At 38.2% G+C, this 72089-nt stretch overlaps 4 protein-coding genes across 6 annotated transcripts; 2 read left to right on the top strand and 2 right to left on the bottom strand.

Annotated features, from left to right (window-relative positions):
• Positions 1 to 4694: 4694 nt before the first annotated feature.
• On the bottom strand, positions 4695 to 5630 carry LOC101398763 (olfactory receptor 10D1B). Its single transcript, XM_004427171.3, has one exon. The coding sequence runs from the start codon at positions 5628 to 5630 to the stop codon at positions 4695 to 4697; it is 936 nt and encodes a 311-aa protein (XP_004427228.1).
• A 15807-nt stretch (positions 5631 to 21437) lies between these two features.
• Positions 21438 to 47927, bottom strand: VWA5A (von Willebrand factor A domain containing 5A). Of its 3 annotated transcripts, none has more exons than XM_087433855.1 (18): positions 47852 to 47927; positions 45101 to 45158; positions 44779 to 44981; positions 44267 to 44489; positions 43970 to 44145; positions 43565 to 43679; positions 39427 to 39596; positions 39093 to 39181; positions 38745 to 38889; positions 38226 to 38305; positions 33031 to 33145; positions 32184 to 32348; positions 31804 to 31904; positions 31289 to 31542; positions 28377 to 28517; positions 26029 to 26159; positions 23043 to 23169; positions 21438 to 22497 (listed from the first exon to the last, which is right to left on the bottom strand). In XM_087433855.1, exons 2-18 carry the CDS (start codon positions 45141 to 45143, stop codon positions 22418 to 22420), a joined length of 2358 nt encoding a protein of 785 aa, XP_087289981.1. In that variant the 5' UTR covers positions 45144 to 45158; positions 47852 to 47927; the 3' UTR covers positions 21438 to 22417. The 3 variants fall into 3 exon arrangements, with proteins under 3 accessions (XP_087289981.1, XP_014640481.2, XP_087289982.1); XM_014784995.2 differs by lacking the exon at positions 28377 to 28517 and adding an exon at positions 28193 to 28321; XM_087433856.1 differs by lacking the exon at positions 28377 to 28517 and adding an exon at positions 28193 to 28321 and having other exon boundaries at positions 26029 to 26111.
• Positions 47928 to 58743: 10816 nt separating this feature from the next.
• Positions 58744 to 59676, top strand: LOC101402089 (olfactory receptor 10N1-like). The gene has a single exon (XM_004427457.2). The coding sequence runs from the start codon at positions 58744 to 58746 to the stop codon at positions 59674 to 59676; it is 933 nt and encodes a 310-aa protein (XP_004427514.2).
• Positions 59677 to 69681: 10005 nt separating this feature from the next.
• Positions 69682 to 70617, top strand: LOC101402346 (putative olfactory receptor 10D4). The gene has a single exon (XM_004427458.3). The coding sequence runs from the start codon at positions 69682 to 69684 to the stop codon at positions 70615 to 70617; it is 936 nt and encodes a 311-aa protein (XP_004427515.2).
• The last annotated feature ends 1472 nt before the right edge of the window (positions 70618 to 72089 follow it).

Here is a 72089-nt window from a genome sequence, read left to right as displayed (position 1 = left end):
GATGAATGGATAAAGAAGTTGTGGTATATATATGTGTATATATATACACAATCGAATACTACTCAACCATAAAAAAGAATGAAACCTTGCCATTTGAGACAACATGGTTGGACTTTGAGGGTATTATGCTAAGAAAATTTTACAGTTATTTTAATTAAATCTATAAGCAACAAACTATTATTGAAGATCCTAAAGAAGCAGAGTAGTGTTATGTGGTTTGCATTTTGAAAAGATACTAGTTTAAGAAGTGAATAAATTATGAACATATTTCTTAGGACCTCTGTCCACATACCCTCAGGTCACCTTCAGACAGTGTCCTTGTGTCCTGAGTGCTCCCCATATCTTTTGTAGGAGAGCAGTCTCTGATCAAAGAAGTGTTTTCAGTCTACATATATGGGGCAGGCCAGAAGTGCCTGATAACTAGTGATCCCAAGAACATCCACCAACCAATGTGGGGCAGGAGTTGGTACAAAAATACTCTAGCTTCCTTTGCACCTCAGTGGGACAACTTGGACATTGTTTGACACCATTTTTCAGAGACTCCCCAGTGCAAATGAGCCCTAGTTCCCCACAAAGGCAAACCATTCATTGACATTTGCTTATTGACTATCCTTTCTCCATCTCACTTTCTCCACTCCCTTATCATGCTTCCTGGGATCATCTTCCAAACAAATTGCTTGTATTCAAACTCTTTCCTCAGTGTCTGCTATTGGGGAAATCCAAACTCAATAATATTTTCTATTTTCTTTTTTCCCTAGTAGAAGAAAGTCTTGAGGGGAAGCTGGTGATGATAACTTTGTGTCATATCTATACATATTGATAGGTATGAAAAACCCTCCAAAATATTGTGTCTATTTAAAAGACACAGTTTCTTACATTCTGGAAATTTATATTTATTTATGAATAAAAATAGCATCAGAAAATAAATGTTGATACATTCATACAATGAGCTACTATGCTTTGGCAATAATGAATTAATTTCAGACATGTGCCATAACATAAATGTCAAAGAAAGTAAAATTTAAGTGAAAAAAGTAAATTTCAGTAGAATTAAATTAATATAAAGTTCAAAAACTTGCAATATGGTATTTAGGGACACAAACATCTGAGGTAAAAATTAAAGAAAAACAAGGGAATAATAAGTGCAAAATTCAGGAGAGTGATGACTTTTAGAGGGAGTGAAGGGTATGGAGTCAGGCCAGTGTCCACTGGGAACTTCCAAGGTGCTGACACTGCTCTCTTCCTTAAACTGGGGAGTGGGACACCTGTGTTCATTTTATCATAGTTCTTTATACTTTACATATTTTTCATTAATATTATTTTCTAATTGTTTACTATTAAATAAAAACATTTCTTTAAAAAGACTTCCAACAGGACAATGAAGGATGGCTTTTTGATGTCATTGTAGAATATTATTGAAACAAGCATTTAAATAATATTTTTTAGGGCCGGCCCCGTGGCTTAGTGGTTAAGTGCACGCGCTCCGCTGCTGGCAGCTCCGTTCGGATCCCGGGCGCGCATCGACGCACCGCTTCTCTGGTCATGCTGAGGCCGCGTCCCACATGCAGTAACTAGAAGGATGTGCAGCTATGACATACAGCTATCTACTGGGGCTTCGGGGGAAAATAAATAAATAAATAAATAATTTTTAAAAAATTAAATAATATTTTTTAAATAATGGAATGTAAAATAAAGGGATGGTAAATAATAGAATAGATTATTTCTCACCAATTTAGGATTCCAATAATCACAGGCACTATTGCTCCCCTTACCTTAAGTGAACTAGCAAAACATAAATAATGCTATTCTCTTAGTGTGAATAATTATTTTTATAAAGACAAAATCAGTATTCTTGACCAAAAAAAGTTATAAATCAAGTGATGGAAACACTAATTTCTGACTCGTTATTGATTCATTTCAATAAATTTGATTTAGAACAAATCAGCAGGATCCCGGGGAGAGCAACAAATACACAGAACAGGCCTCTACTCCTGTGAACACTCCTTTGAAAACCTCTCTCCACAATCCCCCCATGCCGTGTGAGTAGCCATATCTCAGCTCCACTTTTAGTGTCCACATCACAGGTTTCCACTTTAGATGCCTACATGACAGTTTCTTTCGCTGGAGCTGTAGGTAAAATAAAACACATAGGAGAAATTCAGAACAGGCGTTGGTTATGTAACAAATTTAGAGAGAAGCAAAAAGGAACAGTGACTGGAAACTACAATGGTATGTTGCAGAAAGTGTTGGGATTAACAGAAAAGCCTTTAGAGAACAGAATCTACCTGGGGTCAGGTCTTGAATGCCACTCTAGACCAAGCTTGAATCCAGTGTCCTAGGAAATGCTGCTAATGTAGCCTACTTGGCTCAAAAAGTACTGTGAATTTCTGCTTCAATATTCTTATTCTTCTCTGGCATCCCTGATCTTGGGCATTTATCCTCCATCTTTGCTCCGCTCCTGTGGATTAAATATTCTGCTAGATGGTCTACCTGGTTTGGGGTTTCTCCCCTTGACATTTTTTCTCAAATTCTTCTTACATTGTCCCTTTAATTATGGAACACAGAAAAGCCTCATTCCACCATCAAATCTAACCTGGGCCTCCACACCCTAGGCTGGGCCTGACATTTTGGGCTCTTGCTTAGGTTAAAAGAGAGTTCAGACACTACCTGGAAACATGAGAGCTGCCAGCATCTCTCAGAACCCTGGGACAAGGAGAGAGGTCAATTTATTTAGGGAGATAGGTATAGAATCCCTTTGTGCAAGGCATTCCTTTAATCCAAGAGCAAAGAGCTGAGCTGGAGGAAAAACCCTGAAAAGAGGTCAAATGAATTTTATTTTTCCTGCAAAGGCATTCACCCATAGATGGCAAATTGTTAAGAGGAATTATCTCTCACATGCCCTTTGGCCCCCGCCAAAACAAAAGATTGACAAGAGTGTTGCTTCTCCTTGCAAAATATTTCTCAGCCACTCTTCATCTGGGGTAAAACAAAATAAAACAACCGAGAAAAAAACCCAAAACTTCAACCTTCAACACCTTTTCTGTGAGGTCCATCCCCAGTCTGAGGAAAAAGTACTCCACAATTTCTGCTTTATTTCATACCTTGATCACAGTATTTATCATGAGATGTTCTAGTTAGTTGTACATCTGTTTATTTTCTCCAGAAGACTCTGACTTCATTCTGATAGGATCGTGTCTTCTTTATCTGTGCATTCACCATCCCTAGCACAGAGTTATTCATCAAATGACGTCTGAATGAGTGGGAATGAAAAGAAATCTGATGCCATCTTTTATTCTTACAAATTGTTCTATTTTGATCATCTGAGCAGCTGTAACCAGGAAATTGAGGAATGGGAAGAGATCTTCAAATGGACTCACAGAGGCTTGAGAAGGATTTGGGATATGCTAAATTTGAAATAATTTGAGATGTATTTCCACCTTCCCATTTAGGCTCTTGTTTACTGAGAAACAAGGGAGAAACAGGACTGAGGTTTTTAGGAGTTTAAGAGAAGTCACTGGGCAAGAGTTTGTCTCTGCTGCAAGAGCAGGTGCTGGCTCACCCAATGGCTGGAGGCACAGACACAGCGGGTTTGATCTGGCGAGTTCCTTGATTGCTCTTTGATTCTGAGAAGTACAGGCAGGAGAAAAAAACTGGTCTCCGCCATTGCCCCATCCTCTTCCCAGTGTCCTTCTGTCTCTACATCACTGTTAGAACAAAGTTTATAGCGACTATATTCCCCAAATGTGATAGGATTCTCAATGAATTCAGTCATGGAAACGACAGCTCACTCTATTGAAATAGCACATTTTTCATTCTTAGCATATTTTAGCCAAAAAAAAGACGTAGCAATTGGAGCAAAGTGAAACTCTTTCAGTAAACAGAGAAGCCAAAGACACAAAACAATGACAGCTTGGACCCAGCATCTGCCCCCTGGTTATACTGAGCAATACAAAGCCTAGTCCAGATTTTCTAACACGAGAGTCACAGCAGTCACCCCTCCGTAGATTCCCCCATCTGACTTTCCACATTCTTGTGCACATGCTGCACTTCTATAGCCAGCCTCTGTTTTCAGGTCTATGCCCAACAGATAGGGTTTGTAGGTGGTACAGTTCACCAGTACCTCTGCTTCACTCATAAGGGGCCTGCCTCAGTTCCCAGCTAGAAGTCCTTCTCTTTATACAATTTCTTTGTGTTTTTTGGGGTGCTACTTGAAGCCAGGGGGATGCACCTCTCTCATTTTTTTCAACAATGCCTAGACCAATAAAATGAGAGCTTATCCAATGCAGGCATTTGGGGAGACAATCACTGCAGCCAAGATGCAGATGTGCCAGGGTGAGGGGAAAAAGAGGAGAAAGGGATGTAGGAGGATGAAGAAAATAAAGAGTGAGAAGCAGAAGGTCCAGGTCGTTCTGCCTACTGGGGAGAACTTCCTCGTTCCCTCATCAGTAGTATATCCTCAAGAGAGCACAGGTCCCAGAGTCAGAAAACAAGCCCTCGAGTCTTCATTTGACATCCACTCCTTATGTGTCCTTCAACACATCACTTTAACTCTTCAAATATGAGTCCTCATATTATAAAATGGAGATAATCATAATAATACCTATGCTCTCAAATTCAAAAATATTTGTGAAAACCACATAAAAATGTTTTATAAGACAAGAAGTGTGGTTGATGTGTTAGCTACTGTTCTCTCTCTACAACTGCTCAGGAAGGAAGGCCAGTTGATGTAGGACTTTCCTCAGAGATGATTTTACCTCTTTATTCCTGAGGCTGTAGATCAAGGGGTTCAGCATGGGGGTGACCAGGTTATTCAGGACCTGAACAGTTGCATCCAGCCAGGAACTTGGGGTTGGCCTTAGGTAGATGAGGACCACTGGCATGTAGAAAAGCAGGATAGCAGTGAGGTGGGCACTGCAGGTGGAAAAGGCATGACGTCGGCCCTCTGCAGAGCGGATCTGCAGGATGGAGTAGACAATGAGACTGTAGGAGGTGAGGATGAGAAGGAAGCAGCTGAGAGGCATGAGGCCCACACTGATGAACCCCACCATCTCCAGGGCTGATGTATCTGCACAAGCCAGCTTCAGAATCACTGGGATATCACAGAAGTAATAGTCCACCTCATTAGGGCCACAGTATGGCAACTGGAAGGTGAGAGTGGTTAGAAAGGTGGCCTGAATACAGCCAAAAAATGAGGTTCCCATGGCCAGGATTGCACACACTCTGTGACTCATGATTATCGTGTAGCGTAGAGCGTAACATATAGCAACAAAACGGTCATAGGCCATCACCGTGTACAGGAAACACTCAGTACAGCCCAGGAAATGGTAGAAGAAGAGCTGAGACACGCAGCCTGCATAGGAGATGACTCGACTGTTCCCCGAGAGGTAGAAGAGCATCTTGGGGGAACTCACAGAAGGGAAAAACATGTCACACACAGACAGTTTACACAGGAAGAAGTACATGGGGGTGTGAAGCCGAGTGGAGGAGACAATTGCCAGTAGGATGAGCAGGTTCCCCATAAGAGTGAAGATGTAGAAGGACAAAAACAGGACAAAGAGCATGGCCTCCAGATCCTCTGTGTGTGGGATGCCCAGAAGTATAAATTCAGTTACCACCGAGGCATTCCTCATAGCTGTGAGAAAGTCAGACCTCAAAAAGGCACCTAAGACACCAAAGTCTGAACATCAACATCAAATTATCAAGTGTTTTTGCTGATGAGTGCTTTGGCTGTGTTTTTAACAAGCAACAAGTATCCTTCTTAAGAGTGGCAAGATCTATATAAAAATATCAAGTGATAAAAAATGTCTATTTCAGATGCACAGTCTATCCAACTCCTGGAGGAATGTTTTATAGAGGCTGATGGTTGTCCTCTATGACAAGACCAGAAGCTTGGAGACATATTCAAAACATTCTCATGTTAAATTAGGAATCTTTTTACAGTTGTTTAATTCATGGATTTACTCTCTTTAGGCATTTTTGTGTTTTGAACATCATGATATCTTTGAGCAACAAACTCGTACTATTCACTACTCTCTGTAAAATAATAGGAAAAAACATTGTGTTAGAAATCAGAACCCTTAATTTGAATCCTGGTTTTTCCACTTTTTAGCTAAACTAGTTAAAACAATTTTCACAATATCTTTCGTAGACATAGTTTCATCATTTACAAAATGAAAATCATAATTATTATAACAACAACATCAACAACAAATATACCGTGGTATCATAGTAAATATCATAAATTTCATCATATTTATTAAATGTCTGTGAAAGTATCTGACAAAAACATAAATCCTAATAAAAAATGTTCTTTTATTTTGTGTATCTTAAACTTACTTCTTTAAGTGCCTTCCTTTAATGTTGGTATTATATAATTACTTGCAAATAAATGTTTTATTTAATAACATTATTGGTAGCCTTAGATCATATCCTCTTCAGATTGCATCCTTCCAGACTTGGGCGGTCTGATATCTCCAACTCTATCAGGAGATGCTACTCTGGTTCTATGGATCCTTTTAGCCTTTTCTAAGTGGGCTTGAGGAAACTCTGAAATATTAAGCAAAAGAAATAGTAACAGCAAGGAAAACATCAAATTTGTGCTACTGTGATGAAGACAGAAATACAGTGAGCCATATAGCAGAAAGTCAAAAAACAGCTCTAATGAAGAACGTTAAACAAGTCAAGAGCAGAATATGGGTACCTGGAAGATACAAGGACCTCTTCTCCTCATTACTCATATAATAATAATGATACATAGATACATACATATATATATACACACATCATTTAATGAATACTTACTGTGTTCCAAGGACTGGGTTCAATACTTTCAAAATATGATTCATATTTTTAAAGAAACCTATAAGAAGAAACTATTATTACTATTCTCATCTACAGATCAAGAAACTGAAGCTTAGAAAAATCAGCAGGTTGCCCAAAGTTACAAAGCTAGTATGTGACAGAGCCAAGACTCAGACTTGTTACATTCCATTGTCTGTGCCCTTAATCACTAGGAAAATTACCCTCCCTTTGCATCTGCTTTCTAAGACAGCCTGTTCCACTGCTAGGCAATGACACCCTTCTAGATGGGTTCACATCCTCATTTTATACTGGGAAAAGTCTTCTTGCCTTAATGCTCTCTGGTCATTTCCAGTCTTGACTTTAGAGCACATTTAGTATCTAATTTAGTTTTGGAGATCAGACAATAGGCTTTTCCCATCCCTTTGACACTAGTTTGACACTAGACCTTAGTATCAACGCCAGTATAGGAGCTTTCAAGTTATAATGCCACATTCAACATGGAGATTCCAATCATAAACTGTGGCAAGTGCCACTGAAAAAATTATCAAAAGAAAATGACCAAGCCTAAATGAGTAACGCACATACCACCCTAGAACTGCACAAAAGCGCAGATGGCAAAGAGAGAAACAGTGACATTCTGGGGGAGAAATGCTGCTGACAACTTGTTTCTTGTTATTAATTTTTGCCATACCTGACTAGTGTCTCTGAGCAATACAAACTTCTGTGAGCTCTGGATCATCTTTCTTTGGTCAGCAAAGGCTCTCAGAGGTCTTGGGTCCTTGCCTCTGATCAGACACCATGATAACATATGACTCTATAATCCTGTTTGCTTTTTAAGTCCATGTCAGGAAAAAGAAGTCCCCAAGGACCAGGAAGGGCTGTATGTGTGGATCTGTTAGTGTGTGAGGGGCAGAGGCTAACAGTGAAACATGGGCAGCAGTGTGAACACTCACACAGTCCACCTGAGAACACAGTCAAGTTTTCCAAAGTGTTATAGAAAGACCTCACATTTCCTGTTTTTGAGCAGAGCACAGAGTACTCCAGTCAAAGGAGCTTCAATTCTCCTACTTATAAAGAATTGATTCTCATAGGGTTTGTGCAATCAAAACCTGTACACACTCACTCTCCCTGGATTGCCTCCTTGGAAGTTTTTTCAGATTCCCTAAGCCCTACTTTGGACTCAGTGATGGCTCTGAGGGAGCAATTAGTCTGTCAACCTTATTCATCATCCAGCTATGATACAATAGTAATAAGATTTTAATTACTTATTACTGTAAGGTGGGAGATATCTATGTTCCTCCAAGATTGTTGGCATGGTAGAAAGAGCTTCAATTCTAACTCTAGATCATCTGCAATGCTAGCCCATTTTTTGCTTGCCTTTTACAACTGCAAGCCCTTGCTTGTGATATCATTTGTCTTGTTGCTTTTGAAATTATCTATACATTCACATGACTATACAGTTATCTCTAATAAACATCAGTATTCAAGATAGAAACTCAATTAGTTAGTAATTATTTACTATGCATCAACTATCATTATGTGTCCTTCAAGTCAGTACCCCTAAAGAGAAATAGTCACACACTGGACACATTTGTAGGAGGGTGATCAGTATAAATAAAGTGTTTGTAAACCATTTCAAAAGAAAAATGATTGACTAAATAGCTAGTATTCAGTTAACAATTCATTGTAAGCACTTACCATGTGCTAAGCACTATGATAAATCTTAAATTAATTATTACATTTAATATCCAAAAGAAACTTTATAAAGTAGGTGGTATTATTTAACAGACAAAGAAACTGAAATGCAGATTAAACAACTTGAAGATTGCTTATCTAGAAAGTGACTGAGCTGACCCTTTAATTTCCAAGCCAATGCTCACAATCATAGGATAGTGATCCTATGAAAAATTCCAGAGATTTGGGCTTTGCATTCAAAGAGAAACAGAGATGTAATGTGGTCTTCAAATGTTGCAGGGCTGGCAGATAGACTTGATATGCAGCTGTTCCATGTGGTGACTCAGGAATCATGGGCAGATATAGTAGAAAGACAGATTTATTCTCAATGTAGAAAGGAAGTATTTAATTAAAAAAAAAAAAAGGTACATCAATGAAACAAGCAACCTTGTGGCGTGGTTAGCTTCTTGTCACTGGAAATATCCAAGAAGGTGTAAAGGGAATCATCTTTCAGATATGCCTTTAAGAATATTTTCAATTTGAATGAAAAATTTGAGTTAAAGTTCTTACTAATTCTAAAATTATTTGATTTTATTTATACTGTAAAACTTTTCAATGATACTGACCTTACACAATAAAAGTGGAGCTTTAATTTAATGATGATAATTCTACTAACCCCTATGCAAAAGAAATTATGCATTATGAATATGACTATAGTGGTTACAAAAGTAACTATTGTAATGCCAAGACCGTTGTGAAAACATTTTTAGGAGAGGAGAAACACGTGTCATAGAGGGAGTCCAGATGCTACACAAACAGGGTCTCAAGTGGCCTGTTGGGATTCTTAGTGACCAGAGCACAGTTTTAATAATAGCTAATATCTACTGTGCGTTTGCTATACATTGGCATTGTGCTCAGCGCTCAACATGTATTATCTCTTCCAATTATCGTTAGAAATCTACTAGGCAGGCAGTATAATTTCCCCCATTTCTAGTAGAAAATTTAGTCTCAAAGAGTTTTAGCAACTTAAGCAAGGTAATAGAGGTGGTTAATGGTAGAGATGTATCTCAAATCCAGGATGATATTACTGCTCCCTTTGACTTATAAAGAAAAAAATCTTTATAGCTAATTTTGATTTTCCAAAACTCATTCATAACTAATATCATCTTACATTTGTGGTTGCTCCAATTTTCCAATGAACTTTTATGTTGTTTTAATTACTACTCTTGAGAACTATGTAAGGTGGTTCTTACTAACCCCATTTTACAAATAAGGACATTGGAACTCAGACCAATTGTGACTTTGTAAAGTTAGATGGTATAAGAGCCCAGGCATTCTCAAGCTTAGCTCTCTTTCCACTACGTCATCACGGCTTCCCAAAACAATTCCATACAGAAAGCAGCTGTCCCTGAATGAGTTGAGAATTATCAATAGACTCATTTTAAAGATTTGGAAGACTCATGTATACCCTTCCAGACATTACTGGTTTAATCTTGTATTCCCTAACAAAATTATGACAAACTGTAACGAGAGTGAAAGCAAGAGCGAGTACGAGAGAGTGCGCACACACACAAGAGAAGCTTGTTCAGCTCATGTCCTGTTTCATAGGGAATGAGTTGCAGAAAATTCAGTAGATATTTCTCAAGAGAGCTGTCTTGCTATGTTGCTATGGTAGACTTGTAGGGAAATTTTCCTTATGCTTGAATCATTCTTGTTTTAGTCAGAGAAAACAGCCTGCCTCGTTTAACTTTTTTTCCTCCACTCCAGGAATTCAAGTCAGTCACTGGCATATTCCAGCAACAACTGGTTTCTCAACTAATCATTCAGCAAAACTTTCTTTTTTTTTTTTTTTTTTAAGATTTTATTTATTTATTTCCCCCCCCCAAAGCCACCATAGATAGTTGTATGTCATAGCTGCACATCCTTCTAGTTGCTGTATGTGGGACGTGGCCTCAGCATGGCTGGAGAAGTGGTGCGTCGGTGCGCACCCGGGATCCGAACCCCGGGCCGCCAGCAGCGGAGCATGCGCACTTAACCACTAAGCCACGGGGCCGGCCCAAACCTTTCTGATTATAAATAGCAGAGCCAAGTCTAGGCATTCTTGGTCCAGTAACAGGTGCTTGATTGTTTGTTGGCAGGACTGGGGTCTGGGGTGAATGGCCAAGCATATTTCTTCCTTTACCTGCAAAGACTCTGTGGGGAAGAATTGGACTGTGAGCCAAAAATGGAAGAGAGTAAATGATGGCTACTTACTGGGTGATAAATTTCTTAAGCTGCTATTTTCTTTTCTTTCTTTCTCTTTTTTTTTTCTCTCATGGGAAAGGGCTCAATTGCTTTGCCTGCCTTCCTGACAATTTAATGGTTTCTATGGAAAAAGTGTGATCCACCTAATGAAGGAGTTAAAGTCATAAATATAAGAATAAAACTTATATTTTCTGCATTTTTATTGGGGAGAGATGGGAATGACAGAAATATCAGGGACTTGAATTCCTGGAAACTCTCTTGAGTGACGTGGTATCCTCAGTCATCACCAATTCCTAAGTGATTTCTCATGCTTCTATTTGGTTCCCACTCTCACTATCAAAGCCTATAAACTGATGGGATATGGTTCAGGTAACCACAGCAGGCTGGAAAACTGGAACAGCCCCTGAAATCAGATGGAGCAGACTAGGTACTAGGAGAGAGATCACTAATCTAGCAGAGTCTGAGATGTAGCCCAGTCCGTTAAGCAAACCACAGTATCCAATTTCCATTGCACAGGCAGACAAGTAGGTCAATGTTCAGGAAGAGTAAAACTTTTAATAAGCAACAGATATCTTAGAAGATGCAGTAGAACATCCCTACAAAAGGACAAACCATATATAGAGAGAGAGATGTAGCTCCATGTTATATATATATATATCACGTCATATATATCATATCATGTATATCATATATCATATATGTATCATATGAGATATATTCATACATCCTCTGGACTTGGATCCAGGGACAGGTTGCAGGACCTCATGAAGGAGGATTGAAAGAATAAGCAGAACTCCAATCCAGGGAGACCAAGTTCATGACCAAGTGACCCAAATCGAGATATGAGCGCAGACGACAAGGGAAAGGTCCTATTATCAGAACTGCAACACAAGGAGAGAGCAACATAATAGCAAGGGAATTGAAACTGAGGCCTAGACAAAGCTGCTTTGAGTCCCAGCTGCTTAAAGCTTAAATGCTTCCTTCCAAAGGGCAATACTGGTCCTCAAAGCTGAGGCAAGGCTGTGCCTACAAAGACTGCTCCAAGAGATCCAGGCAGGAGAAGAAGAGGGTAGTACAGTTTGGGAATCTGCCAGAGTAAGCACTAAAAATATGCTAGAACCCCAAGCAGAGTCTGTCCTGCTCTATTTTACTCCACTGGACTGAGTAGCAAATTCACCATGGAAAGAATGTACTTCTGGAAAGCTATATGATTAATAATGACTGTATTTATTATTATATAAATGTTTATTATTTCCTAAATATATAACAAAAAGGTATAATATTATGCCAATATGGGATGTCACAAATAGTAATTATAATAATACGTAATATCTACTTACTAATAGATAATTATAACGATAATGAATCTATGAGTTTGAAAATGATTTGAAATTATTTTGTGCAATAGCTAAAATTGGAAAGAGAATAGACAGAGAACTGTCCTTTAGTTTTCTGACCTCTTTTATCACTGCCATTTTACCATAAATTCTTGGCATTTCAAACTCTCAGTTGTTCCTGGAATTCTTCACGGTATCTCAAACCTTCATGTCATTGCTCACCTTTTCTGTGTTGCTTGGAATGCTTGCATCCCATTTCTTTGCCTGGATAACTTAAGTCCTAATACGTATATAATTTTCTCTTTGAAGCCTTCTCTTCCCAATTGGATTGGGTAGGCTAAATATACTTTTTAGCATTATATTACCATCCTGTTCATAAGTCCAGCAAATAATTTCCCTGAAAGCTAAGATCATATCTTTCCTGTTAACTGCTGTATTTTTAGCACTTAGCACAATTCATTGTACAAAAAAGTGTTTGATCCATAAAAGTGGATGTATGAATAACAAATCAGCTTTCTAATATCCCCAAGTAACACTTACAGGTTTTCCTGAACAGTCCAACAGCAAAACAGTTGTTGTTAGATATTAATGCTCTTCACCAATCTGTCTGATTCTCGTCTCCTTGCAAGCACAGGAGAGGACTGCACTTCCCTGCCACTTAAAACTGGACGTGGCCATGTTTTGACCAATGATGTAAGCATAAATGAAATATATTCACTTCTAGGCAAAAACATTTAAGAATAATGTGAAATTCATCATATTTTCTTTTCCTCTGCCTAGATCATCTTGATGCATGTGCTATTACGGAGATGCCATAAATTTGAAGCATCCTACAATACTAAGCCACTATTGATAGTCACCTAGACATAAAGTAGTCACTGCATGAGTGAGAAATAATTCTATGGTATGTTAAACCATTGACTTTCTTCTTCCTTCCTTCCCTTCCTTTCTTCTTCCCTGTTTTAATCCCTCTGTCTCTCTCTTTCTCTCTACCTTTTTCCCTTTCTCTCTTTCCTACTGTATCATAACCCAGTTTATCCTGACAAATACACAATTCACAGAACTAGAGGTTGAAGTTATTTGGGTCTACTCTCACACACAATAAAATAAGTTGGAAATACAGACTAGTTTATAGGATATTAAAATTCAGTATGAAAAAGTTTATGTAAGAGGAATACAAGGTTCAGAAAAGACTGTACAGGGTACGTAGACTTTAAGCTGAAGACTGAAAGATATTAGCTAGAATGAAATAAATCCAACTCTGGTTAAATCAGCTTTCCTTTTACTCTCCTCCTGCATTCAAGCAGCTGAACATAGCTGGAGAAAAACACCCAACTATGATGACTGGTATTACTTGAAATTTGTAACCATTAACTCAAGCAAGTCCTTGGAGCTGCCCACAAACTCACTTTTCCTGGTCCACCCACACATTTACTCTCCTTAACAACCACTTCACTCTTTCTGTCTGAAATATCAATATAGATATATATCAAATCATTATGTTGTACACCTTAAACTAATACAATGTTATATGTCAATTACATCTCAATAAAACTGGAAAAAATAAATAAAAAGAAGAAAGAAATGTCTCCTTCCTTCCTCATTGCAAGCCCATGACCTTTGCTTCTATTTTACTGGGAAAACAGAAGAAACCAGAGGAGAAATGGCACACATTCTAGGACCACATCTCCCAACTTGCCCCTATCTGCACTCACCCACGCTACCTTTCTTCTTGCTATTGGGACTGAATTCTGCTTGTTTGTCTCCAAGGCCAACCCGTCCAACTTGTGTCCTGAGCAAGCTGATTTGAAGACAATCGGAAGTTGATTTAACCAGAGTTGGAATTATTTATTCCTGGCTATTATTCTTTAGTTTCTTGCTTAAAGTTAAATTTTACTTAAAGTTTACTCCACAAAGCTTTCTCTCAACATGTACTTCCCTTATCTTAAACCTTTCACACTACACTGTAATTTCCTGACCATACCTTTTTAAGGATATTAGTACAAGAATTATCCCTTCTCTTCCTTGCAATTTTATCTTTTTTTTCCTTTAATGGATCCTTCTTTTCACTTCTCAAATATCTCTCTCATTTACAGCAAGACTCCACAAAAGAAAAAAAAGTTGTTCATACTGACTGTCTACATTTCTCACTCTTTTCTCATGGAAGGTCAAGAAGGATTGCAAGAGCTCCCTGTGCTCCAGGACAGACCACTTTTCCTCCATTCTCTTTGGTAGTAGTGCAGAGACATCCCAGAAGCTCAGTAGGCTTTGGTAAGACCATCCCTTCTCTGGCTTCCCTCTCACCATTGGCAAGAATGAAAAAGGGCCCTGGAATTCTATGTGCACTTAGTGAAGCCCTTCCTGTCCCTAGATCTCAAACTCACAGCCAAAGTACCACTATCAGCTTGTATATGATTAATACTAAAAATATTTTGCTCCATAAACATTAACCCTTGCTCAGTTTTAGAAAATCATTCTTCATCTTCTGACGTCTAATCCCTGCAAGACTCTTTTGGTAGTGAGGCAAGCCTCAATATCATCCCAGAATTTCTTATTCTACTTTCCTGTTTTGTTTTTTTCACATCACATAACAGCATCTCATTTGCTGTATATTTTACTTATGCAGTTGCTTGTCTTCTTCCACTAGGATGCAAATTCCATGAGGGTAAGGGGTTTATTCGTTTTGTTCACCACAGTATCCCCAACATATAAAAGAGTGTCTGGCACATAGTAGGCACTCAATAAATATTCATTTAAATATATTATTGAATTCTTTATTTAACCCACTCCAATCAGACTATCATCCTAACTTCTCCACCAAAACAACTCTCTCCACCACCAATAATTTCCATGTTGATTAATCTCGTGGTCAATTCTAATTCATCAGGTTTTTTGATGTATCAGGACCATGTGTCAGAGTAGTTCACTATGTTCTTCTTGAACTACTTATTATATTTGCCTTCCAGTTACTCTTTCTTGGCTCTATCTTTCCATCTTCTCATCTGTCTTCATCACATTATTCCAACCTCTAAATGCTGGAGTGCCCAAGGGTTCAATTGCTAAGTCTTTTATCTTTGCATTCACTCCCACCATGTTCTCACAATTTTAAATCCTATCTACACTCACAAATTTATATTTCTAGCCCAGACTTTTCCCCTGAATTCCAGACTCATGTATCCAACTTCTTATTCAATGTCTCCATGTAGGTGCCTAGTAAGCATCTCAAATTTACTATAACCAAAAGGGAACTCCTGATTTTCCCTTCCAAACTTCTCCCACAGCCATCCCTATCTCAGTAAATAAAAACTCAAATCTTCCAACTGCTCAGACCAAAAACTTGAAGTCATCTTTCTCTCTTCTTTTCTTCCACTCTAAATGCAACCCATCAGCAAATCCTGTCAGTTCTACCTTCAAAATATATCCAGAAAGCAATCACTTTGCACTATCCTACTATTTCCACTTAGGGCAATAGCATCCAAACTAGTTTCCACGAATCTTTCATTGCCGTAAACCTCCAAGTTTATTCACCTCAGTGAAGTGAGAACAGTTCTTTTAAAACGTAAGTCAATCATGTTGCTCCTCTGCTAATAATATTTGAATGGTTTCCCATTTCACTCAGGTTAAAATCAGGTTTTATAATGACCTGTAAGACACTACACAACCTGGCTCCTTGCTACATTTCTGACAATCTTCCATCAATGTCTGTCATTGGTTAAGCAACACTGGCTTCCTGCCTAATTATTTAATACTCCAAATATTTTACTGCCTCAGGGATTTTGCAAGTGCTATTTCTTTTGTCTTTTCCCAGGTAGTTCATTTTCTTATATTTAGTTAGTCCAAATTACATGAGAAAAGTCTTCCCTAAAATACTTTATATAAAACTAGCAGCCCTCCACCAATGCCATATGACTTATCTCCCATTTCCTACTATAACCTTCTTTAGAGCTCTTACCACCACCTTCCACACATGGTATCTATCTATTTTTTATTTGCTATTGTTTGTTTCCCTCAACAAGAGTGGACGGTCCATGAAGAAAGGGATTTTTGTCTGTTAGTTCACTGTTGTTTCTCCTCTTCTTAGAACAATGCCAAGCGCATGGTAAATGCTCTAAAATATTTGTTAAGTTAATGAATTGATTAATTTACTTCTGGAATTGTTTATCTGTCTTCCTCTGATAGAAATGTAAATTCCACGAGGGTAAATGTTTTGTTCGTTTTGTTCACCGCTGTATCCCCAACACCTAGAATAGTGCTTGGCATGTAGTAGGCAATTTAATTACTTAATTTCAATGGGATGGACTGCACAGGGTTCTCAGAGGAAGGAACATACATTACAGAGAGGCTCAGAGGAAAAGAAAAACAAACTTCCTTCTAGGAACTTAAATCAGTTCTGAATGGCTAGAGAATAGAGTATAGAGCCTGGAGTGGTATTTGCAAACGTGAAGGAAAAAAAGCAGAGCCGGGGCCGGCCCCATGGCTTGGCGGGTGAGTGCGTGCGCTCCACTATTGGCAGCCCGGGTTCGGATCCCGGGGGGCGCACCGACGCACCGCTTCTCCGGCCATGCTGAGGCCGCGTCCCACATACAGCAACTAGAAGGATGTGCAGCTATGACGTGCAACTATCTACTGGGACTTTGGGGGAAAAAAAAGGAGGAGGATTGGCAATAGACGTTAGCTCAGAGCTGAGCTTCCTCAGCAAAAAGAGGAGGATTAGCACGGATGTTAGCTCAGGGCTGATCTTCCTCACAAAAATAAATAAATAAGTTCCTTGGGCAATGCTGACAGTTGGGAACCACTTTCAAAAAAAAAAAAATGATAGTTTTTTAAATTTATATAGATAAAATCCAATGCTTGCCTGTACGTTTTTCTCTTTGAGAACCCAGTCAGTCACCTACAAATAGCTTCAGGAATTTTAGTGATATTTGAGCCTAAGTCCAAGATATGCTGACTTAAAATATGAGTAATGTGAGGTACTAAAATTCACTTTGGAACTTATATTGCGATCTCAATTTGTTTTTTCATTCATCACAATTTGTGGAATATGATCTTAAAGATCCTGAGGAGTTCAATTCATAAATTTGCTATATAAAGTTTCCAGGGGAACAACTTTATCAGAGCCCTTATCCTACCTGGAAGAAAGGCATTTCTCCCACTCCAGTCTCCTCTAGCTTTCTTGTCTCACCTAAAGGGTGAGGGCAGCTAGAGAACACTTGTGAAGGTCCCAGGTGAGGGACACAGGCCCACTGAAGATGGAGATTTAATTATAAGATAATAGAATGCTTCGCCTTCCCACACCTTACCAACAAATCAACAGGGCTTCATTATAACAGTAGATTATAGCTAAAACAGCTACAAGGCACAGATTCTCTCTGAGAAATACTTAAGGTTGCCTAAAGGCAATAGGAGAGGTGAAAACAAGGACATTAGAGGAATCTGAAGCCACTGGCAGCTACAGCCACAGAAAACATTAAACATGTCCAAACTCGTAACCAGATTAACATAAAACCTCACACTAAAGTCTCTTTAACTCAATTCTTACCCAATACATTATGTCTGGCTTTCAGCAAAACATTCCTAGGCATGCTAAAAGATAAGAGAAAACATAGTCTAAAGAGACAAAGCAAGCATCAGATCCAGAGTTAGTTATGACTAAAATGTTGGCTCTATCAGACAGGGAATTTAAAATAACTATGACTCGGGGCCGGCCCAGTGTCGCAAGCGGTTAAGTGTGCAGGCTCCGCTGCGGCAGCTTAGTGTTCACCGGTTTGGATCCTGGGCACGTGCCGACGCACCGCTTGGCAAGCCATGCTGTGGCAGCATTCCATATAAAGTGGAGGAAGATGGGCATGGATGTTAGCCCAGGGCCAGTCTTCCTCAGCAAAAAAAAAAAGAGGAGGATTGGCAGATCTTAGGACAGGGCTGATCTTCCTCACCAAAAATAAATAAATAAATAAATAAATTAATTAATTAAATAACTATGACTCATGTTAATGGCTCTAATGGAAAAAGTAGACCATGTACAAGAAAAGATGGGCAATGTAAATAGAGAGAAGGAAACTCTAAAAGGAATCAATATGAAACACTAGAAATTGAAAACATTGTAACAGAAATGAAGGATGCCTTTAATGGGCTCATCGTTAGACTTGGCATGACTGAGTAAAAAGTCTTTGAGCTGGAAGATAGGCCAATAGAAAGTTCCCAAACTAAAATGCAAAGAGAAAACGACAACAAAAACAGAGTAGAATATCCAAAAACCGGCCTCTGAGACAATTTCAAAAGGTATAACATATATGTATTTGAAATATCAGAAAGAGAAGAGAGAACAAAGCAGAGAAATATTTAAAGTAATAATGGCCAAAAATTTTCCAACATTAATCACGAACACAAAACCACAGATCCAAGAAGCTCAGATAACACCAAGCAGGATAAATACAAAAATATCTTCACTTATAAGTATCATATTCAAATTGCAGAAAACCAAAGACAAAGAAAAAATTTTGGAAGAAGCCAGAGTGGGGGAAAACACTTTACCCAGAAAGAAAAAAGAAGAATTACAGCAGATTTCTTGCCAAAAACTATACAAGCAAGAAAAGAGTAAACGGAAATATTTAAAGTGTTGAAATATTTGAAGTATAGGATATAAAATTCTATATTAAGTAAAATTATCCCTCAAAAGTGAAAGAGAAATAAAGACTTTCCCAAACAAAAACTGAAGGAAATCATTTCCAGCAGACCTGTTCTGCAAGAAATATTAAAAGGTATTCTTCAGGAAGAAGGAAAATGATATAGGTCAGAAATTCACATCTACATAAAGAAAGAGCAGGAGAAGGAATAAATAAAAGTGAAGTAAATTTTTTTTCTTAATTGATTTAAAAGATAACTAAAGAAATAATAATAAAGCAGTGGATAATTATAATATATGGATAAGAGAAATGAGTAACAGCAATTCCACAATGGATGGGAGGGAGGAATTAGGAAAACTCTGTTGTAAGATACCTGCACTACACATAAAGTGGTATAGTGTTATTTGAAGGTGAACTTAAGATCATTTTAAATATACATTGCAAATTCTAGGGCAACAACTAAAAAAAATTTTAGAAATATATAATTGATATATTAAGAATGGAAATAAAATGAAATCACATAAAATGCATAATTAAAACTAGTGAAGGTAAAATAAGAGGGAAAAAATTAAAAAAATATATGGTGGATATTAATCCAATTATAACAATAATTATTTTAAATTTGAATGATATAAATACACCAATTAAAAGATAGAGATTGTCAGAGTAGATAACAATTAAGACCTGGGGCGGGCCCAGGGGTGTAGTGGTTAAGTTCACATGCTCCACTTCAGCAGCCGAGGCAGGGTTCGTGAGTTGGGATCCTGGGTGCAGACCTATGCACTGCTCATCAAGCCATGCTGTGGCAGGTGTCCCACATATAAAGTAGAGGAAGACAGGCATGGATGTTAACCCAGCGCCAATCATGCTCAGCAAAAAGAGGAGGATTGGCAACAGATGTTAGCTCAGGGTTAATCTTCCTCATCAAAAAAAAAAAGACTGAAGTATATGTTGTCTACAAGACATCCATTTTAAATATAAACACTCAAATAGGTTAAAAGTAAATGGATGGAGAAATATATGCCATGCTAACACTAATCAAAAGAAAGCTGAAGTGGCTATATTAATCTCAAACAAATCAAATTTCAGAACAAGGAAAATCATCAGTGATAAAAGTGAGTGTTACATAATGATAAAAGGGTCAGTTCTCTAAGAAGATATAATATTCCTAAATGTGTATGCACCTAACCAGAGAACATCAAAATATGTGAGGCAAAAACTGATAGAACTGAAAGGAAAAACAGAATACATGGAGTTAGCTCATCGCATGGGATTTTTTTTGGTTTCCTTCTGGTCAATCAGATACGTCAAGCAGATGGACTGTTTTTGAGAAAGCAATGGCTGGGAGTTGAGAGAACAGCAAATGCTAAATGACTGTGTTGGAACTGGGGAAAATAGGCAATGGGTTTCATTAAGAAGTCTACGTAGAACATGGTGTCCTGCACTGGAGGCATTGGGCTCAGTTTGAGGGGGAGAATCTTGAGGCAATGCCATCTGCCATCTTTCTTGTGGCCAAGTCTGCAGCAGCCAGGAAACAACTGCAGGTGGGGACAACCAACTGGAGACGAGAGCAGCTTCTCTCCTGGGATCCTTGCCCAGATCATCAGTTCCTAAAAGCACAGATGGTGCTTTATATTTTCTTCAAACATGAATCACCAGCCCTGAAAGTGGGCTTCAATAAATATGCCAAAACATATACTTGTTGATTATGTAGACTGATGTGTTTAGATTTGAGAAATTTACAGTTGGTACATTTTATAGCATGAGAGTTCAATGGAAAAATAAAACCATGCTGCTTTAAAACTGTAGTTGATTCTGCACTTTAAAGGAGAAGACAAAAAAGACGATTTTTTGTTGTCGTCGTTGTTTGTTTTGTTTTTAGCTTTAGAAGTCCCCAAGCCTTAGCTTAGTCTGGAAGCTGAAGGATGAGAAAAGGGGAGGTGAACAATAAATATAATAATATGCTCTGCATAATAAATGTAAAAGGCCATCTTTTTGTGGGCAGAGAGTAGTTCTACAAGTTTCATGGTCTTTAGGAAGCTGTTTCTTCTGTCATTACATCGATAGGGCCTATCTGGATGGCAGACTTGAATACAAGCCTATTTCACGAAAAGTCTAAGCCCTCACTTCTCAAAGATTAATGTGCATATGAATTACCTGGAGATCTCGTTAAAATGTAGACTTTGATACAGTAGATCTTGGGGTTGCCTGAAATTCTGCATTTCTAACAAGCTTCCGAGTGATGCAACAGCCCTATTCCACAGGTCACATTCCACCGTAAGCAAACTTGGAAGAAAGTTCTGGGAGATCAGCATCCACTATGCAAGTCAGGCAAATTGTCCTAATGCCAGTTAACTCAACAGCTTAACAGAACTCAGGTCTAGGACATCCCCTACCTCAGTGAACAGATACTGAGGTCCTGTTCAGAATTCTTGAGTATTCAAGATGAAAGTGATAATAGAGTTCTAGTTTAATCCCTTAGTTTTACAGATGGGGATACCAGGCTCCTGAGGGGTTAAATCATTTGTCATCATCACATAACTATTTAAGTGTACGGTCAGGATTCTAATAGTAGTTTTCTGGTCAGTGTCCTTTACTTGCCTCATATATGAAAGGAAATCAGCCTACAACAGAGGATATGGGGACAGGACACAGTGTGAATAGTGGAGGCATCAGAAAAGTTGGGAGGAAAAACAAGGGATAATAAAACTAATGCAGGTTCAATGAATATATCTATAAAAGATCAGATACAACAAAGTACAGTGTAGATATAGTCATTTTAATATTGATACAACAGCATTTTAGAGGACAACAACATAAAATGGGGTCATTTCCACTAGGACAGAGTATGTGGGACACAAGGGTCAGAAGCAATTAGAGGGAGCACCTTTCCTCCTCACGAGGTGAGTGATACAGGTTCGGGTCTCAGGTAAAACTGCCTTTAGACCTGCTTTCCCCTTTATTATACTAGATCAGAGCTTCACTTAGAAGCCCCATGGTTTCACGCAAGGACTAAGGATTCCACTATCACCCTCTTACTAAGATGCTTAATGATTAAGGAGAAACATCTGTCTCCAACAACTACAACTCAACCCAAGCCCCTTAGGCAGTAGGAAGAAAGGCATGTAATATAGGCTAGCAAAACCCAAGCGGAATCCATCAAGAAGGTCGCCGACAGTGCCAACTCTCACAGCAGACCCCTTGAGTCTCTTTCTTTGTGATCTTGAAGTTATATTGATCCTGATGTTGGCTTTCAACCTCCCCTCCAGCTCTTCACCCTATCTAAGAATAGAAAACTGTATAGCTCACCAGTCTGGTCCTGATAATTATATAAGACCAAAAGTGAATAGCCAAATATGATGCAGAGAATTCTCTAATTCAGGCATTTCCTAACATCAATACTGCAACCTTTAGTCTGCAGTCCATGTTACCTGTTTTTCATGTTGTCACTCTAGAAAACCTGGGAGGAACGTTACTGCCTATGAATTCTTTGAATTCCTCCAAGAAAGGGAGGAGATTCTGGGACCACTGACACTTGGCTGAGGGTACATGTTGGGAAAGGAAGTTCATATCCAAAGGGAACCTGGAATGGACAGGCAAGGTGGGGTGGGCATCCTTTACCTTTATGACAAGAAACTGACAGGATAGGTGTAAAACACAAAACACATCACAGCAGAAGAAAGAGTAAAGAAAGGGACAGTGGCATAGGAGAGGCACTTGTTTTCCTGGACGATATCCTCAAAAGGCAAAGATGGCAGGATCCACAGTTGATTTCAGGAAAGCAACAGCAGCTTTCACAAGCACATGCATGATGGAGCCTGTTATGAGGAGAAAACAAGAGTTAGGGCTGAGGGACAGCCATGAGAGCAAATGCTCTTCTCCTAGTCTCCCCTAAACTTCCTGATCATCTCCCCTGAATCCTGCTTTTACCTTTCCTCAATGCCCCTGACTTTTCTCTTCCTACTACCCAGATTCCTTTTAGTCTTCTCTGGCCCCAGACATACACAGTAGCAGTGAGATTATAAACATCTAAGTCCAGTCTTATATACTCAGTACAGGATCGAGATAGTGAGTAAAATAAATGCCACTTTATGTATGTCCTTCTCACAATTCACACTCCTCATCCACATCCTTTTCCCGCTTTACTCACCTCTCCCCTCCCCCAATTTAAGATTTCACACTTATCCTGCTAAGGAAAGAACTATCTGAGAGACGAGCAAAGGTCTGAACCAGGATGGTCAGGGGAGGAGACTATGGGGATTCTCTCTTGGTCACCCTCTGTCAGGCCTAGAGGCTCAGTGCCTGAAAAGATGACTAGCTTCCTAAGGAGGGAAAGAGATGAGTCTTAGGATTATGCTCCTACCTGCATGGAAGCGAATCCAGGCCACCGCTTTCCTTTCCAGAAGCTCCCATTCACACATTGAGTCCTTACCATTGGTATGCAGCCAGAGCACTGCCAGGACTGTGGCCCAGCTTGAGGAATCCACATTCTGAACAACAGACAGAGACTTCTCTGAAACCTCCAAGTTAGAGCAGGACGCCCCTCAAGGAGATGCAAAAAGCTCCACTCCCTCCTCACTTAGCATCCCCCAAACTGCTGCTAAATGGGATTACCTGGTCTCTCTTTACTGCTCTACGATTTGCAAGGCATAATGCCAGTGTCTGAACCTCAGGGCAACAACCCACTGAGTCTTAGGGTAGAAAGGTCTTAAGTTTTAAATCCAGCATAACCACGAGGACAGTGCTTGAAACTCCTAAAACATCTCCAACAAGGATTACCCAACTGTGATAAGAGAAACACATGCATAGTTGCTTATATATTTTATAAAGTACCTTCATGTTTTTTTATTTCAGTCCTCATCAAAAAAAACAAAAAATGAAGAATTATCAATAATCACTTTTTTTATTTTTTGGTGAGGAAGATGGGCCCTGAGCTAACATCTGTTGCCAATCTTCCTCTTTTTGCTAAGGAAGATTGTCGCTGAACTAACATCTGTGCCAATCTTCCCCTATTTTTTGAATGGGGGAGGCTGCCACAGCATGGCTTGATGAGCGGTGTATGGGTGCACACCCAGGATCCGAGCCCACGAACCCTGGGGTGCCAAAGTGGAGCATGCAAACTTAACCACTACCCCACCAGGCTGACCCCAATGATCACATTTTTAAAAGAGAAAACTGATTCGTACAAAAGTGAAATGATTTGCCCAAAGTTAGGCTCTAGCAAATGACAGAGCTAGGACTGGAGGCCAAATATTCTGATTTGAGTCATATTGCTCAATAGAAAGTCTCAGCTATAGAATGGAAAATGTTCTTCCGTGACTTCTCGCCCACAGCTCCCAACTTTAGTTTCTAGAGTGAACAGATCAAGAAAAGTTCCTCATTTATATCACGACTTTTAAAATTTGGAAACAGCTATCATGTCCCCTCTGAGAAGTCTTGTTTCAGATCAAAATTCCCAGTTCCTTTAATTCTTCCTTAAGAGGAGTGCTTATGTCAAAGCAGGAAGAATCCCCACGCTTGTTCTCCTAGTCTAGAAACAAACATCACAGTGATTTTTAACATATATCTCCTTAAATGGTCACATCTGGAAATTCTATGACCACAGCCCAAAAACACATGAGACATATAGCTTTTCTGACAATTCTGTTCTTTCCACTGATCATGTTACAAATATGCAGATTCATATTGTTTATGGTCATCTAAAATCTCTGATTGTTATGGGCAACAGCTCTTAAGTCATTTTGCTTCTATTCTCTATTTGTATAGTTGAGAATTTAGAATCAAAAACAGTATTTTTATTTCTACTAAGTTTTTTTTTTCCCCCATGGAAAATTGCAAGTCACTGTTCAAGGTCTTTTGGGATCCTGATTTTCTTGTCTAATACTCTATTTCCCAGTTTTGTCATATACAAGTAGGAAAGCACTGGTCTACATTTTCACATAAATCTTCATTTAAAATACGTACCCCTAGAGAATTCGGAGCCTGGTGGGTCTGAAATGCTGTTTCAAGTTTGAATAAATTCATTATTCAGTGCTGTGGGTTTTCAACTAGTTTGCACTCAATCCACATACTCATCATTAAAAAAAAAATTCAAATTCCTTACTGAAATTCAGATACACCAGGGCTCTTGATTCCCTTGATTTACTGGCCCAGTTACCATGTCAAAGAAGGAAATGTTAGTGTGACACGTCTTGTTCTCAATGAAACTAAGTTAGAACTTCACGATCCTTGTATTTTCTTCTGATTGTTTATAATTTTAATTATTTATTATTTGTTCTACAACAGTATTTTTCAATAGAAATATAATGCTAGACACATATAATTTTAAATGCCCTAGTAGCCACAGGTAAAAATGTAAAAACAAAGAGGTACTATTATTTTACTAATACATTTTCTTTGACCTAATATATTCAAAATATCATTTTAACATAATCATGTAAAAATAATTGTCGAAATATTTTACATTCTTTTTTTATATTGTCTTTGAAATCAGTACGTATTTCACAATTATAGCACACCTCAATTCAATTAAAAATTTAGTTCCTCATTGGCATTAGCCACATTTTAAGAGCTCAAGAGCCACATATGACTAGTGGATACCGTACTGGATGGTGCAGTTATAGGATATCGGAAGTTTATTTAATCACCTCCCATATTTTGAAAATTCAGAATGACACTTGTCTTTCAGGATTTTGGCATTTGTCTGATATTTAACAATTTCTCAATTAGAAGATTTAGTATTTACCTTGAAATTCTGGAACGTAATTTGTCCTCGTTAGCATACTGGAACACATTTGAAATAATTAAGTCATGCCTATTAATACTTCACCTATTCTGACTTCAATGACATTTTGCTAATTTCTGGAGTACTTCCTTTTATACAAAGATGTGGGTTCTGAAGACAGATAATCCTAGAATTGAATTCAGCTCTGCCACTGACTGGCTGGGTAAACTCAGACACATCATTACACTTCTCTGGGCTTCAGTTTCTTCATCTATAAACAGCAACGTGAATAGGATTTACCTTAACTAATTGTTGTGATGAATAAATAAGATCATGAATGTTAAGTGCTTAGCACAGTGCCTGGCACAGAGTAATTGTTCAATAAACATTAGTTATTATAACTAATATAACTATAACTAACCCTACTAGCTATACCATTAGTTTCTTGTTCTTTCTGCTCTAACACATCCAGAAAAATCTTCAGCCTCTATTTATAAGAAATTAATTTAGTCTATGGCCTCCTATATTTTCCTTCCTCTGGTGAGTCATGATTCACCCCAATTCTCATTAATGACTCCAATCCCTCAAAAACATATGTACTGCTTTTTTCTTCTCTGAATCTCACCTTGACAGGGAGTGCAGCCAGTATGTCTTCCAAATTCATACCGAGGGCCATGGCCAGACTTTCATTCAGATCCCAGGAACCATCTGCATTTTGGAGGGAAATCAGCTGCACAAGGTGATTATTTCCAAAGACTTTGGGGGAGAAAAAAAGAGAGAGGATGAGGAATTAGGGAGCTATTGGCCCCTTAGCACACCTGAGAGAGACAGGTCTGAATTCAGGGACAGGCTGTAGTGATAGCACAGAGCTAAGCAAATCCTACCAAGATCCCAATTTCAGTCCTTCCCCTAGGAGACATGCATTTTCTCTGTGACAACGTAGGCCACCTGAGTGAGGGACCGACTCTAGAGGAGCTGCATTTAAAAATTCAGCAACAGGGGCCGGCCCAGTAACATAGTGGTTAAGTTCGCGTGTTCCACTTCAGCAGCCCGGGGTTTGCTGGTTTGGATCCCGGGCATGGACCTACTCACTGCTCATCGAGCCAGGCTGAGGTGGCATCCCACACAGAAGAACTAGAAGGACGTACAACGAGGATATACAACTATGTGCTGGGGCTTTGGGGAGAAAAAAGAAAGAGGAAGATTGGCAACAGATATTAGCTCAGAGCTAATTTTCCTCCAAATAAATAAATAAATAAAAATAAAAATTCAGCAACAAGAAAAAGATACGGGTACTAAAGAACCCACAGGATACTGCTGTTTAAAATCTTATCCATTCTTGTTGAAATGGTCTTTAAAACTTCAAGTATATTAAAAAATTCTAGACAAATACAGCCTGAATTTTAATTATCAAAAATTTCAAAACAAAGCAGATATAACTGTCCAGCAGTTAGCAGTCTACCTCAAACAATAGTCTCGTGTTTGTCTAATCCTGGTGGTGTGAAAATTACTTAAAGACCACACAATTTTCATAGAAAGTATCTCACACTGACTTTCTATCATACAAGATGATGTACTTAAAGCAACTTAGAAATTAGTAGGCTAGAAAAACATTTCTACTCCAATGGGGGAAAAAAAAAATCTAAGGCTCTGAATTTCAACAGCCTTAGTTTGAATCTCAGCTCTGGTAAGACTCAGAATGCAATAGTTATTTAACTAACGGGAATCTCAGCCTTCTCTGTAAATTGGAGACAATAGGCCTAATGCATGAGAAAGAATATAAAGTACTGAGAAGGCCTCTAAGTGGCTCACCACAAATAGTAGTTGCTAATTCATTCACAAAAACCAGCAGCATAACACTGCTGGGTAATTTTTCTTTCTACTTTGGTAAGAGGAAATAAGAGAGAAAGCTCAGAGTGGGGATATTCTAAGTTACTGGGATATTAGGACAGCGTAGAAAACCCACACAGACTGAGAACCTACTCTGTGGATAACATTAAGGAGGTTCTCATGACAACACTATGAGGTGAGAAGTTGTGCAGCTGAGAGAACTAAGGCTCTAAGAAGTGAATTAATTTCCCTAAAACCCCACAGTGATTGGGAGTACACCAATCTGAATCCACCTTAGACCTCGAAGCCCTCTCTTTAACTAGAGCCTAGGGAGAATGGATAAGTCGAGAATAAGTGGCAAAGAAGATGTTTAAACTGTTAAACAATTGTACACCACAAACTCTTGCTACAATAATTGGCGACTAGAAAGAAGTTGCTTTAAAGCCTGTTTTAGTAGAAAAGGCATCCCTTAGTGGTGAAATGTACTTTGACTCAATCTGTCATGTACATGAGAAGCCCAGTTGCTTGTAACACAAGGCAATGACCAAGGAACACCCTGGTGACAGAGAGAGTCATCAGATAGCATCAGGAACGTCTATCTTTAAACCCAACTTGTAAAAAGACGACCAATGCAGCAGGGGCCCAAACAAGGCGGCAGCAGAGTTCTGTAGGAGGAGGGCCCCAGCCTGTAGGCAAAGTGTGAGCTGAGATGGCAAAAGCAGTTTGTTTAACTGGGACTCAACCCAGACTCCACTGGGGTAGGTTTCAAGGTCCTATATTGTAGACTAATGAAGCTGTGCTGGCTCTGGCAAATATAGGGAGTGGACAAATCTCACCCTCTGCTTGATGCTCTTCAAACAGATTACCTCCTGGGTAGAGAAAGCCACAAGATAGCAGAGCATGGAAGATTAGATCTTCAGTCCCCATAGACCAGAGAAGAGAACTGAGATCCACCTCACCTGTATGGTGAGTTTCCAAGTTGGTCTCGCTGGTGGAAGAACAAGCCCTTTCCATCTCAGGAGAGGTCTCTTTGAGAGGCACGCATTTCCTCTTTAGTCTATGACCAAGAGCTTGGGTTTTATGTAATCCTATATGTGTGACAGACAAACACTGGTGAGAAAAAGTCCCTGGAAAGACGCTCACCTAGAGAGTACAGGCCCTTGTTAATCATGGGCTTATAGGGATCATGACCATTCCGCTGGTATGACATCCTCGAGTAATAAGAAGTGCTCCTCGTGGGCCGAGATGCAGGAGGACGGTAGGAGGACGAGGTCTTTGAATGAGCTGAAAAACCAGTACAGACATTGACCTGAGGCTCCCTCTGCTCTCTGCTGTAGGCGAAGGGCCCTGATAATGTGAGACACATACCTTCCTATCCATGTCAGCCTCTGTCACCATCTTTATTGTGCATTTTTTCTTCTCTCATAAGCCCACCTCCTACAGACACCCTCACCCTCTGAGCTCTTTGTACTGTGTCCTCTGGAACCCTTGATACATGATAATGATCTTTCCTGCATCTTTAGTTTTATTACAGGAGGCTTCTTCTAACTATTTATCTTAACTTTAAAACTAATTTTTCCTTCCAAAAAAACTGTTCTCTCTCTATCCCTCGCAAATGATGGTTGCTCAAGGTATCACACCCTAAGTACCCAGGTTTGGGAGGTGGGGCTGGCAACCTCATCAGTCCCAATTGCCATATGCAGATCTTCCACCCTTACTGGATTACCTTCCTCATATCCTCACTTCTGTCAACCTCCAACCTCTTTGTCACTTCCCATCATTCACTGAAGTATCTGAAAGCTAGATCATAGACTTCCACTTCATTGTGAAGCTGCCATCATCTTGACAGATTTCAGTAGCCGTGTAGATAACCTATCCAACACCCTAATTCAAAGCTTCTTAACTTCTTCAAATCAAATGGCTTCAGCCTCCATCCTACTTCAGCCATTCCCTCCCAAGCCAGGACTTCGTTATCTACTGGAATTGTTCCACCTGTCAAAAAAACCCTGCTTTTTAAATACAATATCCAATTTTTCCAGGTTTATAACTCAGAAATTCCTATTTTACTTGGTTTTTGACCTCATTAGGACTTCTAAATCCTAGTCTCCTCTGCTTTTTTCCTATATATCAACTTTCATCTTTACTCTCTTCTCCATTTAGCCTAAATCTCAGGTCCAACACTTTACTACACTCTTATCAACATCTTCAATTCCATGTCCCTAATTTCCTTTAATCACACCTGACTGGCAAAACCCCAACCTCAATATGGAGCCAACACTCTACTCCCTTCATTCTTATACCAAAGCTACTGAGTACTGCTGAAATGAATCACACAAACCATGATTCCCTTTAGTAGTTTGGTGCCACTAAAAAAGTCAAGTTATCAAAACTAACACTCCTTGACAAATGCTGTTTCTCCTTGGGCATTTTACTCTCCAATTGTCCACAGTGGCTATTTCAAACCCTTTCCTCAAATTCTCTATTGTACCACTTCTAGTCTCATACCCGTTAGTTAATCTTACTGTCTCTTTCACTAAAATTATAGAAAAACTATCAGACAGAAACTCCAAAAACTTGCCTCTCAGCCTATGAATCTAAAATCTAATCCCATCAAGTTTCGTCTACTTCCTGGCAATAGCAGGAGAATGTCCTAATACTTGTCCTATTATAGGCTAATCCGTCCACTGCTGCTCTAGATCTCACCCTCTCTCACTTCCTCAAATACCCTACTCAATCAGCAACCCTTTTTCCCCCCAATATTTTCAACCTCTCTATGGGCACTTTCTTGTTAGCATCATAACATCCTCAAATCTCTCCCATTCTGAAATTTTAAAGAGATATAACACACAAAAAACCACCTCAACTCTACAGCCTCTTCTATAGATATCACTCTTTACTCCTTCCCCTTTTCAGGTTAACAGTTATAAAAGGTGTCTATACAAGCTGCCCCTCATTTCCCACCTCTCATTTACTCCTTAAAATTCTCTGATATGGATTCTTTCCTGATCTCAGCCAATGAAACTGCTCTTGATGAGATTAGCAGGACTTATTTGGTATTAACCCAATAGTCTCTTTTCAGTTTTTACTTTGACTTCTCTGCTGTTTCTGATACTTTGATAACTTCCTTTGTTTTATCATAGTTTCTTTTTGTTTTGAGTATGTAGTCACTTCTTTTCTTCCTATTTTATTCCTTTTTATTCTGGTTTGGGGATTCATCTGCTACTCATCCCTTAGATACTGGGTATTCTTACCCCCTTTTTCATCTCACTTTATACCTGTCCTCTGAATAATCTCATTCATTCTCATGACTTCAGTTATCACCTAAATACTAAATATTGCCAAAGGTATACCTTCATCACTGACCTCTATTCTGACCACCAAACCCTTCTTTTCCCTTTCTACTGGACCTCTTCCTGTGGATATTTCATAGGCAACTCATGTTCAAAATGCTCTAAAAATAATTCAGCAATTTACCCCCTAAACTTGAGTTTTTTTGTTACTCATTTAAATAAACGGTACCATCATCCACCCAGTTGCACAACTGGAAATCTAGGCTCACCTTGAAGCCTGCCTCTAGAACTAACATCATCCATTCCCCTCCAGCCGTGGAATCTTGCCCAGGGAATTTCTCTACCTGATCCTAATCCTCAAGCCTCTAATATCTATAATCAAGCCTGCCTGTTTTATGCCTGAGACAATCCCAGCAATCAGCACCCATTCCCTAACACTACCAGGTTGTTCATCAGCCATCTGTGTAATCATTAACCATCCAATTATCAATAGGATAAATCACCATCAGACTTAGACAGTGTGACTACTCATTTGTATGTGTGTTTTCTTTGTTTTTTTCCCTTGAATTATTTTAAATCTCTTTGTCAATGAGATATATTCTAGTTCCCTAAAACAGAAAAGTTTATCACCAGCCAGAAATCTTAGATGTGGAGAGACAAGAAAAAATGCAACTTAAGGACATTTCACAAACTTTTCCCTTAAATGTTGTGTTCACATACCCAGAACCCCTTATTTTATATGAGTTTGAATGGGGTAAAACTCACCACCTTGATGACGTCTTGATAGCACAGGAAAAGCACCGCAAAGAATTGGCCTTGGAATGTCCCTATGAGCCAGGGGCCCCTGAACGGGCTTGTTGAGATCCTTGTTGATGGCAACAAAAGCTGTGTGGGAGCTTATGACTCCACACTCAATGCTGACTTTCAACACGTCTTTTTTATCATTTGCTGGAGTCTCCCTGAAGCCCATGTCCTTAGTCTGAAGAAAGGACTTGGCAGCGAGGCGGTGAATAGTGAAGCTAAAGGAAAAAAGTTCCTGTGACTTAGCGAAAAGCACATATGTGCCAGTTACTCAGGGACCTCAAAAGTTAGGGATGGCAGAAGGAGGAAAAAGCCAGATACGGGATAGATAAGATTTGACTGGGTTATAAAGGAGAAGTGATTGTAGGGAAACAATTAAGCTCAAAATTAAAAGAAGGAAACCAATGCCTAAGGATAGCAGAGACAAAAAAAAGAAAGAAATAAAGAAAGAAAATAGCAAAGGAAAACTGAATTCTCACTTGGCATCGAGCTGGGGTTGTAGAGAAAATGTCACGTTATTCTCAAAACTCTTGCCCTGGAGTGTGTACTTGAGGCAAACTTCTCCTGTTGCCTCTGCTGGCTACAAATAAGACAAGAGTAGAAATAATGGACGGGAGAGATCACCAAGAGAAAGGTCAGAACTGGGGCCGCTCCCCAACCCAACACATTAACATTTCTGACTAAGAATCATGTAGCTCAGGAAATCAGAGACCTGAAATGATGGAGAAGGGGGCAGGCTCGCTCCACCTGGAAGTGCAATCTCTTGATGAGACTCCACCAGCTTTAATGAAATCGTCCAGAACAGAGTTCAGGGCAGTAGCTACTCTGACTAAAGGTATAAGCAAGAATGAGAACTCACAGGTATCATCCCAGTCAACTGGGCATAGACAATTAACCTCTGACCCCTAAAGATGACAGTCTGTTCTGGGGAAAGCATTTTAGCAGATAGACCCTGAGGCAAATCCCAGCTCAGAGAAACGTCCTCGACCACAGGCTGTAGAGAACGTTTCAGGGCCCTAAGAGCCTGGTGGAGGAAAGAGAACAAAATAAGCACAAAAAACAATAATGGCAACAATAACTACTACTAACTGACTATTTATTATGCACCAGGTGCTATGCGACACGATACATGCTGTGCCTGTTCCTTAATACTGTATTAGGAGATGCGTATTATTATTCTTGCTTTATATAAGGAAGCTAAAGCTGAGAGATTTAACAACATAAGTGCGAACGAAGGAAATGTTTGGGAAAGGAGACCCTGGAGAAGTAGAGATAAGAGACGGCACCAACCATGAAAGAGGAACTTAGAAATATAACCAAAGGTGGAAGATATCTTCCTTTGTGCATACTAACCAATTGGAATATCAGTTTACTGCCTCTTCCAGCACACACCTACAGTCTCAATCATGATGGTCAAAATTCTTAGTTTCTCTGTTTCTGGTCTTATATACAAAGCCCTAACCTCTTCCAGCATCTTGTCCCTGGGGTTCCAACTACTAGGACCAGAGGCCATTTCTCCAGAAACTACAGTGGGCCCCTTTTATATAAGACCAAAAGAAGCCCCACTAAGTATACAGCCCAAGGCCTTGGGGATATAAGAAAATGAACCCTGGAGACAAGCTGTTGCCTCTGCCCTTGCAGCAGTACCCCCCCTGCTCCACACTCGCTCTGGACCACCACATCAGGATACAAAGCCTGCCCCTCACCTTGGACTGTATCCTCTCCTTGCCGGTGATAAATTCTGAAGTACCCCCTGCTACCCGAGCAATGCCTTTTATTAGGCTGGTGGAGGCTCCTTCTCCAATACCAAATGAGAAACATCTGCAATTGCAAAAGGATAAGAGATTAGAGAAAGGCACTAAAGAGTGAAATTACAAAATTAATACATAATGGTCAGAAAATACATAAAGAGATAGTCTACTTCATTGACCAAAAGTGTAATAGCTACCACTTATTGAGCATTTTCCGTATTTCCGGAGGCCCAAAGCCCTAAATTAATGATGCAATTTAATCATCGCAAGACTCCTAAGAAGCAGCCTTGTTTCTTTTTGCAGATAAAGAACCAAGGCCCAAATAATTTAAGAAATCTGTCCAAGATCACACACCTACTAAATGGTAGAGATGGCAGTTGAGCACTCATCTGTCTGACTACAAGACCACTCTGGCAAAACATTACATATTATACTGATTCTAGAAGCAGAAAAAACAAAATAACAGGACCACATCCTCATCAACTGTTTTAATAATCAATCCAAAGAATGGATTAATCAGAAGGTAGGAGAATTAGGGAAAAACTGACACTATGATTAGCGCTTGACTAACATTGCACTGGCAAGGCCAGACTCAGGGTGGGAAAGAGTGCTTCCTGCTGTCTAACTGGAGAGTTCTCTCCCTGTGCTAGCCCACGTGCACCAAATAGCTTTTTAATCACAATTTGGCTTCCCAAATAAAACTGTCTATAAACAGAAAATGTGTTGGTAATACTAATACAACCATTTTTAGAAGGTGTGACAGGGATAGTTCTCATTGTAAATTAATACACTGGAATTTTGGCTTATGCATCAGTCTCTTTTGAGTTGAGTTAGTGTGATTCATCATCTCCAAGTCTAGTAACATCAGCATGAGGATTAATGTTCTAAAATTGTAGGGCTAAGAACAAGATTTCTAATTATGGTGACCTAACTATGACAATGCTCCCTAGGGACCACAGTCTTTATATTTTCTTGATATTATCACCTTTAAATGTCCAACATGATCTTTGAACTGTAGCCTATGTTCTTTACAACTTATAAAGGGCTTTTATGTATATGTTTAAGTGTTTTTATATATAAAACTAAAGCTAAAAAATATATATTGATGGATAACTGTACGCCTAGAACTTATGTGATTCATGTGGATGATAATAAGGATAATAATGGCAAAAACTTATATAGCACTTATTTTGTGCCAAGCATGATTCCTAACACTTTACTTAGGTATACTCTTTTAACCCTACAATAAACACATAGGTAAGTACTATTATTATCTCCATTTTTAAGTGAAGAAACTGAGGCTTAGAAAGTTTAGTTGATTTGTCCAAACAGCTGGGAAGCAGAAGAACTGAAATGTATGACTTCTGACTTAAAGGATAATATCCTAGAAGAGTTATGCTCATAGCAATGCCAGAGTAAGTTGTTTAAAAACCAGTAGAGAACTAGAAAAGCTGTGTACAATATTTTAAATCATCTCTCCGAAAACATCAAAAGGCTACCAAGACAATTGGAATCTATGGTTGAGACCTGGGAGAGGAGGGAAGCCAAGAGAGATGAGCCTGGCATCTGGTATCCCTTTACACCATGAAGCAAGTGCCAAGTAAAAAACAGATGGCTGAAGGGTTGCAAAGCTAAGCAGTTTCAGATTTCGCCTTTCCAAAGAGAAGATGTCCTGTAGACACCTCAGGTTTTTCCATAAAACCCTGTAGAACCACACTCTAGGGGTACAAGTAAATCAGAAATAAACCAGCTGTCAAATAACTGAAACTCATTAGGCTCTAACTGGACTAAGATTTTCTGCTTCTAGTCTAGCAACCTGTCAGAAGAAAAGAATAAATCCTCACGGGGAAGATAACATCATCTAGAGGCTCAAAGAAATTCTATAACATTTCACATAAAATATCAGACAACTAACAAAGAAATAGAAAATCCCCAAATATTGGGGAATTATACACTATACTTCTGAATAACGTAGGCTTTAAAAAGAAATCATAATTATAATGAGAAAATATTCTCAAGTGGATGCCCGTGGAAAATGACATATCCAAATCCAGGATTCAGCTACAGATATGCTTAAATTTATAGTTCTAAAGACATATATTAGAAAAGAGAAAGAAGTCTAAAAGTCCACTACCTGAGCATCCATCTCCAGATGTTAGAAAAAGAACAGCCAATAAACCCAAAGAATTTAAAAGAAAGAAAGAACAAAGATAGAAGCAAACATTATTGATATAGAAAACAATCATACAATAGAGAAGATCAACAAATTTAAAAGTGCTGGTATTTTGAAAAGATTATTAAAACTGACAAGCATTTAGGGCAAGGAAAAAGTAGAGAAGGCACAAATAAGCAACATCAGGATTGAAAAGGTAATACTACCACAGATTCTACAAAATTTAATAACATCATAAGGCAATACTACAAACAATTTTATTCCAGGAGATCTGAAAATTTAGATAAAATATACAAACTTCCACAAAAAGCAAGAACATAAAAATACGAATAGTTTATTTCAATTAAAGAGAGTTAAAAACCTTCCCACAAAAAATGTTTCCTGGCAACTTCTAGCAAACAGTTAAGACAGAAAATCTTTCAGATAATAGAAAAACAGGCAATTCTTCTGAGTTTATTTTATGATGTCAGCATAACACTGATATCAAAACCCGGCAAGAATATTATAAGAAAAGAAAATATATGTCAATATTTCTCAAGAAAATAGATTCAAAAATCCTAAACAATTATTAGCCAATTGAATCCAAAAACATATGAAAAAGGCTAATAGGTCACAACTAATTTGGGTTTATTTCAGAAATGCAAGGTTGGTCTAATATTTAACAATAGTCACTATAATTCACACATTAAAACAATAAATGATAAAATCATACACTTATCTCAATAGATACAAAAAATGCATTTGATGAAATTCAACAATCATTATTTTAAAAAAAATAGAGAAAAGAATTTTCAAAACAGAAATAAACGGAAATTTCCTCACTTGCAAAAAAAACTAAAGAAAACAATCACACTTATTGATGCAACGTTGAACATGTTGCCTGAAGCCCAAAGTAAGACAAGGACGCCAGCTCTGACCACTTCTACTCAGGTTTGTGCTAGAGGTCCTTTCCAGGGCCACACAGAAAGGAAGAAAAACAAAGATATAAGGATCGGAAAGGAAAAAAATAAAGCTAACATTATTGCAAACATGACTATCCACAGAACATCTAAAAGAATATACAAATATCCTATTAGAATTAATATCTAAATTAGGCACAGTTATTGAATACAGGTCACTGTAAATTTAAAAGCTATTGTAAATTGTAATCAATTTCTACTCAGAAACAAACATCTAGTAAATAAAATGTTTAAAAAATACTATTTAAGGGGCTAGCCCCATGGCATAGTGGTTAAGATCAGCACACTCCACTTCAGCGGCCCGGGTTTGGTTTCGGGGCACGGACCTACACCACTCGTAGGTGGCCATGCTGTGGCAGTGACCCACATACAAAATAGAGGAAGACTGGCACAGATGTTAGCTGAGGGCAAATCATCATCAGCAAAAAAAAAAAAAAACTATTTAAAATAGCATCAAACACCCAGGAAAAAAATCTAATGAAAAATGCATGAAGACACAGAGAATTATAAAACATTACAGACAGATTTTGTGTGTATTGTAAGATTAAGAAAACGAGTCAATTTACTGATTTTGTGGGAAACCAGGTTTCTCACCATGGAGGAAAGAAGACAAAAATATGGAATAGGAGGAAAAAAGAGAAAGAATCTTATATTGTTACCTTGGAAGTAGGGGTATTAGTACAAATTTGTGTTTTTTAAAAATATTTGCTAGTTCTGTCTGCTGAAAATGCCTAGAATCAATAAGATCCCAGTAGCAGAGTTACACCTAACACTCAAATATTGACTTCTATTTATTTTTTTCACTAAAAGGATCAAGGTACAGGGATGGGAAAATATAGGTGAATCAGAAATACTTTTTTCTAAGAAAGAAAGGAGGTCTTCATAAACCAAAGAGACATATGAAAAAGACACAGGAGCAAGTTAGAAGGGGCTCCCACTGGCCAAATCTGGAAATTTTGAGGCTCTAAATGAATAATCAGGGTAATATATCTTAAAAAATTGAAAAATAATGAAGGAATAAAAATGTACACATTTATATAACAAAAGGAAGGAAGGAGAAAGAGAAAGCTCTTCTTTACAGTAGGATGTTAAGTAATAAATATGCAAAAGATGACAGAATTTTAAAATCACCATTTTATTTGGGCAATAAGCAAGAGTGAATGTTAAAACAACTGAGTAAACATTTGCTGAGAACAAGACGTTTACAAAATCTGAAAGTTATCATCAGATACAACCTTTAATTAAGTGGTCAAACTTATCACGAGGCCCAACATTACTTTTAGAATATTTCTTTCAAAAATATTTAATATTACTGAATTTAAACAAACAAACATAAAGGGAGATTCGACAAAAATAATTAGCAAGTGTTCTTTCAACATCAGTGTCATGAAAATTAACTATGCTCCATGCAGTGTAGACACGAATCTCAACATCCCACTGAGGGAAAGAAGGAAGATACACAGAAACAGTTACACTGGATAACTCATTCATTTTCATTCAAAAACAAGCAAAAATAATCCATGGTGTTATAAGTAAGGAAAGCTATTTCCGTCAGAGAGGAAAATGTGGTAGTGATTAAAAATGGGATGTGATAGAAAAGAGTATAGATGGAGAGGTAACGGTAACATTCTAGTTCTTGACCTATGTGGGAATTACACGTGTTCACTCTGATAATCCATCCAGCTGCATACTTATGATTTGTGTAGTTTTCTGTATGTTTTATTTTAATAAAAATGTTTATAGTAAAAAAAAATCTTATTAGATTCTTGTTTTCACTATGATTTAGAGAGAATAAGCAACAATGATTTTGTTGTGTTGTTGATGTTATTTAAAAAATTACTTTTATCTTTTAGTAGAGAGGGAAAAAATGATATAGAAAAAAAATTGTCAGCTGGTAAAGCTAAAGGTCTTGAATCGTTCTGTCCTCTAAATGGAATGTCAACACTGGTATCATGTGGCACTAGATTACAGGTGGCACTACTTGGTCAAGTCACCCAGAAATGACATGCTCGTCATACCTGTGCTTCAGACTGTTGCTCCTAACTTCTTTAATTACACTAAATGTGTCGGTAACTTCCCCATCTGTAAAGACAAAAAGCTGCAGAAACAAAGAAGACATTCTTCAAATCTCTGTGAAGTTCGTTTTTTAAGATACCAGAATTTGCCCTTAAAAACCCCTATTATTTCTTTCCGGAGACTCTGATGCATCTTCAGACAGGCATGAGACCCCTAATGTTCCACTGTCACCTGCACCGCATGGTCTGTTCAGAACACTGGGAATTTTCAGCACCTCCTATTACTAGCTTCATCTAAAGCTTTTGAAGCACTCTAGAAAAAGAACTTCCACCGTGTACAGCATGGAGCTAAGGAAGAAGAATTCTATGAAAGGCTTCTTATCTTTTTCTTTTTACTACATGATTGAAGATTCTCAATTACATACCATATTTCAACGATCCTGCAATGAGTCTCTGAGCTATGGATTCTTGAACAGAGATTTCATTCTCTGTCTCTTTCCATTAGCTCTGTTCAACTCTTACCTGCAGGGGGTGGCCTGGGATTGAAGTTCCCCTGTAAATGGCCTGGAGTGGTGTCAAGATTTCTGTGCCCCCTAGGTCAGCCTGCATAAGCTTAACTCTCCTCAGTGCTTCCTCCATGGTATGCTGACTGTAATTCACACTGTTCCTGAGAAAAACAAACACAGCCAGTGACATGATAGCTACCGGACATGGCCCAGTATTGAGTTCCTGAATTGTGATACACCCATGGCAAACAACCTTACCTGAAACCACCAATGCCAAAGTCAATTCTGCAGTAACCCCCTTAACAAGCTAGTCCTTTCTTTAAAGTATCTTTGTGGATTCTCTATGGCCTTTCTAGTAACTTACGGAAAGAATGCCTCATAGGAAGATCCAAATCCATAGACGTTGAAATAACAGCCTATAGGCAAACTCTTCAGCAGTAAAATCAGTGTCTCCTGAAAGAAGAGAGTATGAGGAGACAGAGTGAGAGGGATCCTCTCAGACACACAGACCCTGCCCGTCTCATTCTTGAAGGTTTGGGCCTTCATCTCCTTCATGCCTCCAGGCCCTTATGTCCCAAAGCTAAACTCAGGTGGTCATGTTAGCTGTAGCTCAGGTGGGAACAGACGGACCTGATTTAACTCCTGAAATTCATCCCCACTTGAGCAAGTGACCAGAAAAAGAAAGAAACTAGTTTTACCTTGGCTGCCTCTATGCGCAGCTGAGATTTATCCTGTTTACTCATGGGGCCCTGCATACTTCCTGAGCGGTCCATGAGGAAGACAAATTCTCCACAGGTAGTTGGTGGCTGAGCTTCTGGGATATTTGGGTAGAAACTCACCATCGCAGATGGATCTCCCATCAAACAATCTACTCAGAAAGGATAAGGACACTGTAAGACAAAAAAGGAACTCAAGAATCCTAAAGATCTCAAGAATCAATTGTAGTGAGTTACATAGGGAGCTGAGAAAACCCAAATCTAATATAGAGTTTGATCTTTATACTCCTATCTGCTGGCAAAGAGTTCGAAGTGAGTTATAAACATATAAAAGATATAGAAGAGGAACACATATAAAAGAGAAGAAAGAAGGTAGAGGTTACCAGGCACAAGCAATAAGTAAAATATCATAATTGGGGGCCGGCGTGGTGGCGTAGTGGTTAAGTTCGCGTGCTCCACTTTAGCGGCCCATGGTTTGCATGTTCAAATCCCAGGCGCAGACCTATGCACTGTTTATGAAGCCATGCGGTGGCAGGCGTCCCACATATAAAGTACAGGACGATGGGCACGGATGTTAGCTCAGGGCCAACTTTCTTCAGCAAAAAGAGGAGGATTGGCAACAGATGTTAGCTCAGGGCTAATCTTCCTCACCAAAAAAAAAAAAAAAATCATAATTGAATGCTAGTTTCCTAGCAGCTAGGCAAATGAGTGAAATACATTAAGTTAAAATGTTCCAGAATTTGCCAGAAGAGCGAAGCTATTTTATTTGCAGAGAGATACTTTCTCTTCAAAACAAATCAATGGGGAATTTATCACATGGGTCCTTGAGTCTTTAATTACAGCCTTCAAAAAATGACGCTCATGTGGACAATTCTTATGTCAACAATTTACATGAGATGAGAGTGTAGTAAGTGTCATACACACCAAGGAAAGTCCATCTGCTTTAGGTATGAAGCACTTACTGATGCTCTCCAGAACAAAGAAAGAGAAGCACTGGGATGTGTGTCAGACTCGAATAGCATCATCCAAACGATAGTATGGAGGAGACCATGGGAGCCTGGCCCATGTCACCAAGATGTCAAAGCCATAGCTGTGATTTTATTTTGAGGAGCAAGAGAAATCTGATGCAGGAATTGAAATGTTAGTATTGACACAGAGATGAAACGAGAATGGCTGGGTTATATGAACCCTAGTTTTACAATTCAGAGAATATAAGAGGACATAGAATTAAATTCTAATATCCTATTTTTATAAAGTGATTCCAGGATTATAGGTTTAACTTCTCTTTAGCCCTGGGATTCAGAGTGATTACAGGACCTGCCTCAGTTTAATCTTTTACCCATGGGACACCCCAAAAACCAAACTGGCTTCCAAATAAAATGGGTGTGGCTCAGCAAATGTTTGATAGAACATTAGTTCAAAAATAACTTCTACACAATCCAGATCTCTGGATACCTGGGGGAAGAAGAGTAGCTATCTTAATGGACAAAGTGGATTCCTTTCCATTCTGAGAGACAGCTGGTGATAGTGGGACTGGCACTGTACTGAGAAGGCAGAAAGGCTGCCATGAGAAGGAAATGAGTTAATACATCTAAACTGTTTAGAACACTGTCAGACACATACTAACCACTATATGTGTATTATCTACTATAATTCTTATGCCTTGGCTCAAATTACTTTCACTTCCATGAGTCTCAGCTTCCTCATTTCTAAAGGAGGCATTTCAAACCCTAGCAAGTTCTTCTGCTTCCTAGTCTCAGTTTCCTCATCTGAAGAATCAAGGTAGTATGCTTACCTCAGGATTATCTTAAGGGTTAAGTGATATAATACATTTAAGGAACTCAGTCTAGGGTTCAACTCAGATTACGCTTGTAATAATAATTTTATGAAATTTCTCATAAATTTTGCTATTATGAAATTATTTTTATTAAGTTACAAATATATTTTTTTAAAAAAGCATCATGTTCTTAATATGGTCAGTATACTCTAGGTTTTTAAAAAACATATTTTGTATTTTCATCATGTAGTGGTATGCTTCGTTTGGCAGAACTCTAAACGGTTTTAGTGAGCCAAGTTGCCATTTGTCATTTGTTTCTTTGTATGGATGGGAATAGCAAGTCATCTTGACCAAACATACGATCTGGAAAGGAAGATTTGAGTGGCCCTTCTGGAAGGAATTCACAAGATTCATAAAGGCTGCCCCTGATGTCCCCCTATGGCCTGCAGAGCTGGTCACAGGGAACATATGAGGAAATCTGCACAGGACCCAAGGCAACTTCTTGGAAAGAAAGGGACCGAGATCTCAATCCTTATCTTTTAAGATCCAACATTATAAAACTTTCTCTGGTGGATTAAAATAATCCTGACTGAACACCAGGTCACTGTTGTGGGAGTATTTCATGGGGGAACTTACAGGAAGGAAGGACAAAACCAGGTAACTAACGTACAAAGATAGAGCATGTGGCTTCAAAGAAGAGGGGCTGGAGCAAATCTGGTTGAGGCTGGGAGCCCCTCTAATGACTTTAGCATGGACAGCTTGCCCTGAGAAAAAATGGTTGAACAAGTGAGGGCAAACCAAGGAGTTCAAATTTGTGAGCTTGAGTATGAAGCTACCTTTGCCAAACATTACCAAAGAGAGAGAAGGATGGCCTATTAAAGACCAACTACAGGTAATTGTCTTCACAGCAGTTGTAGTTATAGAAGTAAGAGCCTAACCCAGGCCATAGCATTTTGACTATGACTGTGCCCAAGGATGCTCCCATGCCACTAATGTGGAAAATGATTCAGAAGTGGCAGTGTCTCTCCAGTTATGCTTCATGGTCCCAGCAATTCAGGGGCACGGCCGCCCAGGAAGGCCCCAAGAGAGCAAGACTGACATGAGTTATACCAGCTACAATGACAAGGAAAAGTACACATATATTAAGGAAAATTTAGAAAATAGGATAAATTAAATAAATTAATGAGCTAAACCTAAGAAACTAAGCTAAGTCTTAAAAATTAAGAAACTAGGGCAGGATGACAAAGCTCTGGAGATGGATGGCGGTGATGGTCACACAAGGTGAATGTACTTAAGGCAACAGAACTGTATACTTAAAAACAGTTATGAGATTTTCTAATTATTTTTAGTTACGATTTAAAAGTTATGATTTAACTAGCTATAATTTTAAAAAAAAAGAACTCCAGATGAGATTATATGCAGGTGTGATGAATCAATCAATAAAAGATATTTATTAGATAGAAAAAAAGAAATTAAGATGGTAAACCTAGTGTTAATCTAATCACAACAACTACTTGCATATTTCCTGTGTTTTTAAATGTTTTTCCCAGTGCATAAGTTATTTTTTTCTGGGCATCTGTCTGGGTATAACTTACTTTTCTTTTCATTTTAACTACTACTTAACATTCTTTGGAAGACTTTTTCCATATTATTTCAACCTGTCAATGTACATTATTTTAGCAGCTGCATATTAATTAATCAAGTATACCAAGCATAGTGAATTTAGCTATTGTAAGACATTTTGATTGTTTACTAATCTTTATTATTAAAATGGCAGAGGACATTTCAGTGCATATTTTTACTTATATTTACATTCATTTCCTTAGATAAGATTCTCAAAATTGGAATTGCCAAAATGAACATTTATTTTGACTGACACCTATGTCCAAATTTCTTCTGAAAAGTTTGATACCAAGTTATTTTGCCTCAAGCAATCAATGAGAGTGCCAAATTCACCACTCCTTTTGAAGCATGAGGCATTATCAAATTTGGAAACCTTCGATAATTTGAAAAGTGAAAATGTCACATCATTATTGTTTTTTATTTTGATTTGCACTTAAGACTGATCATTGTCACATATGTTTGTAAGCTAGCTGTGTTTCCTCTTGCAAATTATTTGTTCATGTCCTGTGTCCAATTATCTACTGATCTACTTAAACTTGCCTACAAGACATAACTACATGATATTCATTGAACCTAACCATTTTTGCATGCCATAGTGAAGCTATTTCAATGTTTTACCCACGACTGGATAAAAAAATAGAAAAGTGAGGGTAATTTGAGAGTAATTCCAAGACAAGAGTTACCCTTTAGGAGGTATCAATAGAGGGAGAAAGAAAATACCTGGCTTCGTTTCAGGCGTCCCCATCTCCACAGCCACACTGGGGGTATGCACCTCACTGTAGTAAATCAGGAGCTCCACATCTCGATCAAATTTGTGTCCATCAGCCAGGGAAACCTGAGTGGGGAACAGGCAAAGGAGCCATGTTAGAATTATCACACTTGCTGCCTGGGGCTGGGGCCAGAGCTGAGGGCTATAGGCATCTTCTACGAGTGAGCATGGTCAGGGGCAGCAGCAAGAATGGAGAGAAGGCTCTGGAGATTCAACAGAGATAAAGAAGGAACATAGTATGATTCCCTCTGGATTAACACGGAAAAGTTAGGAACATTTAGGAAAGACTGAATGAGGAACAAGGTCAGGACAAAGAACAGGGGTGCTGGCAACAACAGTGCTCTCTTACTCATTACCTGAGCAGAAGTCTTATCATCTCCCTGGTACTCAATAGGACTCAAGGGGCAGTCGGATTGGATCCTCTCGATGCCATGCTGGGAACTGATGGTGGCAACCAGGCTGAGTGTGTAGGGCAGGTCCTCCAAAGGGACTACAGGAGTCTTCATATTAAGGCAACTGTCCTCAGGCCATCCTACAAAAAGTTACCTTAGTTCTGTTTTCCCTTTCTACACTTTTTAGCACCCATACAACCTTGAGGAGGTTTCCCCAATTATGTTACCCAACACTAGTATTCTAAGGGAGAGGATACTCACCAGAGAGACAGTATCGAGGGTTCAGGATAGCTGGGAGCACATAGCGCAGGGCCCCATCTGCTTCCAGGGGCAGCTCCTGCACATACTTCAGGGTGAGTGCCACCTTTGATCCAGGGTGAAGGTTCCCCACATTGCAACAGAAGACATCCCTGGAGCTCATGTCCTCCTCCAATAGGAAGGCCTGGTGGCCCTGGCTGATGGCATTCTCATAGTTGGTGTGGGCCTAAGGAGAAAAGGGAAACAAAGGTGGTCTCAAAGGTAACATGGTTGATGAAGAAATGAGTGGTACAGAAAACAAGACTGGTAGGGAGGGACCGTCTTGGTCTTCCCCAATTCACAGCTATACTTTGAATGCCTCTGATTGATTTTTCCCTCCAAATGATTTTAGAAAAATAGTGGTTAGAGGAGTGTGGAGGAAGAGCATTCAAACATCAGCACTTTTGTGAAGCTGCATTTGCTAGGGATCCTAAAGAGTACGCTTTAAGGAAATAAGAAGGGAAGAGATAAAGTACCTTCATCTTGTCCTGTAATTCTGCCATAATTTTCTTCCCATCCACCACAGCCTCGAAGCTGTAGACAGCTGAGTCTTCATCCATGGGGAACACAAAGAAGGCCTCCAAAGGAACTTTCTCCTCATTCTCATAGTTTAAGGTAGCAGACACACCAGCCACAAACTCACAAATTGACAAGGTCACAGAGATGCTCTTCAGTGGCACTGGAGATAGACCAGAGTTCAAGGGATCAACAAATTTTAACAGCATGCCTCCTGCAGGCCAGGCACTGTGTTAGGTGCCAAAGATACAACGGCAAGTAAGACTCACCAATCAGGCTTACCTGGCTCCTCTTGGTGGGTTAGGAGGCCACAAGGGCGCACCATGGTGATGTAGGATTACTGGGGGAAAGACACATCGTGAACAGGTGACATGTTAGGGATTATCTATTCAAATACTAGTACCTTATGTGCTTTTCTCTGGCATAAGAATATATTCAGAGGGTTAATGATGAAGCTGGGAAGGAGAAAGAAGCTGAAGGAGATAAAGATGCCAATAATAAGAATCCTTTTAAATACCAGACCCAAGTGGGGAAGCTGTAAGACTCACTAAGTACCCATTAAACAGGAACTCTCTAACACATCCTGAGGCTGGTTCAAACACTAGCTCCACTTTGAAAAAAGTGTACTTAATATACTACTCCTTACGTATATTGATAAAGTGTAATTAACCCCTCTGAACCTCAGTATTCTCTTTCTAAAATGAAAACTATACTACCTGTATGTCCTATATGCACATATGAATTAATATATGTGAAGTCCCTAGAAGGGTGCCTGGCCTATAGGAAGCGTTTAATCAATGATGATAGACCTAAGTATTGTTCCTGTTATTGTTGTTACTGTTGTTAAATAGACCTCGGCTGTTGCTTTGGATCATGCTGTTCAGAGACCTGCACACAACAAGCTACCTGATTCAAAATGGACCCCTGCAACTTAGATCACTTATCTTGTGACTTTTCTTTCGGGGCTCATAATTGCAACCATTGTCTGTTTCCTCTGTCCAAAATATTCCAACAAATATAAATATCACATATACAACATGTCCTCTATTTTAATTCAGGCCATCCTAAACATATCTTCCAAATTTTATTATAATCTTAGACAACCATTTCACATGATATGGTAACAAACACTTTATGTACTTAGATTATGATTTACATTATGATTCTTTTATCCAGAGAATCAGCAGGTGGGTCTGGTCTTAGCCACTGTCCCTAATACCACTAGAAGCTCCTCTCTGACCATTCTGAACTGAATCATTTGTGAGCTTGCCTCTCCCTGTTCTGTCAAAGGCTGACCTGAGCTGCAACCTCCAGCACCAATGAGGGGGATTCTCATTGAACTTACACCTTAAGGAGCTAAAAAGGAATTGCCTGGTGCATAAAGAATGTTGAAGAAAAGTGAAACTGATTTCCTTATCCAGAGTCCCAGGAGCCGATGAGTCACTGGGAATCACAACCTGCACTCAGCATCCTACAGGCGAGAAAAACATGTGGGCTCTTGAGAAAGGTAACTTTCCTTCCCAGAACATGCCCTCCATCAAGGATTCTGAAGCTTTTGGCAAGACTATTTCTAGTTTCTGGCCCTCTGTGCTCATCCCAAACACCATTTAGAACATCACACCCCACCCCAATCCAAAGCAATGTCCATGTTGCTCACTCATTTGATGGAAATCATGTTTCTTATACACCATGCTCCGTCCCCACAAATCATCGCCAATAAATCACGCTTTTCGTTCCGTGTCTATTTTTATTTTGAGGATTTGAATAAAAACTGAGTGTGGCAAAATGGCTCACATTTGATAGAAACACTGAGGGCAGTAGCAGCTGTAGGGAGAGGAGAGGATGCTCAGGAAAAGAGTTTCCATGCAGACACTTGACTGGTAAGTTGTCTGGTAGAACAGGCTGGTGCTGGGGGAGGGAGGAATTTCTAAGAACACCAGCAGGGAGCTTAAAGCAGGAAAAGGACACAGGACACAGGAGTACAACAGGTGAAGAAACTGTGTCAGCCTACCAAAGCTCTAAGGCTCAGCAGTACTCACCAAGGGTGGCTTTCAGGTGAAGGAGACAGAAGCAGAGGGGTGTCTCCCACAAGGAAACAGCCTTCTTTCCTGATTCTAACCCCAGAAGAAACCCCTCACTGAGGAAAATTTGCTATTCTGCACCCTCTCTCCCACCACTCCCAAGACAAACTATGCTGGGTCAGAATTAGTTCTCTGTCCCTCAGGATGCATTTCAGAAATGCACCTAGCAACAGGTAGGCAAAGACTGGTCACAGCAGCTGAACAGGTCAAAGCCTTGAATCTGAGGCAGCTGGGAGAACAGAGGGCAGCTCACAGAGCCAGAAGGGCTGCGCATCAGGTGGACCCTCAGGGATCCAGGAGTGCAGGGACCGAATCGCTCAGCGACACCGGAAGAGGGAGGAGCAGGGTGGCCCAGTGGGCCACACCCCTGCAGCCTGTTGCGTGGGAGAAGTGGAGAACCCGGGGTCCAAACAAGCAGGCGATTTGGGTGCGGAGTGGGGTTTGGATAGAAACCGAGAGTGATTTAATCTTTTAATTTTCAGTCCTAGATTTTCAGGGTCCAAGTGTTAACAGATGGGATCAGAGTCAGTCCCTTGCATTTCTATAAAGAAGAGCTGAGGGGCTGCAATCCGACCAGGTTGGCGGAAGGGGGCTTGAAGCTCCATTTCCACAACATAAAATTACATAAAATCGAGAAAACATCAATTGTCCACATGAAAGAAAGAAAGAAAATGAAAGCAAAAGTAAAGGAAAGTACGAAGATGAACCTTGAGATTGTTAGGAGATGGCTAAATCTCCCTTCCAGCCTCCACAAAGTTTCCCCTAAACTGCCAAACCTGCAGAAAGCCCCCGGTATCGCACTCCAAGACTGAATTCCCCACCCCTTGGGCTTGCAGTTTAAAGAAGCCCCAACAGATCTGGAGACAGAGAAAGGAAGGAAGAAAAAGCGGGTCTTAGTCGTCAAGGGTAAGAGGTGGAATCCAGCCCCGGCCCCAGCAGCCTGACCCCCTACCTTCTGCTGTAAGTCCCAGCGCTCCGAGTCCCTGAAAAGAGAAAACAGCTGCAAAATTTCCAGGACGACCCACCCCCTTCTAGGGACCGTTTATAAAGTAGCGATTACAAGACTAAGGGATCGACGGGAAATTCTTAAACAAATATTCTAGCGTTTGCCTTTCTCTGGATCGAAGGGAAATTCTTCCACCCTGGAACTTTTGCTTTTTCCCTTTGCCTGGTCTTGGCTAAGCACTAATCAGAGGATAGGCAACGGGAAAGGATTTTTTTTCAAGTGAAAATGCTGTAACAGTAACATCGACAATGACATCAAGAACTACACATTTCTGTAATAAACTTAATTACCAAGGGCTTACTGAGTGTTACGCCCCGTGAATAATACTGTGTGGTAGGCCCTGAACTTTATGGGCATTATATCATTGACTCCTCATCTCTAATTTGAGTTTTTTGTGCCAAGATTTTATCCTGCCTACAGCGTGGGGGGAAGATGAGGAGTCAGGGCAATAGACCAAATCTTTCCGTCTTGGCTCACTTACCGGGTTTTCAACAGGATCATAAAACCAAGTTTTGAGGGGTAACAATGTAAGTAACTGAGAATATCTGTGCTCATTTTCCTGGCTAAAGGACACTGGAAGTGATCGAGTTTCCTATGTTTTCTTTATTTCAAAATAACCTATTAAATCTGAGGCTTAAAGAAAAAGTTAAATTGCTGCTGAGAATCGTATAGGGTAAAGAATATATAATATGTATGGAAAACTCAGCTTGATTTTGGTCTTTGCGATGTATTCGTTCTGGCACATTTACCCACTCTGAGTTTGTTCTCTTATCTATAAAATGTGGATAATGACATACCTAACTCCGTGGGTTATTTTTAAAGATCCAATGGATCTTAATGGATGTGCATATAAATATATATGCACACACATATATACATAAATAATAAAGCACAATGAAAGCACAAATTCTTTTTTATCAGTATTTGGCCCTAGAACCATGTTCTTTACATATACCAAACTTACTGAGAGAAGGAATGATAATTTTTTCTTGGTAGAAATTGTCTGTTAATTGTTTCTCCTGGCTGTAACGTTTTTGTTGCCTAAAGTATCTGGGCAACAACAGGCAGAAGCTGAAAGAGTGGGCAGAGTTCATCGTCTGCTCCAGCTGGACTAAGGATGCTAGAACCAGAAGTCTGCCACAGGCTAGACATGGCGGCTGGGTTGGAAGGAACTGAATCAGGGAACATACCTATGATGCTGGTTACTGGAAAGACAATTATATGAAAAGTCTCTGAACCTGGCACAATACACACAATTAAACAGATCTTTATAGCTATTAAAAATATGAGTGCATTTTATTTATATGTTTATTCATATTTTGTTTAAACACAATAAATAATTTTACACTTTTCATATAAACTATTTAATGAACCCAATGATCAAACTTTTGAAAGAGAAACATGTAATTCATTCTTTTAGTCAACACATATTTATTGGGATTCTACTATACGCAAAGCAGTGTTCTAGACGTTGGCATTATGGCAATAACAGGACACAAAAATCCTTACCCACCTGGATCTGACATTGCAAGGGAACAAAATAGTCAATAAACAAATAAGCAAATAAACAAGAAAATAAATATACAGAAAATATCTGGTAGTGAAAGTGCTTAAAGAAAATGGAACAAGTAGTATAATAGAGAATGAATAGAAGCTACTTTAGATTAGGTGTCTCCACTCAAAAATCTGTCCTTGTGACTTAATGTTACTAAGTATTTTGCAATATCCATTCTCAAGTTTAGTCCAAGCTTAGCCAAGTCTATGGTCGTTCAGAATAAAGACATTTCCCAGCTTCCTTTATTTATTTTTTTTGGTTGGTGTCATCTTTTTTTTTTTTCCTTTTTTTTATTGTGAAATTTTTGTTGTACATTATTGTTTATCAGTCACCATATAAGTGCATCCCTCCACCCCTTTTGCCTACCCCCACTCCCATAGCCCCTGGTAACCACCAAACAGTTCTATCTGCCCGTGTGTTGGTTTATCTTCCACATACAAGTGAAATCGTGCACTGTTTGTCTTTCTCTTTCTGGGTTATTTCACTTAACATAATACCTTCCAAGTCTCAAGTCCTTCCATGTTGTTGCAAATGGGATGATTTTTGTCTTTTTTGTGGCTGAGTAGTATTCCACAGTATATATATACCACATCTTCTTTATCCAATCATCAGTCGAGGGACACTTGGGTTGCTTCCATGTCTTGGCTATAGTGAATAATGCTGCCATGAACACAGGGGTGCATAAGCCTCTTTGGATTGTTGATTTCAGGTTCGTTGGGTAGATACCCAGTAGTGGGAGAGCTGGATCATAAGGTATTTCTATTTTTAATTTTTTGAGGAATCTCCATACTGTTTTCCATAGAGGCTGCACCAGTTTGCATTCCCACCAACAGTGGATTAGGGTTCCCATTTCTCCACAGCCTCTCCAGCATTTGTTGGTTTTTGTCTTGGTGATTATAGCCATTCTAACGGGTGTAAGATGATATCTTAGTGTGGTTTTGATTTGCATTTCCCTGATGATTAATGATGTTTAGCATCTTTTCATGTGCCTATTGGCCATCTGTATATCTTCTTTGGAGAAGTGTCTGTTCATTTCCTCTTCCCATTTTTTGATCAGGTTGTTTGTTTTTTTGTTATTCAGTTGTGTGAGTTCTTTATATATTATGGAGATTAACCCCTTGTCAGATATATGGTTTGCAAACACTTTTTCCTAGCTGGTGGGTTCCCTATTCATTTTGATCCTGGTTTCATCTGCCTTGTAGAAGCCTTTAATCTGATGAAGTCCCACTTGTTTATTTTTTCTTTTGTTTCCCTTATCTGAGTAGACATGGAATTCAAAAAGATCCCTTTATGGTTGATGACAAGTAGTTTACTACCTATATTTTCCTCCTGGAGTTTTATAGTTTCAGGTCTCACCTTCAGGTCCTTGATCCATTTTGAGTTAATTTTTGTGTATGGCAAAAGAAGATGGTCTACGTCCATTCTTTTGCAAGTGGCTGTCCAGTTTTCCCAGCACCATTTATTGAAGAGACTTTCCTTTCTCCACTCTATGTCCTTAGCACCTTTGTCAAAGATTACCTGCCCGTAGATATGAGGTTTTATTTCTAGACTTTCAATTCTGTTCCATTGATGTGTGTGTCTGTTTTTGTACCAGTACCATGCTGTTTTAATTACTATTGCTTTGTAGTATGTTTTGAAGTCAGGGATTGTGAAGCCTCCTGCCTTGTTCTCCTTTTTCAGGATTGCTTTAGCTATGTGGGGTCTTTTGTTGCGCCATATGAATGTTAGTATTATTTGTTATATTTATGTGAGGAATGTCCTTGGGTTTCTGATTGGGATTGCATTGAATCTGCAGATTGCTTTAGGTAGTATGGACATTTTAACTATGTTTATTCTTCCAATCCAGGTGCATGGAATATTTTTCCATTTCTTTATGTCATCATTAATTTCACTCAATAATGTCTTATAGTTTTCATTGTATAGGTCTTTCACTTCCTTGGTTAAATTTACTCCTAGATATTTTATTCTTTTTGTTGCAATTGTAAATGGGATTGTCTTCTTAGATTCTCTTTCTGTTAGTTCGTTGTTGGTATATAGAAATGCAACTGATTTCTGTAAGTTGATTTTGTACCCTGCCACTTGACTGTAGTTGCTGATTATTTCTAATAGTTTTCCAATGGATTCTTTAGTGTTTTCTATATATAAGGTTATGTCATCTGCAAACAGTGAGAGTTTCACTTCTTTGTTGCCTATTTGGATTGCTTGTATTCCTTTTACTTGCCTAATGGCTCTGGCCAGAACCTCCAGTATTGCGTTGAATAAGAGTGGTGAGAGTGGGCACCCATGTCTTGTTCCTGTTTTCAGAGGGATGGCTTTCAGTTTTTCCCCATTGAGTATGATATTGGCTGTGGGTTTGTCATATATGGCCTTTATTATGTTAAGGTGCTTTCCTTCTATACCCATTTTGTTGAGAGTTTTCATCATAAATGGATGTTAGATCTTCTCAAATGCCTTCTCTGCATCTATTGAGATGATCATATGGTTTTTATTTCTCGTTTTGTTAATGTGGTGTATCACATTGATTGATTTGAGGATGTTGAACCATCCCTGTGTCCCTGGTATAAATCCCACTTGATCACGGTGTATGATCTTTTTAATGTATTGTTATATTCGGTTTGCCAATATTTAGTTGAGGATTTTGCATCTATGTTCATCAGGGATATTGGTCTGTAGTTTTCCTTCTTAGTATTGTCTTTGCCTGGCTTTGGTATCAGGGTGATGTTGGCCTCGTAGAATGTGTTGGGAAGTGTTCCATCTTCCTCTATTTTTTGGAATAGTTTGAGAAGGAGAGATCACATGAAAACTGGGTTCAGCAGAAATTTGTCCTAGATGGATGGATAAGAGATAGGATGGATTGAAAAAAAATACCTATCTAGCTGCTATATATTCAGTTCTTATTGGAAACCGGTGCTAAGTATTTTACATGGTAAGAAAAACAACTTTAATTTCAGATAGCAATAGTGGCTGTCATCACAAAGCCACTTAGTTGTTTGTCAGAAATTCCTTAGAAGATGTTGATCATTGCTTAAGATTAACAGTTGTCGTCAACTACAAGCAAACATGATTTGGGCAAACCAGAAACATAAATAAGTGCAAAAGGAAATAGGCAATGTGAAGCTCATGGGTCTAAATCTCTGAGGACTATAAAGGGCATACTTTGCTCATCCAGAGGGTCAAAAATTATAGAGAAATCTAGGAATCAGGTTCTGATATATTAGGATCAACTTGGTTCTGCCATAGAACCAAGTCTGTGAGCTTTAGATTCAAAGAGCTGGGGCTCAATTCCTACCTCGACTACTTAATAGTTGTCTCATCTTGGGATTACACAAAACAACATATCTTCTCTGATGACCCATGTCATTATTTGTAAAAGGGACTAATGATATCTACCCTGTAAACATGTTGTAAGAATTAACTAAAATAAGATTTTTAAGGGTATCTCTCACTCTTTAAATGTTAGTTCCACTTTCCCTTTCTTGGATTGGCCTGGTTTAATCCCGAGAATATGGAAAATCTTATTTACATTTAATAGAGAACAGGTTATTGTTATGAAAAGAACTCTGAGATTCCTTACACTTTTTCTAACTCTATAAATATTAGTTAGGTTTGTTTCAGTTTAGTTTGGTTTCTCACTGTAATTACTAGTGGTTAAAACCAAACCAAACCAACCAAATAGACAAAAACAAAATAAAACAAAAAAAACAAAATCTTATCTGAAAATTGGGAAGGTAAGGAGTAAGTTTTTCCTTTCCTTCTTCTATCCTTTCCTTTCCTTTCCTTTTTCCTTTCCTTTCCTTCTTTCCAAAAAGAAAGAAAGATTCTAACAATGGAGAGAAATCTATGTACCATCCAATTTCAATAAAAATCATAGGAGTAAGTAGTATGTGTCAGGAAATTTATAAGCATTATTTCATTTAATCCTCACAATCTCCCTATGAAATACTATTGTAACTCCAATTACAAATAGCGATATTAAGGTTCAGAGAGGACCATTGACCTCCTCAAAGACATAAAGTCAATGAGAAACAGATTTGTTTTTCACTCCCAGAACCTTCTGGCTCCAAGGTGGTACTCTTTTCATTATGTTACAATTTATTCTACAATCATAAGAAGGAAGAAAATAAGTAGAAAGTGGAAAAATGACAGATAATCAGGCCAAATCTCTGAGATCTATAAAGAATGAAAGGGGTCCATCAGATGTCTCCCCAGAATAGAAAAATAGGGTGGCCAGGGGGAATCACAAGCTCTTTGATTCCCAATTCCTTGAAAGATTATCTGGACTACTGTGTACTATTTTCTCACTCATAAACTCTCTCAGTATCCAGCATCTAATTGCTCCCTATGCTCAGAGGGCTCCTGCTTATTGGGTCTTGGGATACATCATGAATGGGGCTCCCGAGGGACTATAAGATGATTTAAAATCCTACAAAGGTAGGAGATATTTTTACCTCTGCTAACTCTGAGGAAATCACCCTAAGTGACAGGGCAGCCATCAGATGTATAGCATCTTCTCTCTGCGTGATTCTAAATGAAAAAGACCATTTGGGGTCTGCAGTTGGAGTACCCAAATCCAAGTCCATGGAACCTAGGGAAGAGAAACTTTTGGAATGGAGAGCCTCGCAACTCTATAGAAGAAACTGAAGGTAAAAGGAGGAGGGGAAAAAACATTTGTTTTCCTTAATTGAGCCAGTCATGACACTTTTGACCACGTGAGTGCTCAGAGCATCTCCCCATCTTTCTCAATTTTTACTTTTACCCTCACTCTGCAGTCCTGGGTAGCAAGGATTGCCAGAAGAATTCACAATTAAGGGCTTCTTTCTTATTCTATGCAATGACTAGAGTCCTTTCCTCCATTCACTCTGTCAAACAGCATGCAGGAATGCATTTATTCTTTTTTGGTTTATTAATCATGAATTCAGCATCTGTCATGTTTCAAGCACCAAACCTACATTGCTTAGGATTAAAAATATTAGTTGGCTATGTTGCCTGACATGGGGAAAATATATTTCTATGGCATGGAGAAAATAATAGTCTTTATGATAGAAACATATATGGAAGATATTATCCTGGTTCTCTTCCAAATTCTCTAAAGAATGTATATATTTCTTCTAATATGGCTCTCTTTCCTTCTCCTTTGCCTAAAATGTAGTATTTCTCAAGGGTTGGCCTCTGGTCCCTATTTTGTCCTCACTTTACCCTGTCTCTCCTACTGACCTCACTCAGGCTTAAACATTGACTATAATCTTTGTACAGGTAATACTTCCCAAATTCTTCAGCATGGGGCTCTCTATAGCAAATATAATAATAATGAATCTTTATAAAGCATCTTATTATGTATAAAAATCTTTTATGAACATTATGATATTTAATCTTATAGCAACTTTATGAGGTAAATATTATTTCAGTTAATCAAAAACAAGCATTTAGTGGGTACCCACTCTCTACCAAGCACAATTATAAGAACATCACACATTTTCAAGGAGCACAGCTATAGTGGTACATGTCCAAATACAGGTTTATGAAACCCAAATGAGGGACGTAATACCAAGGGAGATTATTTAGTGGTTTGGCAGGAACTTTCGTATTTTACCCGTATTGTCCTGCCTTAATTATTAATAATGCCCCCTTTCACTTTCAAAAGTGTCTCAACTGGAATGATAAATTTTAACTGATTAGTTAAGGTTGAGGCTACTGGTGCAGGGAATGCTTTCTGCTTCTTTGAAGATGAGAAGCTGAGGTTCAGAGATTATAAACTCCTTGACCATAGTCACATCACCAAAAAATCAGAATTTGAACTTGAGTCTTTCGACCTCTAATCCAAATTCTTTTTAATATGCCATGTTTTCTTTTTCCCAGACAAAAGTTTGAATTTGAATTGAATCATCTAGGAAAGTTGTATCCATTTCTAACTACAGGTGTAAACCGAAATTACTACTTGAATTATCATTCTCTTTTCCTGTGTATCTTTGATGCCTATGAACCTATCTGGTCGTGAGCCTAGAAATGGTGAGGAGCTTGAATGTTTAAGACTGAAAAAATAATATTTGAAGTTATAGACAAAAATTGAAAAAAAACATGGTAAGTAAAATCTCAATCTAAAATGGTATTTTTATGAGATATTTCTCCTAGTTTTTGTTTGCTTTCAGTTTTTATCTTACAGAGAATAATGTTTACATTGCTTTAGAACCAATAGAAATGTGATTCATGTTTCACCTTGCATACCACTGACATCACGCATTAGCATGATTCATATTTTACTATGTTTTGAATGGTTTTGAGGGATGGGTGCTTGCATGTAGGTGTGGGGGCCAAAGTAGGCACTTAAACCATGGTTCCCAGTCTTCTCCATTGCGTGTTTTATTTTTGACCTTAGCATAATTCAGAGGAGACCTTCATGGGTACACAGGGGTATTTTCTAAACACTTCCCCCAAACTGTAAGTTATTTAGCATTAGCTATGCTCATGTTAATAGTAAGTCAGTACATTATAAGTGTGTTTTTACTTTTGCCAGGGTAAAGGAGTAAATAACAGTTGCTGGGTACCTGCAATATGACAGATACCACATTAGATGCCTCATTATGCATTATCCTCTTTAATCTACCCAACAACCCTTAGAATGCAACTCCATCCCTATTTTGGAGATAAGTAAACTGAAACATAGCAAAGCCACAAAATAGTTAAGCAAGAGCCTAGATTTAGAAGGAAATCTGCCTGGCTCAAAAATATTGTCTTTGCTTATCACCATTCCCCCATAGCAGTTAGTCTATTAGCCCGCTGTTCACTGCACTTAACAGAAATTGTTCAGGATCCTACAGGGATGGCTATGTAAAGAGATGGTTAATCCATATCGTGGGGGCCACCCAGCGGCCATGAACTCTTTCTTCAGCAACTTTAGCACGAGTAGAAACTGACTTCAGGCCCAGATGATCCCTCACTAGAAGCAGACAAAAATGTTCTGAAAAAAGTGAAGGATAGTGACTTTCTTCTAACAAGAAACTCAAAGGACCCAAAGACTCAAAGAACCGAATACAATAAACAGAATCTCTATAGAGACTTGATACCATAAGATAATAATAACAAAGTACATCGATTGCATTAATATATTGTGATAAGGATATACTAATTGTTATTATCAAATGAACTAAGATACATGATCTAAATTGAGAACCTATAGTTGTGTGAATAATTGTTGTCCTATTTCAAGTGTTTTTACACCAATTCCTTTTCATATCCTTTTCTTTTTGTTACAGAGCTTTTCACTAATCACGAGTTTCTCTTCTTCCTTCTCTTTAGGAAGATCCATTCTTCTTCCTTAGCCCTCTACCTCCACCTATCATTTACATTTTTTTTTACTCCAGCAAGAGTCAAATTATCAGTTACTGGCAATTATGAAGATGACCAGGGCTCATCCTGTCTTTCCTAGTTTAGGAATTAGATACTCTACCTTTGGGCGAATATGTAAATTCCATTTTTTAAGCATTGAATCTCAAGCCAAAAGCAGGCTCAGTACAACCATTGCTTTCCAGAGTTAATAAAAAAGGCTTAAAATAGTCTAAAGACAAAAATAATCATTTCAGAGCATTCTAAAAGTCTATTCAAATAAACGCATTTATTGAGTGCTACTATTTCCTAAGTCACGGAGATACAACGGTAAACAAGAATAGACACAGTCTCTTCAAGGAAGTTACAGTCAAAGTATACCCATAAATTAATTTCTGACTTTTCATTCATTCATTCATTCATTCATTTATGTAACAAATATTTAAATGCCTGTTATTCACAGGCACTGTGATAAATATTGCAGATTCAATGACAAATTATAGTGTTTACTCTCAGGGGCCTTACAGTAATAGAACCTGAACTCAGTTTCACTGGAGTTTCTTTTGTTTGTATGGATAGTATTAACCTATCTTACCACTTCCAATTTTTTTAGAAGATAAAATTATCATCAGTAACCAATAATTATAAAAGAGATCAGAGAAATTGATCAGGAATTGTAATTAGAAGTCAGGACAATTATAATTAGACAATTTTCATATATTTTGGATCTCCAAAAACCAGATCATAAAAGTAAAAACTGTAAGTGAATATGTCATCTCTTCTTGGATGATTCACAAGCACCTTTAAACTCAAGTGTTGTAACAGACGGCTGACCACAGGACACCCTAGTGCTCATTTCGTCTTCTCAGTGTATTCAGCTATGTAACTTTTTCCTTTAAAGTAAAGCAAATAGTCAAACTCATAGAAGCAGAGTGCAGTGGTTGCCAGGGGCAGGAGGAGGGGGAAATAGAGAGTTGCTAATCAAAGGGTATAAAGTTCCAGTAATGCAGGATGAATAAATTCTAGAGATCTGCTGTACAACTTTGTGCCTATAGTTAACAATATTCTTTTATACACTTGAAAACCTAAGAAGGTAGATCTCACATTTTCTTACTACAATAAAATAAAAATAAAAAATTTTTTAAAGCATAAAACACACAAAAAGTTGCAGAATTGAAGTACTTTCATTACACTAAGGATTCAAAAATTCCAATTGTTAGCAAAGATTACATATCCCATACTACATCTTAATACATGATGTGACTTCACTAAAACCTACCATCTACATAATACAACTTAGCTGCTAGCCTCAAAACAATTTAAAACCCCGGGATAATATCCAAATTGTCACTACTAATTTTTCAATCAAATAAACATTGTCAAATAAGAAGATGCTCAAACTAAGGACTATATCCAATTAGAATGATATTAATACAATCCAAATTCCAATGCTCATTGCACTCTATCACAATCTATTATTCTCTTCAGAGGTATAGGTGCCTAAATTGGCCTTTGATGGATATTTAGGGTATTTGACCACAACTTTGGATAATTGTAGACACACTCTGTAAAGGAATCAGGAAGATCAGGCTTCCGGGTTGATCTATTTTAGGGCATTTACTGTTGTATAATTGGTTGTAGACATTAATTGAATTGTATTCATCTGTTCAGTATCAAGATCTTTCTTCTCTTAGCCCACCCAGTATTTCACCACGTTAACGTTTCATTTTGCTTTTTATTCATATTTGTAAAGGAATATATCTCCAGATATGAAGGCATAGATTTGCTTTACTGACCCCTAAATGTCTTTTGCAGAATTCCTAATTCTGACATTCAACATCATCTTTATGTTTAAACAAACATTCTTGACTATGAATGTTCTGGCACTGTGTCTGTCACAAATCAGCCTCCACATTCACGCTCTCACATCTTTCCTCTTTACCCAGACCTCCCTTCCAGAAATATGAGAAATCACACAGAGCTGAATGAGTTCATTCTCCTGGGAATACCTCAGACAGAGGGACTGGAGACTGTGCTCTTCGTCGTCTTTTCATTTATTTACTTCTTCACCCTGCTTGGAAATTTACTCATCCTTACAGCAATTGTTTCTTCCTCTACCCTTCACACCCCCGGGTATTTCTTCTTGGGACTCCTATCTATTTTTGACATGTTGTTTCCATCTGTAACCTGTCCCAAGATGCTATTCTATCTCTCTGGCCAAAGCCGAGCCATTTCTTATGGGGGATGTGCTGCACAGCTCTTCTTCTATCATTTCCTGGGATCTAGTGAAGGCTGCCTCTATTCTGTGATGGCTTATGATCGCTTTGTTGCCATCTGTCACCCACTGAGGTATATGCTCATCATGAGACCTGGAGTCTGTGTTGGTTTGGTCATGGCAGCTTGGTTGGTGGGTTCTCTTCATGCCACCATCCTGACCTCCTTTACCTTCCAGTTAACCTACTGTGGCCCCAATCACGTGGACTACTTCTTCTGTGACATTCCTGCTGTCTTGCCCCTTGCTTGTGCTGACAGCTCCCTGGCCCAGAAAGTGGGTTCCATTAATGTTGGCTTACTGGCTTTAATGCTTTGGTTCAGTGTTTGTGTCTCCTACACGCATATTGGGATTGTCATTTTGAGAATCCGTTCAGCAGAGGGCAGGCAGAAAGCTTTCTCTACCTGCAGTGCCCACTTCACTGCAATCCTCTGTGCCTATGGACCTGTAATCATCATCTACCTGCAGCCCACACCCAACCCGTTGATTTGTGCTGTGGTGCAAATATTAAATAACATAGTCTCACCCATGTTGAACTCATTAATCTATTCCTTAAGGAACAACGAAGTGAAAAGATCCCTAAAAAGGGTGTTCCACAATGTAGTATTTACTGTGGTGGAATAAATTATGGGTTTTGTAATGGATTTTAGAAAATTATTGTCTCTTAATATTATCCTCCTATTTCCTCTTCTTAAATAGACAAACAGATAATAGAAAATGCTTCCTCTAAAGCATCATATTTTGTTTGCCTAATAATCTTTTGTATGTTTGTGTGTCTCTCTAACTCCTGTAACTCTATAACTAATATTATCCTCAGTGCCTTAATCCCTGAGGAAGGAATCCAAGGAGTATGGAAAGCAGCTGGAGAGGGATTTCTTATCCATATAATAGGCAGCCAATTTTTCTGGCTCCATTTAGAATGTAATTATTCCCCTTTTCTTCCTATAAACATTTCAGTATCTCCATGATGCTAAGAATAGTATTCACTATCATTTATAGAACATGATCTGTTTTCTAGGCACTATGATAAATTTTCCACAGATGCCATCTTATTTAATCTTCTCATCACTCCTCATAAAGTAGAGTTTCCCTTTTGTAAAAAAGAGCTGTGAGGACCAGAAACTTCAAATAATGGACCCAAGGTTGCACATTAAGTGGCAAACCAGACCTCAAACTCAGATCCAGTTCACTCCAAAGCCCCTACTCTTAATCCCTCTACCACATGACTGCCCTAAAAGACCTGCTTGGCAATTTACTCCTCCTCATTACCTCTCTCCAGAGCTTGTGATACGAGGAAAGTGTTCAATAAATAACTAGTAAGATACGCACCAACATAGGTCATGTTTATGTATTGACTTTACGATTATCTCCATTTATTCTGTGCCACTATCCATTGTATCCATCTGTTGATGGTGGCACTGAGATATGGCAATAAGTGTTCTGCCCTTCACAATGCATCTACTTATGGTAAAGCCAGACCTACACCCAAACCCTCTTAACTCCTACTATTATGGTTTTCCTACTGTACCGTGCTGCCAATATCCCAAATTACTCTTCAGTGGAAAAGGATTGGAAAGCCTTCTATCCTGCATTGTTTCAAGAAATGAAGGCCTAATTATTATGTTCAATGACCACACTCTTCTGCTTCTCTCACCAAGTTACGTTTTCCAACTTGGCCCCCAATAATACTGGAGTTAATAATTATTTCTCAGTTTTCTCCAGAATCCAGAGAGAAAGAAGGGGCACTGTTTTCTGAAGATCCTACAGACATACCAGCCCTTATTTTCTATGACATTTTAGTGATTTGTAGTTTTTGTATTCCATTTTTACTCCCAAAAGTTTCCATCCTATTTGAAACTTTTAAAACAAAACAAAAAAGTGAAAATCTCAAATAAAATAAATTGCTGCCTTGACAAAAGACATGAGACAAAAAGGACAAAACGAAGCCCACTTAAGCATTGATAAATGGTTTGAGGTGCAATATGAGGTTTCTATGGTCCCTCCTAACCTGACTAGCAAAATCTGAGATCACACAGAATCTTATTTCCACACTTTGGGAATGCCTTTCCTTGATCATATGCTAGATTCAAGCAATTCTGCTCTTAGTTTACTGTCATGTTAATGCTGGATATTGGCAGAAGAATCCACATGCTATAATATCTGGTAAAGCCTGGATAGTGTTTATGGACAGATATTGACCACGCTAATAATTAAACTTGTTCAATTGATTTCTTTTCTATACAATGGAAAATTCCATAAGAGTAGAGACTATGTTTGTCTTATTCACTATTGTGTTCACAAGACATAGCCCAGTGACATAGTAAGCATCCCTCGTAAATTTAAATAAATGAATAAATGGGTACTACTTAGCCTTTCAAATTAGGATGTAATTGCATATTTATGCATATAAAAATAGGAACATGAGTGAAATAATTGGGATACACAACACTAACATGCACTAAGTTAAGTATATATGCTCATTTAAGTAAAATTGAAGATATATGAAAGCTGAAATCTGAATGAACTCCAACCACTTTTTTGGTCACTTCTAAATCAGTGTTATAATGATTGTTTGGCATTGAAAGAAAAATTTTAAACAGTTTAAACCTTTCGTATATCTAAGACTGTAGTAAAGCACTCACGTAAAATTTTATTTAAAATACACGTGCACAGACACATGCACACACCACTTCTTAAAATCTTACTGTATCAACAACAAAAAACAAATAAGTTGATTAAAAATGGGCAAAGGACATAAATAGACATTTCTCCAAAGAAGACAGACAAATGGCCAACAAGCATATGAGAAGATGCTCAATATCACTAATCATCAGGGAAATGCAAATTCACAATGAGATATCACCTCATACTCATTAGGATAGCCATCAGTTTAAAAAAAAAGAAAATAATAAGTGTTCGCTAGAATGTGGAGAAATTGGAACCCTTGTGCACTGCTGATGGGAATGTAAAATGGAGCAGCCACTATGGAAAACAGTATGGTGCTTCCTCAGAAATTTAAAAATAGAATTACCATATGACCCAGCAATTCCCCTTCTGAGTATATATACCAAAGAATTGGAAGCAGGTTTTGAAGAGATATTCATATTCATAGTATGTTCATAGCAGCATTATTCACAATAGCCAGGAGATAAAAGCAATCCTAGTGTCTATTGATGATGAACAGATAAACAAAATGTGGTACATACATACACGGAATATTATTCAGACTTAAAAAGGAAGGAAATACTGATATATGCTACAACATGAATGAACCTTGAGGACAGTATGTTAAGTGAAATAAGCCAGTCACAAAAAGATAAATACTGTATGATTCCAGTTATATGAGATTTTTAGAGTAGTCAAATTCATAGGAAATGAAAGTAGAATAGTGGTTGCCAGGGACTAGGGGAGGAGAAAATAGATATTTTTATTTAATGGATGTCGAGTTTCAGTTTTGCAAAATGAAAAAGTTCTGGATATTGGTTGAATAACAGTCTGAATATACTTAACACTACTGAACTGTACACTTAAAAATGGTTGATAGTAAATTTTATGCCTTGTGTATTTTATCACAATTTAAAAATGTCTGTTTATCCAGTTTTCACCTAACCTTGGTTTTTGAGTTTGCTAGTTCTCTCCATTTTCTTATAACTACATCTATTGTTGAATCTTCTCAAATCACTGTTTAATTGCTAAATACCTCAGTCTGGTGTGGGCAGAGAGGAGTTTGAAAAATGTAGCCTAAGGTAATCTTGAGGGGACCTGCCTGGAGTTACCATTTATGGAGCCCTTAATCCTTACCAAGCACTTTGCAATTGCTTTACATATATTACCTAATTTATTTACATAAGGATGCTGAGATCATTTTACAGAAAGTGAGACAAGGTTTAGGAACATTAGGTAAATTTCTCTGAGTCACACAATTTGTTTCTGGATAGAATTAGAATTCCATCTCAGATCCTCATGCAGCTATACTCAATATAGCAATTTTGCAGAAAGTTTAAAAATAAATATTTGACCTTTTATACACACACACCCCAAAATCTTACCCAAGATTTTCTTCCTTTCAGTATCTCTAATGCATGGGAGCAATCCCACGTTATTTCCTATTCCTGTTTTCAAGTCCTCCGAAAGTCCCTTCTTTTAGGCAACTGTAACTCTTTTTTTTTTTTTTTTTTTTTAATTTTCCACAAGTCACTCTCTTCCTTTTCTATTTTTCAATTATCGTTCCTTCCCAACTTCTCTAGTCCTCTCCTTACCCAATACACTGATTCTATAAAGTAAAGACCCAGGGACTATGGCAGTCAAAGACAGAAATCTCATAGCAGGTGGAAGCACTAAAAGATTGTGAATACTCATACCATATATATTTTTTATCTCCGTGTAAATGTATAAATGTATCTATGTATAAATGGATGACAGAAAGATCATTCACCCAAATGTTAAAAATGAGTAATCCAATTTTGGGTGATTTTTACTTTCTTCATTATATTTTTTCTGTTTTACTTTCATGATTTTGCAATGAGGTTCTAACATGTATTATTATTATTTTTTTTTTGATGAGGAAGATTGGTCCTGAGCTAACATCTGTTGCCAATCTTCCTCTTTTTGCTTGAAGAAAATTGTCCCTGAGCTAACATCTGTGCCAATCCTCCTCCATTTTGTATGTGGGTCACTGCCACAGCATGGCCTAATGAGTGGTATGTAGGTCTGTGCCTGGGATCCAAGCCTGCTAACCCTGGGCCACTGAAGCAGAGTGTGCAAACTCAACCATTGTGCCACCAGGTTGGCTCTCAACATTTATCTTTTTAAAAAAAGCTATTTTCAAGAGAATAAAAAGGACATATCAGTATAGGATCAAGTGAGGCTAATTATCTGAACTAGAAAGTTTTAAGGAAAAAATATCGAGAGCAGTTACTTTGGAGAAAGAACTGAGTAGGCATTTCTAAACCTAATGATATGGTATGTATTATGTTATTTATAAATTATGCCTAAACTAATTTGTAATAAAATGTTCAGTTCCCATAGATTGAGGTTCTATTATTCTCATCCTCATTTTGTTACTATCATTTGTTGGTTCTAATCTTCTAGGTGTTCCCAGAAGATATCAGTGTGGGGGCCTCACCTGATTATTAGAATCGAAGTCTGGATCTTATTGTATGTTCAGGTATAGAAACTTAAAAAAGCAAAAAATAGGGTCTGGCCCGGTGGTGTAGTGGTTAAGTTTGGGCCCCCTGCTTTGGTGGCCTGGGGTTTGCAGGTTCAGATCCCAGGTGCAGACTTACACACTACTCCTCAAGCCCTGCTGTGGTGGCATCCCACATACAAAATAGCAGAAGAGTGGCATGGATGTTAGCTCAGGGACAATCTTCCTCACCAAAAAAAAAAAAGAAAAACAAAAACAAAAAATAAAGTTCTGCTCTGATGTTATCAGATTAGGCTAAAGTAGGGCATTAATCCACATACATTCCAAGTAGCATTTTCCTGACCTAGTGATTATCTTTTCTCCTTTTTTCCACATCAAGCATCTCAGAATTCTAGAGTCCAATATCTTTCCTTATTTGTCCCCCTCAATGTATTCTAGCTCCCTCCAACCACTCTCCCTACTATAGCTAGAATTATCTCTTCATATTCCTCTCTCCTATAATACACTCAAATACAATGCTGCTTAAACCCTCTTAAAGTTTCTTAAAACTCCTAATATAGAGACTATAATCTTGAAAGTGACCAACCAGGCCCTGACTAATTATTTGCTCTCAAGCTTTATCTCACGATTCTTTTCCTTTCTTTCCTCAAGTTCATCAAATGTGCTGTGCTCCTTTGCAAAGCCTTTACACATGTTATTGCCCCTGCCTAGAATGTTTTCTTCTTACCCTCCCTACCCTCTTACTCACTCCTCAGATCTCAGCTGGGATAACATTTTCTCAGGAAAGTCCTCTTGGACCCTCCAGGCACATGATCTAGCCATACAAATCATGATGTGAATACATGTTTACTGACATGAAAGAGGAACATGAGTGAACTACTTGGGATACAAATATTCTCTCATTATAACTTTCAATCCATTGAAATTTTCTTCTCAGTATTTATCACGTTAAATAATTATAACATATATATGATTATTTGATTAATGCCTTTCTTCTACTAGAATGAGAGCTCTTTGAGGGCAGGGACCATGGCTAATTTCTCTTCACCAGAACATAGCGGTTTGGGCACATCATAGCAGCTGCTAATAAATTTTTGAGGAATGAATAGATGACCTCATTGAAACTTCTAATTCATTCACATCACTTTCTCTCCTCTTGTCAGTCTTTTCTTGTCTTTACTTAGCTTCTTATCTAGTTTAGGTTTTTTTGACCATTATTATAACTAGTTCCAAATTACTCAAATCTTTCCCTCTGTCATGTCTTCAGTGAACTCACCTCCCTGCTCCCTTCCTGCACCATCTGGCTAGGCTTTGTTAGAGAAAAATCACAAGCCAGGCAGTTTAGCAACACTGTAAATTCATTATCACCTACCTCAAGGGTTTGCTAGCAATCCTGTTACTCTTCTCTATTGGAATGGCATTCACGTCCTATTGGAATGACTGTTGATATGGGGTTGGGGCCTAAGACCTTTACTCCACCCTTGGGTTCTAACTCATAAAGAATGAAAACCGGATTCACTAGCAAACTGAGGACTAGAAGATCAGCAAGATTTTAATATCCCCCGTCACAGGGTTGTCTGGTAAAGCTGAGTAGAAAACGTGGCTTAAACTGAGTCCAGGTGGAGACTCTTCCTCTTCCCTGGCTGACGTGGACACAGCAGGACCTGTCATACAGAAGCCACCTGATATATCAGCCCAGTCACAGGAAGGAAAGCTGAAACAAGGAGAGAGAAGAACGGCGTCTTCTCCCGCTAGTGCTCCTTATTCCTCACCCTTTCTGTGTCTCACACAGAAAACCTAGATCAAGCACATCATTCTATCATTCAGTTTTCTATATGACCTTTGCTATCAAGCACAGTGCTTATGCATTACAAGCCTTTTTCGGTAAATGTTAGTCTTTAGTAAATTAAATTTCCTAAAGGATGAAATGCTTTTATGTGTGATCACTTCTTTAATGTGCCCTTCATCTGTTAAAGAAAACAAAAATACTGAATACGTGGCTTTGCTGAGTAAAATGTAAATAAAATACTAATTTTAAAAGTTATACTTTATTAAGTATAAATAAGTGATATATTCCAGACACACTTAAACTCTACGTTTAACACAAAGAACTTGGGTACAAAGTTTTAGTTATGCAAGGTGAAGTTCTAGAAATCTAATGTACAGCATGGTGACTATAGTTAACAATACAACAGTGCGTTGAATATTTGAAGTTTGCTAAGAAGGTAGGTTTTAAGTGTTTTCACCACAACAAAACAAAAAGATTGCTATGAGGTGATGGATGTGTTAATCAACCTGACTGCAGTGATCATTTCAAAATGTATACATACATCAAAACGTCAAGTTATACATCTTAAACATATACATTTTTTATTTGTCAATTACACCTCAATAAAGCTGTTAAAAACAGAAGGGTGAATGAAAGCTGCCTTTATGGGTTCAGCTTCAAGGCCAAGAATTAATGTTTCAGTTATCTGTTGCTGCATAAAATACAACCATAAAACTTAGTCATCTAAAATAATTTGTTTTTGTAAAAAACAAATTGAATCTTTGCTTAAAAAGCACAGATAAAATACAACTTGCAATTATACTTTTGTTGCTTATGATAAGTCTGGAACACCTTTACACTTTCTGGAGGAAATTATAAACAAAAATAGGAAAACTATCTATTTTATTAGTCTGTCCCATTGTGATCTGATCATCATTTTTTTCTATAAGAAGTATCATCACTGAAAACATCTGATCTTTTGGAAGGTAGAACATTTGTGTTTTCACTGTGACCATGACATTAATTTAGCAAATGCTACTTTGATTCTAAAATGCTCAAGTCGGACTTCTAAAAGAATCTATGACATTTTTACCTGAATAAATTTTTACCAGACCAAGGTAAATTTAATGGTATTTTACTTCCTGGTCAAAAATATATTTATCATCGTTTTTATTTCTACAGACTATTTTTCAAGTCAGTCATCATGCTTCAAAACACTAAAAATAGTCAAGGATAAGTAGGATGGTAGAATTATTAACTTTCGTATTCTTTCATCATTAGTTAACTGAGCAACAGAAGCATTAAGTCTACTTTTTAAATCAAAATTCCAGGTATTTGGAATAGTATAAATCCTTAAACACTGAAACTTGATGATCAGAAACTTTATGTCCAAAAGTCCTAAAGAAGAGGCCAAATCCCAGTTCCTTTCAGAGTAAGCTTTATGTTTTGGGGCAAGTTATTTAAGTTCTTTGATCCCGACTTTCCTCATCTGTAGAAGACTCCATCAGTGTTCTTTGAGGTTTAAATAAGACTGTAACATACTCTTTTCCTCTCAGAGAGAGTCTAAGTTTTTTGAGCAGAGGGACTGTGCCTAACCACCTCCTCCTGACCTTTCTGGCTCTCCTGGCAATTAACCAATGCCCTGATTGACATAATTGGTACTCAGTATTTGTTGGAATAAATGAAGCCACGTATGCATAAATAAGCAAATGAATGAATGCATTGAATGAGGAATTTGATAATCCACGCTCCCCCCAAATTTTTATTGAGTATGCAAGGCATTTAACTTAGAAGCTTGAACACATGCCAACTACTCTAAGACAGATACTTCAAGTGATAGCTTAAAATTCCTTTTGGCCTTTCTGTATATTTCTCCCCCATTTCTCCTACCAATAGGCCTTTCTCCTACTCTTTGGAGAAATGCCCATCTCCATTCCACTGTACCCTGAACCCTGGCCACAGGGGTAGGCATGCAACCCAGCCAAGGAAATTGGATTTGAATCTTGAACTGGGGTACACAGAAGCCACAGGCATCTGAGGCTGAATCACATGATGGCAGTGCCCTGAGGCTACTCCATAAATTCCTACTGCTGAGGCCCCTGGAACTGCCCTAGTTCCCACCCTTCAATAAACTTAGTTTTTCATCCCTTTATTTAATTATCTCAACTACCCTAGTTACTGTTGCTTGCAATAAGTCAGTCATATTGGTACGCTGTAGCAAAATAACATAACTTATTTATAAAACAGCAAATACATAAGAAAAAGCAGTAAATATAAAACTGTACATATAAATATATGTGATATATGTGCCAAGTGAATTTTTTGAAAATTATTATCCCACTGAAGTATATTTTGCAAAGGAAATCGTAAAAGGTTTAATCTTTAATCAGTTTGCTTCTCTCTGTCTCTCACTTCTAAGGTCCAATTATACCAAGTAGTTAATCACTCCCTAGCTCAGTCAGGTTCCTGACTTGGGGGATTAATACCCAAAGGAAAACCAAGGTTATTTAAAATCTTCTGTGTTTGGGAATTATTATTGCAGTTTTTGGAGTTGGAAAGCAAATTATTGTAATGGATTTGAAGCACATATAGATCTGTGACATTCTATGTGAAAGTGATTGAAAAAGACAAGAATTCAAGATATCTACCTGCAGACTGCAAACTGATGGGGATTTAGGCAGGGAAGGGCTTCTTCCTTCTGTTGGAGAAGGAAAGAAAAACAACATTCAATAGCACCAGCCAGATATGTTCTCTGTTTGCCATGTAAGTGCCCAAATTTTGTCCTTCACTTTTGTTTTATTTTGGCTCTAAGTCCCTCCCCTCAAAATTATAAAAAAAAAAAAGAGTTATAGATAGGATTTTAGGCAATAGAATTGATGGATTGATGTATAATTTACAGATCTCACTATGTTGGAAAAGTTAAAAAAAGTAGAAATGGCATCAAAATTTTTCAAAATATGGAAATTGGAAATGAGTCTCTACTACTCCTACTCCTGTGATTTGCCATAAAATTGGGCAATTGCTTAACTTGGATCTGGTTAGACAATTACAGATTTTGGAGAATGAAATGGGGGTTACCAGTTACACATTGTACAAAATTCAGGAAAATGGAGACTACCAGTTACTCATGTGTACTAAAATCCAGAACATATGGGCCTGTTAATGTAATTTTCTGTTCATTAAGAGCTAAGACCCTTCTTTTGGCTAGTTTCTCATTATTGACCGTCACATCTAGGAAGACAATATGGAAAAGATTCTGTATCTTTCCTAAGTATGGCTTATATGATCATAAATGATTTTTGGAGATTTAATGTAACCAAATTGTCTTAGATGAATATAAGAAGCTTGGATGGGACTTTGTTATAAAGACACTCGTCTTCATATTTATCTGTTTAGAATCACAAAGCATGTTTGGAATTAATGCAATTTAGTAGTGTATACGAAGAATGGAAGCTAGGGTATTGGTCATGTAAGGCCTCTTAGGGAGAATGTAATAAGGAGCATCTGTAAATAGAAACTGCACTGCAGAGAGACATCCAGTATGGAGAGAAGAAACAGATCAAGACAATTCTAACAGGAAGCGCTAGTCTGTGTATATCTAGATCATTTGCTCCTTTTCCATTTCACTGATTCAAACACAACTAATTTGCATACATATTAAATTTAACCACAAATTTCTTTTTACAGACACCCAAGAGTTGATTCTTCCATAAAAATGAGAAATCATACAATGGTGACTGAATTCATCCTGCTGGGAATCCCTGAGACAGAAGGCCTAGAGATTGTCCTTTTTCTCCTGTTTTTATCATTATATTCATGTACTCTCTTGGGAAACGTGCTCATCCTTACAGCTATCATCTCCTCCTCTCAGCTTCACACTCCTATGTATTTTTTCTTGGGAAATCTCTCCATGTTTGACCTGAGTTTCTCTTCAACAACTGCTCCCAAGATGCTGTTATACCTTTCAGGGCAGAACCGCAGTATCTCCTTCCAGGGCTGTGTGTCCCAGCTCTTCTTCTACCATTTCCTCGGCTGTACTGAGTGTTTGCTGTACACAGTGATGGCCTATGACCGCTTTGTTGCCATATGTTATCCTTTGAGATACATGGTCATAATGAACCACAAGGTCTGCTCCATCTTGGCCACAGGGACCTGGCTGGGTGGCTCTGTCCACGCCATTATCCTAACCTCCTTCACCTTCCAGTTGTCCTACTGTGGCTCTAATGAGGTGGGCTATTACTTCTGTGACATACCTGCAATCCTACCTCTAGCTTGTGGCGATACAGCTTTAGCTCAGAGGGTAGGTTTTACAAATGTTGGTCTTTTGTCTCTCATTTGCTTTTTTCTCATCCTTGTTTCCTACACTTGTATTGGGATCTCCATATCGAAAATTCGCTCAGCAGAGGGCAGGCAACGGGCATTCTCTACCTGCAGTGCACACATCACTGCAATTCTTTGTGCTTATGGGCCGGTAATCATCATCTATCTACAGCCCAATCCCAGTGCCTTGCTTGGTGCTGTAATTCAGATGTTGAATAATCTTGTAACCCCCATGCTGAACCCACTGATCTATAGCCTGAGGAATAAGGACGTAAAATCAGCCCTGAGGAATGGACTTGCCACGAGAGGTTTGACTCTGGAGAATAAATGAGAAAATCTGAAGCTTTGCTGAACAAAGTTTGATTCTCCGTTTCTTAGGACAAATTCTCACCTGCAGTTTCCAAGGCATGTTGAAATTAAATGTACTCTTAATCAATCTATCACTTAAACTTGCTAACTTTTAAAATATATGTCTGTTTTCATATTTCCCTGTTTCATAATGAAATATGATTAATAGAGTCACTTAGCAGATATTGAACTGACTCCTATGCTACATGGATGCTCTCCCAGCACCACTTTCCTCTCCCAAACATTTCTTAGTTCTTTGAGTCATCAAAAGAGTTAAGAGAACATATTTTCTTGCTCATAGTCTCAGTTAAAAGTATATGCATATCTACATAGAGGGAAGGGAGAACGGAAAAAACATTCAAGAGAGCCCAGCTTAACACAGAATATAAGAACTCAATACCCTTTCTTTTTGTAGGTTATAGCCTCCAATTTTCTGCCAAACAATACCAAAATTCAAACTAACTTAAGTAATGTTTCAAGTAAGATCTTTTTAGTGTGTAGTCTAGTGTGATTTAAAGATTTTTCTAGTGTGCACATTCCTTTGGGATCTGGATATTCTTTCTGCACTATTAGATTCCTGGAAGGCTATAAACTTGAATCATTTCTCATTAGTCCTTAAAAGAATCAGCTTTAGTTTTGTAAAAGATAGTCGAAAACAGACAAAAAAGAAACACAATCTAGTTTAAATACGTTACTACATGTTTTTCCAAAACAACGAACATTGATTTATCTCTGTCTGTTACAGAAAGCCCATGTTAGAATTTTCATTTACATTCAGGTAGCAATAAATTTGCCTCTCCATTGAAAACAATCGGTTTCTTCCTTTCTCATAACAAGATTTATATAATTTATTTTGATTCCTCTAATCTCTGTGTTCCATAATGCTACAGAAAAAAAATAGGTAAATTTTATTTATAGAAACTATGTTAACTTTTATAGCTAACATAGTCTCATTCTCCTTTTCCTGATTTTGTTTTCTGTTTCTTTTTATATTTTACCTTCCAGTTCTTTATGGCTTTTTTTTTTGTAGGCCACATTAAGTCATTTTTGGAAAGAAACAGAGAACTAATAATTCACTAAAACATACCAAAATAATAATAATAAAGGTGTATTTTAGAAGTAAAACAGTGTTTTTCATAACGGAATGATTATTTTCTTCCTTCTCTTACCTTCAGTTCCTGCCTATCATCACAGATGATTGAAAATAAGTTCTTTAGGTAGAAACTATAAGCATCACACTGAGTGTGGAGTGAGCTATTAGGAAATATTAAGTGGGATCCTGTGACAGGAGATGCCATTCACCAGTGCCTTGTGGGTTGCTGTATAAGAATCTCTAATGTGAGATGCTGTAATTGTACCTTACAAATAATTAGATAGTCACTGTGGCTAGAAACCAAAAGGACACTAGTCCAATTTCAAGCAACTGTAACCGCAGGCCCTCCAGGACCAGTTCAA

Source organism: Ceratotherium simum, chromosome 7 (genome assembly GCF_057802395.1).
Source record: "Ceratotherium simum simum isolate JZ-2026a chromosome 7, ASM5780239v1, whole genome shotgun sequence".
Classification (NCBI taxonomy): Eukaryota; Metazoa; Chordata; class Mammalia; order Perissodactyla; family Rhinocerotidae; genus Ceratotherium; species Ceratotherium simum.
Note: the sequence above shows the minus strand (reverse complement) of the source record. Positions and strands in the feature narration are given on the sequence as shown.

Bases quoted from the DNA above. Each gene is read 5' to 3' on its own strand.
- LOC101398763 (XM_004427171.3), bottom strand. From the start codon at position 5,630: ATGAGGAATGCCTCGGTGGTAACTGAATTTATACTTCTGGGCATCCCA.
- VWA5A (XM_087433855.1), bottom strand. From the start codon at position 45,143: ATGGTGCGCCCTTGTGGCCTCCTAACCCACCAAGAGGAGCCAG. The intron at 44,490-44,778 runs GTACTTTATCTC...TTTTCTCCTTAG, and splicing joins AATTACAGGACAAGATGAAG to GCCCACACCAACTATGAGAA. The intron at 22,498-23,042 runs GTAGGAGCATAA...TCCTCATAACAG, and splicing joins CTGGATTCGCTTCCATGCAG to GCTCCATCATGCATGTGCTT.
- LOC101402089 (XM_004427457.2), top strand. From the start codon at position 58,744: ATGAGAAATCACACAGAGCTGAATGAGTTCATTCTCCTGGGAATACCT.
- LOC101402346 (XM_004427458.3), top strand. From the start codon at position 69,682: ATGAGAAATCATACAATGGTGACTGAATTCATCCTGCTGGGAATCCCT.